This window comes from Bidens hawaiensis, unplaced genomic scaffold (genome assembly GCF_021521415.1).
Source record: "Bidens hawaiensis isolate Kalapana, Puna unplaced genomic scaffold, B.hawaiensis_p1.1 tig00032075_1, whole genome shotgun sequence".
Classification (NCBI taxonomy): Eukaryota; Viridiplantae; Streptophyta; class Magnoliopsida; order Asterales; family Asteraceae; genus Bidens; species Bidens hawaiensis.
The window spans coordinates 771-72,859 of NW_027495436.1; the positions used below are offsets into that span (position 1 = coordinate 771).

Below are 72,089 nucleotides of genomic sequence, written 5' to 3' on the forward strand. Positions count from 1 at the left end.
CGCGCGCGCGACCCGCTGAGGCGCAGAGTAATTGCCTGGGCGCGCGCGCGCGACCCGCTGAGGCGCAGAGTAATTGCCTGGGCGCTGCGCGCGACCCGCTGTGGCGCAGAGTAATCGCCTGGGGCGCGCGCAGCGCGCGCTGTGGCGCAGAGTAATTGCCTGGGCGCGGGCGCGCGACCCGCTGAGGCGCAGAGTAATTGCCTGGGCGCGCGCAAGCGCGCGACCCGCTGAGGCGCAGAGTAATTGCCTGGGCGCTGCGCGCGCGACCCGCTGAGGCGCAGAGTAATTGCCTGGGCGCTGCGCGCGACCCAAAGGTTTTGAATATCCACATCAGGTAGGTTTTATGTAAAACCAACAGATCTGATAGGGTTTATAAACCTATGAATATGAGGTGTGGCTGCTGCTCGGACGAACCCAGATCTGAAAACCCAGATCTGAGGGTTTTCCCCAAAAGCTCGTTGTTTTCTTCCTGTTTCTTCCAGATCTGGAAGTATTTTCCAGATCTGAAAACACAGATCTAAGGATTTCCCCCAAAAGCTTGGTGGTTTCCTCCTGCATCTTCCAGATCTGGAAGTATTTTCCAGATCTGAAAACATAGATCTAAGGGTTTCCCCCAAAAGCTTGGTGGTTCTTCCTGAGATTTTGATGAACGGATCGGAGGGCCGAGAAGAGAGGCCAGTGTGGTTCATTGCCGTCCCACGGATGGCGCCAATGTCGAAGCACGAAATGGAATCTGACCTGACCCATGACGGAGCTTCCACGGATTTCGAGATGAATGAACCGCATCCTGGTCTGCTGATCCTCTCCTCCGGCTGCTCGCGATCTGCAGTGGCGTTTTGGGGGTGTGGAGGTGACCGCTAAGATGATCTTGAAGATCTCTTGTTCACAGACACAAAAACTGGTGGTGGCACCTACTGAGCATGACCCCCTGATAAGGAGGTGAAGACCTCCTTATATAGAGTCTCATGGCCACCATCATGATACCCTAATGGGCCTAGCCCAATTAGGGCTACCTCCACAAACCTCCTCAGCCCAATAACAAATGTATTAGCCCATATAATAGAACAAACCAAATATAATAAATTTAGGATTGTAAACCGGGTTTAATACCATACCCCTACAGTTTTAAAATAATAATGATGTAAGCATTCAAAGTTTTACAATATGAATAATTATTATATTAAAAAATATATCTTTCACCAACACAGATGTAAGAATAACAATACCTTGAACATCACCCAAGAATAAGTATTATAAACAATTACCTTTTCTTATATAAAACACATTCAATAACTTGAACATCACCCAAGACTTGTGTTCACTAAGTCCGTATTGTCCCCATTCTTTCTATAAACATTACACACTCACTGTATACATGTGAATGTATTCATCCAAATTGAAAAAAAAACCCAATAATGACACAAAATTATAATGGAAAAATCTTAAACATTAAGAATAGTTTCCGTGTAACTGGGATCCTAGAAAATCAATCATTACTTTGTTTTGTAGTATTGCATGTTTCTAGTGATAACAAAGTCAGTAATAGTTGCAACAAACATCGGCAATAGTATAAATAAGCCCTCTAGCTCTATCGATCAAGTCTCTTAACTTCTCTGGGTTAAGAAACTGAACATGGTTCGGCCTGATAAAATACAGATACAGTTAGAACCAAAATCAATCATGTAAAAACAAAATTTAAATTCAATTGCTTGATTGCTTCCAAAGAAATCGAACACAAAACAATAACTGTACATACCGATCTTGATTAGATAACAGTAAATATAATAATCGAGACAATGAAAACGCAAACAAAATGGCCCATGGCAAGTTCAGTTAGCTCTTTGATGAGCTCTAGATCAAAATGGTCCAATGAAAGGGGTCGAGAGGTCTGGATATATATATTTTTTTGGCACTTGAAGTCTTGTTGCATTTCATAATATTACACTCCAAAGAACTATAATTGACATTTAATGGATAAAATGGTTAACTTATCAACTTGTTTATATCACTTAGATCTATAAAGCCCATAAAAGAATATCATAATGATATAAAGTTGGTTTCTAAAACTAAATTCCTTTTATTGAGCAAGTTTGAACCATAGCCACGTTCGAATTACTCAACACTCTTCATTTATTTGCCCAAAATCGAATCCCTGTTGTTTTTTGACAATCTGCACAAATTTTTAAATCATGTTACTAATCAGAATTGTAACAATCAAAAGTCTATTTGATTAATTTATGACACAGAGTTAAACAAACATGATAAATTTTGATGTAATGAAATTGCATCATCATATCGATTGAGTCAAACTTAGGCCATGTTGTACAAAGTTATAAAATTTGATAAGTTCCATTCATAAACTGGATTTAATTAAACAACCAAAAGGATATAATTAATTTATCGAAACCCATGTTTTTACCAACGAATCTCATATCACACCCCAACCTAAGGTGGAAATGTCAGGGCGCGAAATGATTGCTTACAACTCTCAAGGTACTATCATGCAATAATTTAAAGTGGCAATTCTATTTATTTAAATTAGATACTCAAACAATTCCAAACAAAACAAAGTACATAAATTAAAAGTAAAGGCAACAAGATAATTAATAATTCAAATCTAAAACTAAGTCTTAATTTATTGTCTAGATAATGTTTCTTCTAGCATATGCAATCCTAAAATCTTCACCAATCATGAATCAATTCAAACGATAACCTGCATATGCGTGTAAAATAAAATAGTTTTGTCAACACAAGGTTGAGTGAGTAAAACACTTGTTAATTTAAGATACAATATAATATATAAAAGAAAACGCAAAACTATTGATGTGAGATAAACAATTTAGCCAATGAGCAAATAAGGGGTGTCGGTAAAACCGTTGCCTTGCGAAATAGGCATTGACTACTACGTCGTTGTATGATCATACTATTACTGTGATCATGATGGACCGCTCCGAATGCGTACGATTAAGCAAATAAACATATAGCAAATTGTCACACCCCAACCTACGGTGGAAATGCCGGGGCGTGAACTGATTGCTCACAGCTTTCAAGGTACTATCATGCAATAATAGAAATTTTAATATCTATTAAGTTAAATTCAAATAAAACCAAATATTCAATACAAATATCCAAAATCAAATAAGTCAGCAAACAAACATATATAAAAAACATAAGAGTCTTGTTTATTTTTCTCTATCTTGAAATCCTAAGTTCTCTTCCAAATCTTGACTTAACATCATATTACACGATGACCTGCATATGCGTTAAAAATACAATAGATTTGTCAACACGAGGTTGAGTGAGTAGCACACCAGTTTTGGTGTATATATAATAGATAAATAAATATGCAACAAAGTCATATGAGATAAACAATTCAACCAATGAGCAAAATAAATGAGCTGTCGACAAGCACGATGCCAGATAAACTGGACGATGGCTATTACGACTTTCGTATGATCATACTATTATGAGATTATGTTGGACCCCTCCGAATGAGATTCACATAAAGCATGTAGGCACATAACAAGTAAGGTACAAATTATTAAACACAAGTTGCAGTTTGTGTATTAAATAGTAAGGAAATAAAATATAAAACGCATATGTCCCCAAAAGTTTGAAAGCGGTAAAATAGGGGAATTTGTACTCACCTTAACAGACGAGAAAATGCGAATAAGATAATATTAAGGATGGCGACCGCGGTTCACGCGTTGACGATATAGCCTAAAAAGGAAGATTGAATGCGGAGATACTAAGTAAATGAAATAGATCGGATTTGAGAGTTCGATGATTAAATATAATTTTATTATATTATTTTTTTATAAATCCTTTTTAATCGTACTTAATATTATATTTTATTATATAAAAATGTTTGTGTACAAGTAAAATACATCTTTATAATTAATTAATTTGTTAAATATATTGTAAAAATAAATTTACCTTTTTAATATATTAAAACAAATGGTATTATTTATTCATATACGAACTTTTAATAAAGACGCGGGAAAAACATAAGTATCGTTGTTAGTTTTATAAAATATGATTGGTTTACTAGCTATTATTATAATTATTATTTAATAAAATGGTTTTAAAAGAAAACATGCCAAAAATAATAGACAAAATGGCAAAATACGTTCTTTATGTTTGCATGGTTTTTCAATGGACGTCATTTGGCAAACTTAATGACAGAAAACATCCTTTATGCTTAAAAACCTTATCACGTTACGTCCTTTGACACTAACCATGTTAATTTTTCTGGTTAAATCTGGGCATGTGCTTTGCACATGAGGGTACTTTAGTCTTTTTACTTATACTAAAAAATAATAATACTAAAAAAACACTCTTTCTTTATTCCATCATCTTCTTTCTCATCCGTATCTTCTTTCTCAACCCTGTATCTTAGATTTTGATCTCCGGTTTCTTCTCTCACATCTCTCTCTATTAATCCACATTCAAACCATCCTCTTCCAATTCAAGGTCACCATTTTTGAAATCCATCCCATCCAGTTAAAGGCCACCACCGCCATCATTCTTATTCACCACCACCGGCGTTAAAAAACCTCGCCACAAACCTCCCTCACTCGCCACACTCATTTTCCAACGAAGCCCCACCATAACCCGAACAATACCACAATCAACTAACACCATCACCAAAGATCTCAAAATCCATAAAACTAAAACATCTATTGACAACCCAAATTAGGGCGAATTCACCCGATGAACACTTATGGTGAGAATAAATTAGTGGCAGTAGCAGCCCCATTTTTCGAGTTGAGTGGTAGATAATCAGATATGGCGGCCCTAAGGGATATTGATATGATTAAGGTTTTTAGGGATACGCGTGTAGCCATCACAGTTGTGTATAGGCTGGTTCTCAATCTGGTTCACGGTCTTGTACACATGCGTCACCGGAAAGTTCGTCTTAGCCTTGACATCACAAAGAGACACGACGGCCGCGTCGTACACACGCGCCGGGTCTTTGGCGGAATTAAACGTGCCTAACCACACGCGCGCTTTCTTCCACGGGTCATGGATTTCTGCGGCGAACCGGCCCCACGGTCTCTTCCTGTCGCGGTATCATGGCTCCACTGCTATATCTCAGTGACGGTGGTGGGGTTTGTTCTGTCGCCTCGTACTATGACTAATGATGGGTTTTGTGGGTTAAAGATTGGATCTTAATGGGATTTCTTTGATGGGTTGTGGGTGTGGTGTGCAGTGATGGTCTGGTGGGTTCTGTGATGTAGAGAGGGAAAGGAGTAGAGAGAGAGAAGAGGGAGAGAAAGAGATTGATAATTATCTTTCTTATTCTTATATTATAGATAATAAAATTACCAAAGTACCCTCATTTGCAAGGCACATGACCAGATTTAACCAGAAAAATTAACAGGGTTAGTGTCAAAGGACGTAAGGTGATAAGGTTTTTAAGCATAAAAGATGTTTTCTGCCATTAAGTTTGCCAAAGGACGTCCATTGAAAAACCGTGCAAACATAAAGGACGACTTTTGCCATTTTGTCAAAATAAACGGGGTGGTAGGGACTCGAACCCGTGACTGCCACTCCGTAACCAACGTATTAACCAGCTGGGCTACCAGCTACATGCGACATATCACGGAAACAATAAATCAAAACCAACAACGGCCAACACAAAAACATATATGAACCCTAACAACATCAATCGGTTAATCCGATTGATGTTGATGAAATTAATGATAGGAGTTTTGTTGCTGACAACAATACGATCCTAATACACTAAACCAATACCTCAAACGATGATCGAAGATGGGTTAATTGATCACGACAATTGCCGGCCAAAATGAGCTTATGAACGGGTAATCAAATGGCGACGAAAATCAAATAAAGTATAGGGTTAAGGATGGTGAAGGTTTGGTGATTGTGTATGCAAGTTTAATTTCGTTTATACGATCGTTTATATAGGAAATCGATTATTGGGTTTGTTTGAATTATAGTCGGATAATGTTTAACGAATTTGGCTGTGAATTCCTAATTGATAACGATGGTGAGGTCGCATATTACTAGAATATTCCATCAACCATAACAATATCGAACTAAATATGTGTTTGTGATCATCCAATTGAAACCGGGTTGCGAGATGGGTAAAACAGGTCGGGTAGAAGGGCTGGTTGGACCAGGCTGCTATAATAATATTATTTAATCTAAATTTCACTTTTAGCCCTTATAGTTTAAGGATGGTTACAAAATAATTAAAAAGTTTAGTTTTAGGGTTGGTTTTGTCAATGTAAGAAAGTTATAATTATATAAATAATTAATAATAATAATAATAACAATACAAATAAATAAACTCGATAATTGCGGAGATTTTTAATGATGAGATAACCCGGGCCCGTAAATGGGTCGGGTAACAGTTACAAACGAGATATGGGAAAACCCGAATTGTTATAGTATCCCCTACTTTTGAGAATTTCGTCCCGAAATTAGAGAATCACCAACAACAAAAAGATGAGGATATTTTAGTTTCATCTAGTCTTCACGCTCCCACGTAAACTTGGCCCCTTGTTTAGAACTCCAACGAACTTTAACTAAGGGAATGCGCCTTCGTTTGGTTACTTTGTCTTTATTATCCATGATCTCAACGGGTTGCTTAACAAAATGCATAGTCTCGTCGATACTAACTTCATCGAGGGGGATGTGGAGATTACCCTCGGCAAGACACTTCTTAAGAATAGAAACATGAAACACCGAGTGAATATTAGAGAGTTCAACAAGAAGCTTGAGTTGATAAGCAACAGGACCAACTCTATCGAGAATTTCGAAAGGACCAACGAAACGAGGAGCTAGTTTTCTTTTATTTCCAAAAAGAACTACTCCCTTCAAAGGGTATGATTTGAGTAAAAAAAAATCACCAACACTGAACTCTAGTGGTTTACATCTCTTATCAGCATAACTTTTCTGACGGTTGCGAGCAGCAAGGAGGTTTTGACGGATTTGAGCAATGTGGTTAGTTGTCTCTTGAATTAATTCCGGACCAATGATCTGAGATTCCCCAACTTCGTTCCAACAAATCTGGGAGCGACATTTACGACCATAGAGTGCTTGAAAAGGTGCCATACCAATACTAGAGTGGAAGCTATTGTTATAGGAGAACTCGATAAGCGATAGATGAATATCCCAATTGCCCCCAAAATCGAGGACATAAGAGCGAAGCATATCTTCTAGAGTTTGAATCGTACGCTCGGATTGTCCGTCAGATTGCGGATGATAGGTAGTACTAAGATCCAAACGAGTTCCCAAGGAAGATTAGAGAGACTTCCAAAAGCGAGAAGTGAAACGACCATCACGAACGGATATAATAGATAAAGGGGTTCCATGATGACAAAGAATCTTCTGAACGTAAATACACGCCAATTGATCAACCGAATACGTCTCTTTGATGGGAATAAAATGAGCAGACTTGGTTAAACGATCAACGATTACACAAATACTATCGTGTTGCTTACGGGTAGAGGGAAACTTAATGATAAAATCTATAACAATACCTTCCCATTTCCACTCGGGGACGGGAGGTTGTTCGAGTAAGCCAAAAGGTCAGTGATGTTCGAATTTAACTTTGGAGCACGTGAGGCATTTAGAAACATAGAGAGCTATATCTTTCTTCATTCCGGGCCATCAATAAATAGAACAGAGGTCAACGTACATTTTATTCGCACCGGGATGTATGGAATATCGTGATTTGTGAGCTTCATCCATAATAAATGTGCGAAGATCATCACGATCGGGGACCCATAAGCGGTTTAGAAAGTAAAGCAGACCATTGGGTTTAGTTTCAAGTTGGTTGTAACACCCCGTAACCGCAGCGGAAACGTAAACGGGATGTAACAGACGCATCTGATATCAACAGCATTGCTTATAAAGAAAACACCACTACATTAATTTACATCTCAATACATTGTTCCGAGTTTCGTTATCATCTAGGCGTTAACACATAAGTTTCACCGATAATACATTAGCATATTCAACACAAAATAAAGATCACTAAGCCTCCACAAAAGCACGCATCATCAAGCACTATCAATTATTCCAGTTTGGGAGTACCTAGAAAACATGTAAAGAAAACGGGTCAACTACGAATAGTTGGTGAGTTTCACTAATTTAAATAAACCATGACAAATCATTATAGTAATCATATATTAGCGATGAGATTATGCTGAGCCTACAAGTGAAACCTCTGTTAACCCAGAGACACATCCAATAACCTCTGGGGACACTGTTAACCCAGAAACACATTTAATAACCTCTGGGGACACTGTTAACCCAAAAACACATTTAATACCCTCTGGGGACACTGTTAACCCAGAAACCCATTTAATAACCTCTGGGGACACTGTTAACCCAGAACACTGTTTCGGGCCTTACACTGTTAGCAACTCAGACAATTACCATCTTAATACATTACCGTACGATTCCCGTACAATAAACATTATATAAATACATTCATTTCCATGCGATCAGCATGTACTTAAACATTTTGATAGAAACATGCTTTCCGCCCCGGGAAAATATTTAAAATAGTTCAGTAAAAAGGGGCTCGTGAAACTCACCTTCTCGTGAGTCAGTATGTAGTACAGTGAACAGCTATGAGCCTGAATCTGTAATACGATACCTAAGTCGTTACTATACAATTTCCATAAATTAAATCCGTGTCAACCGGTACATCTGGGGACACTGTTAACCCAGTACTGTACTCGATCCGGGGACAATGTTAACCCAGAGACACTTCTCAGGACTCAGATTGTGATATTTCTTAGAGTTTAACCGTCAAAATTATTATTATTATGTTTTCCCCGTTTTGCGTGCCTAGCACGGTTATCCGTTTTTATGTTTCAAAAATGAGTTTGGTCACACACGACCCGAAAATAGTGTTTGACTGATATTTTAGTTAAAACCATGAATTTAGAGCTCGGTTTAGACGCCCCGTTTGGCCGCGGGACCCGTTTTCGTCTTTAGGGTGCCGGAAACTGTTATTTCGGATAAAAATACCCAAATCATCCGAATTATTTTCGGATGATTTATTTTTACTTGATTAACTTAGTTTCATGAAAATGGTTCATTTTTAAGGTTTTTATACACCAGTCAGCTCGCTTAGGCGAACTTTGCCGGTTTACGCGTTTTAAGCTTTAAAAGTTTGTTTTTATGTTCTTTTTAGCACAAATAATTATCCGTTTAGTCTCGGATCTTGAAATTTTGCACAAATCACTTTTTGACAGTAAGGAATTTTATAAAAATATTTCCAGAATTAATTTTTATATTTAACATTTATTTATCTATTTTTAAACGTCATTTAAACACCAAATATATCGAAAATACCAAACGACCTTAGAAAAATCCCAAATTTTTCTGGGATGACCCCTGCCATCCACATAGTTTCCTGTAATTTTTCCAGAACCAAAATCTCATTTTTCATGCCATTTTCACCAAAATCGAGCTAGAAAACCCTAGAACTCGTTTTACCGAAAAGCCTACTTAGACTTCTCCAACGGATCTGAAATTTTGTGTGTGACTTTTATATGTTATAAAAAGCTTATCTGGAATTTTCCAGAATTTTTCATGATGTTTAACTATTTTTCATCATTTTTAGCCAAAACCGAGCATTAAATTCACCAAATATTCATCCTTTATCCAAAAATTACCAAATTTTCACAGATCTCATATTTTCATGTGTAGATCATCTCTGTGAAATTTCATGACCCAACTCTAAGTTTATCACAATCTGTCCAAATCATAAAATCATATGAAAAACCGAACTACCTTGTGTTTCTAGCTTTAGATCGCAAAGATCTTGCTTTCTAGCCTTTGCTAGCAACTAGATACAACACCTACAAGCACAACAACACTACACCAAGCAAGTTACACCCACAATCAAGCCATTTCTTTCATGGTTTCGGTTATAATATTATTTTGTGGTTGTACGACTTGGAGCTTAGGGTATGTATTTTTAAATGGGAGCATGAAGTTAAGTATTACAAGCGTATCACTACGTGCTTACTATGCCGAGATGGGATGTCGTACACTAGCTAATAGGTCGTTTATGAACCAGGGTGAAAATCAGATGGCTGATTGGTTCTTTCGGCATTTATTACACGAAGTAAGGTATGGATCAAGTTTTTCAAGCCTCAGTTACCTACACGCAAGTATGTGGATGAAATAGATCCGCACACCGGTTGGAGGAAAGTGGTTCTTAATGTAAAGTTGTCGCGTACATTAAAGAAAGTTCATGTAAAGACTTTTCCCCAAAGTCTTTATAAGAAACTTAACAGGTGGTATTATGATAACAAGACTGGCGAGGATGTAATTTTATTAGGTTCGGGCTTTAAGACTAAATTTATTAGGGTGATTGAACCTATGTGGCTAGTTAACCTATCCGAGTCTGATAACGAAGTTCTTTATAAGAATTGGATCAGATGGGCGGATATCAAAGACAACAAGCATGCTATGCAATTCCAATGTGTTGTTGGCGTTTGTTATGCTTTTGGAATTCATAGCTGTGCGGATTGGAAAACTAGCAGGTTTAAGAAGTGAAAGACAAAGAGCTCGATACGAGGGGGAGTTTTTTAGTACACAGTGTTGTGTCTTAGTCTTTTTATAACGTATATTGGAATTAGAATAATGTAAATAAGGGTATTTTGGTAATTGTAACAACACATTCGCTATGTATAAGGCACATTCGTTAGAGTTGTAATAACGCATGTGTCCCCGTGTTATTAAGTGTTCATCCGTTTAGGAATGTCAACGAATGTAACGTATGTGCTGATTCGTTATGATAGAGAATAGGTTTAACGTATGAATAGCGAATGAGGCTCATTCATTAGGGCATGTCTAACGAATGAGCTCATCTCCTATATATATCCCTGTAATGTTTGTTCTAATTAATGATTTTGATTTACTTAAATTACATACTGTTATGCTGTCAAAATTCTCTCTCAATACACACACTTACACATAGTTAAAGTAAATCGTCCAAGACCTATCGTATATCATATTAAAGACTAGATACGTAAATGTTCGTATTCGATCAGTTAACGTTCTCTCACCTGCTAATTGTTACATGCTTTTAGTTCATTTTCGTTTGTTAATCAATAACCCCATGTCAATTTTAATCATTATCGAGGTATCCTTGATCAATTGAAACAAATCGGATTTAGGGTTTATCATTAAATGAGGCTTCAATTCTTATAAGTTATTTGCAAATCAGTCTTCTTACACAAGTTATAGCACCACCCTGATGGCTGGTGCGTATTATTTGGAAAACTCAGAATCGACCCTGGCGTGGGTTCGAACCCTCTGGACCCGGTTTTATCATTTTTTTATTTCTTTTCTTATTTCTCTTTTCTTTTTATTTTATCTCTCTTATAAACTATATATATATGTATAAATTAAAAGGAAAAAGTAATTAATACATGTTTTACCACTCGCTTATTAAACCGAACTAATGACCTAATAACGTTCAAAACAAATTTCTTTTAACCTTCCCGTTAAAATAAACTATATTATACATTGTCACACCCCATCTTAGGCCTAGGAGTGCGACCAACAGTTGGTAGTACAATTGTAAATAAATCAGAGTTGCAGGTTAATGCGGAAGACTTTATAAAACATGCAGATTTAAGTTGTAAATATTTACATTACAAAAGATGAGACAAAAATCTCATTTAAGTTTACTTGTTTATAAGTTTACAAAACCACCATTCATTTTATAATAATATTTAATCAAAAAGATCCGAGCCATCGGATTCTTGAGCACTTCGTTCTTCAAGACCTATTCTTTAATACCTGCAAAATGTTAAGAAAATACGTCAGCAACGAATGCTGGTGAATATGCTGACGTTAAAAATATTTTCTTTTACTTTATTACCCCTCGAGACATAACTTAGGTCCGGCCCATCGTGGCTTAGGAATAATCAAGCTAAAACAACATCATTATAAACTTGAGTCTCTACATTAGGTCACCCCAGCAAAACACCGCAGTGTTTCGACATACTTAGGTACCATAAATATACACATGGTTAGTCTCACTCGAACGTACTTAGGTCTGGCCCATCGTGGCTGGAGGTCGTGGCCAAGCGTGGTGCGATGTGCCCACCGCATTTTACCACATATGTAAGGATCCAGACAAACGTATACTACAACTTGAGGGCTAGGTTTTTACTCTTATTCATAATGTTTTTAGAGACACTTAGTCTCATGTAAAGTTTTTCATATAACAAGTTGACTCGTTTAAAAAAACAAGTTTGTAAAAGTTGGGGCGTATTCACCTTTTGATTGGGATCGGCTTCCAACACCGTCCGAGGGTTTTTCCCTTGCTATCTCGCACCTATAGTATGAGTATAACTTTTTGTTAGTCGGATATACAATCCGGCTTAAGACCTTTAGTCTTAGTTTTATAATCGCCACCTCGATTTACTTTAAAACCTTTAGTTTATAAAGTAATCTCTTTTCTTTTCTTTTTAAACCTTTAGTTTAAAAAAATATCTTTCTTTATAACATAACCTATAGATATCTTATTTACAAAACCCTACGTTTCTTCTTCTATAAGAAACGTATATCTTTCTTCTTTATTATTTAAGAATACTAATTATACTTAAATAATATTTATAACAAAGATTTATTTATATATTCACTCATGTATTTGAATATACATTTATATTTCTTTCTTTTCTTTTATTTGTTATTTTTTCTTTTATTTGTCGAGGTATCGAGTATTTACTCGACCTTAGGTTTAAAGCCTTTTCAATATTTTATTATTATTTTATTCGGACATTATGTCTATCTTTTCTTGGCTTAATAAACCCTATATATTTGAGCAGCACTTCGTTGCCGCTTTGTCTTCTTTACTTCCTTGATCAACACCTTCTCTTGGCACGCTTATCGAGACACCATACTTCTCGTCATATACTTCGAGTTAATTGTCGGGACGTCGGGATTATAACACCTTTTCCTTTTGAACGTCGTCGGGTGGTGGCACGATTATCAAGGTTTGTCGGTATTTGGGTGCGGAAATCGAGGTATTACGGTACGTTTATCGAGGTAGATCGAGGGTATGTTTATCGGGATCTAGAGAGATGCTAGAGAGAGAGTTGTGTATGTGTTTTTGATATGTGAGAGGATCAATCCCGGAGCCTCCTATTTATAGGAAAATCTGGTGTCCCTTCGCGATACGCGATGGGCACCAGATAACCCTATCACGTATCACGATATAGGGTTGGCCAGTCACCACGTAGGCTTGCCACGTGGCAGACACGGTTCCACGTGGTGGGACCTCGTGCCACTGGCTGACACGTGGCACACATGTCACAACCTGTCAGGCCACGTCATCGCGATACGACGTTGGTTCAACAGCGTTCGCGTATCGCTGTTGACTCCTTCCATAAGCTTTTTGACCAAGCCCTTCGCGATACGCGATGGGCTTGTCTTTTTCTCGTCGCGTATCGCGATAAGACAAGAAAACAAAATTTTCATTTTAGTCCTTGGTGTTTGGAATTTGGCAGAATTAATCCCTTGACTTTGAAAACTTGTCATTTCTAACTCAAAATTTACGTGATGTTACATACATAATATTTGATTATTTATCTATAACTAATAATTATTTTATCAAACCTAAAAACTAATAATAATAATAATAATAATAATAATAATAATAATAATAATAATAATCATCACAATATTGATAATTACACGAATAACATTAAAATTTTACTTAAAATCCATTAAACCCCAAATTCATCATAAGTCTTTTAATTATATCTTTGCTTATAATTAATTAATAATATCGTTAACATCTAAGAACTCTTGTCGACGTATTTCGAGGAGCTCGACCACATTTAACTTAATTGCTATCGTCGTCTTGTCTTCACTTATCCTACTCTATAAGGTGAGTAATTCACATCCCTTTTTTTATCGTTTTATATTTTGGGGACGTTATGCGTTCACAACTTAAATAGATAAATTTTCACTACAATTTCACTATTTGCGTAGATATTCAATTTCTCAATTAGTTTATACGTGCGAATGTGACTATGTGTTTATTTTTGAGTTATGGTTGTTGGTATCTCATCCTCATCCTCATTAGTGTGATCATACACCGCCAGAGTAACTCGACCCGTTGGGATGGGAGAAATGGCCCTTTTTATATTAATGTTATATTAATTGTTGCAATTCATGTTTATCGCAAAAAAATGTCATTTTCAGTATTATTATATACAAAATTTGTTATTACTTGCTCAACTTTATTTTGACATAACTATATATTTTCACAAATGACGCATGTAGCTTTTTGGGATAAAGCAAGTGTTGAAGTTTTAGAATATACCCTAGGTTGCATGATGAATAAAGAATAATTTTTATTTTTAAACATTTGATTGTAATGCTATTTTCTTTTGAGACAATGTTTGTGTTTTGCATACTTGATATGTATGAAATGAATAATTTAGATATTGAGAAATGTAACTATTTTAATGTCTTTTGAGCTATGATACAATATTGTCGCGACATGTTCCGCCGTAGGTTGAGGGTGTGAAATAGGCCAATGTCCGTGAACACTCGCCCAAAGGCACGACAATGCGATGAGATAAAACTCAATTAGTTTAAGGATCCAACTAGTGAACGTCACCTTCTCGCACCGCTGAAAGTACATGATGGGGGAAATGAGAGTCACATTAAACAACAAGTCTCTCCCATCAAATCCAACCGAATGAATCGTTATCCCACTCAAGCTGGTCAGTTTGTTTGGAAAAGTAGAGGGTCAAATTGAATAACATCACAATTAATAGGGTCCATTATTAAAAGCAAAGAAAGAAAGACACGAATCCTGTTTCTTTTAATTATTATTATTTTTTTTTTTTTTTTTTTTTTTTTTTTTTTTTGAAATAAAATTTTGTTTCTCAAATCGATCGCACGACCTTACAACTATAAACCCTAGTAAGTAAGTAAGTAAGTAAGTTTGCTTCGGTAATTTGTACAGTTGATCTTGATTATTAAATAATATATTGTTTTGATTCTCGCGTGTTTTTTGAGCCCTAGCTTCTTCAATTTGAATTTGAGCTGTAATAATGAATGAGTATTTATTTATTTGCGATGAATGTTTTGATTATTTTGTATAAATATAAATATTTGTAGAAAATGGCAGAAGAAAAGTTTGATGAAGAGGAGAGCGAAGTGATGCCTGAAGATCAAATAACAGAGGAAAATAATAATAATAATAATAATAATAATAATAATAATAATAATAATAATAATAATAATAATGCTGTTTTAGAATTAGAAAAAAGATGGCCCGGATGGCCTGGAGAAAATGTTTTCAGGATATTGGTCCCGGTGCAAAAAGTCGGTGGCATCATCGGTCGCAAGGGAGAGTACATAAAGCAAACTTGCCAAGAGACAAAAGCCCGCATCAAGATTCTTGATGCTCCCACTGGTATTATGGAAAGAAGTGTATGTTCCTCTAACTCTATTGAATTCATACTTGCCATGCTTGTTGAAAAATGTAAATTTGCTTTCATTTTATTTTTCTTTTCTAATGACAAAATCGGTGTCTTGTTGCCTTAAATGTCGTGATCATATATATGAAGAATAACTTATAAAGACCTTTTGAGTTAATGCGTGTATAGTCTATTGGACATGCTAAAACCAAATATGACAAAACCCAAAATCTTTAGATTATTATTCATTAGCGGGATTCAAGCTTCTTTCTTTGCCACTTAAAGCAAATCGTATGGTTTGAATAGCACAATTAGGTATTTAGAACGGAAGTAAACAGGTATTTAGATTCACATGATATGTCATTAGGGTTAAAAGTCTTTTGAAGTATAGATCAGTCCATCACTTTTAGATGCTTAGGTCATCACTCTAGTTCAATGAGTTACAAGGAGTGATTTAAGTTTCCAACATATATTTGAAGGACGTGTGGTGTGACTTATAAGAGCCACAATAGTTTTGGGTTAAAGAGTGCATTAAAACAAATTGTTGACAACATAAAGGTTTCAACATAATGCAAACAAACAAGTGAAATCTCAAACATAACATCAGCCTACCATAAGGTTAAACGTCTAAACAAGTTTATTTTATCACAGTGACTTAGATGAATATGTGCAGGTTCTCTCAAATATAAGGCAGTTCAGTTAGAAGGGTCAAAGATTCAGATTGCAGTGTTGACCACGGGCGGATGTCAGTACCAACAACCTCGTACTTTATCTGGTAACTTCGGAACTGGTTGGTTGATGCCTTGCCACACGTTATACAAATAAGTAAAACCTTAAAAGAAATTCTACAGTCCACACTATATGAGATCAAAGAATCAACCATGTTTCACATAGTTAAGGAAACGAGAACATCTTTAAGATATCGCCGTTAGTTATAGTAATAATGTAATATATCCAACTAGTAAAATTGATTATGATGTACCCTTCATAAACAGATTTTAAGCGTCCACATGTAATTTAAAAGTGTATTATAAAACAATGAGGTTTATGGATGATAGAACTACAAAAGAGAGTTAACTCAAAAGAAATTACCATATGGATTGTAAGTTTGTATTACAATATATCTTATTTAAGCTTTTAAGAAATGTTATTCGATAACCATGGTAATTCTTATCGTATACAAATATAAAATGAAGTTCATTAATAATATATCATTTACAGTTTTCTCTAGTTGACATGATGATGTTTCTGGAAAGTTGAACTTTTTATTGAAGCTTTGTTGTCATTTGCTCATTCTTAGATGCTCACTTAGATTTTATTATACGTGTCTTTATTACATTCTGGTTTCATGGTTTGATGATATTATTCAATCAAAAACTTATTAGTCAACAATTGTTATGCAAACCTTAGTAATTAGTAATTAGATATATGATATATCTATAGGTTTTGATTTCTGCAAAAGAAGAACCTGATCTTGCTATTCCTCCTGCAATGGATGGTTTATTGAAAGTTCACCAAAGAATAATTGATGCCGATACCGAATCCAACCGTGCCGGCGGCACATTTTGCACACGGCTGCTCTTGGAGGCAACGCAAGCGGGAAACTTGATTGGGAAACAGGGAGCCACCATTAAAACAATTCAAGATTCTTCTGGTTGTGTAATTCGAGTACTCGGAGATGTTTGTTTGAAAATATTATTCATCATGATTTTAAATTATTTTATTTTAATATTTAATATTCTTTTTTTGCTTTTAATGTGTTTTTGCAGATAATTTGCCTATGTTTGCCTTACCTGATGATAGTGTTGTGGAGGTACAAGGGGAACCTTTAGGTGTACACAAGGCGGTTGAATTGATTGCTACACATTTAAGAAAGTTTTTGGTTGACCGCAGTGTTATTGGGATATTTGAGAAACAAGTAAGTTTGCATCTTTTTTTAGTTTTTCTTTAGTTTTTCTATCATTTTGCTTAGGCTTGTAGACGAATGGGACATGTTTCTGTTCGTTTGCTTAACTTTAACCGAAAAAATGACCTCACATGAACAATTAAACGGACAGGGTTTTTTTTGTTCGTGTTCGTTCATTAAGAAAACCAATGTGTTCATGTTTGTTAGGAGTTTAATTGAATGGTACACGAACGTACGGACGAACTACTTAGATGAACGAACATAACCGATTGAACATCAATCATTCGGGCTTGAATATTAATAAAACTAGACTAAGTTGTAGTGGGTCTAATAATGTTAAATGAATATATAAATGAACCAACTTAAATAAACGAGAACTAATGAATGTAAATTAAACTTAAATGAACGAACACCAATGAGCATTCATGGACGAACGTAAACCTATGTTCACGAATATTAATGAACAAACGACGCATGTGCTCGTGTTCGTCTGTTTAACTAAATGAACAAAACAATTTGTTCGTTATAAACGAATGGCTGACTGAACGTGTTATTTGTTTGCAGGCCTAATTTTGGTTTTTTAGATATCAGTTAAAGAACAGGTAGTTTTTAATATGGACCAAATTAGGACGGGTTAGGCTGACCGTTGACTCATCTGCATTTTTCTTACTTTTTTTCTTGGACTTTTATAATTAGTTACTGTATTTAATATGATATAAGATCTAACTCGTTAACCCATTGTTAGGTCAACTGGTCAACATTATCACATCAATGGTTAAATAATAATATTAACATTTTTTTTCCGTGACAGATGCAAATGGCAAACGTGAGGCCAAACCAGGAGATGGCTGCTCCCCAATCATGGGCCCCACCGCCTCAAAACTTTGGTATGAATGCAGGTAGCTTTCGACCCAATCAGTTTATGCCACCTCAGCATCAGTATGACAGTTATTATCCACCTCCACAAATGGATAAACCACCTCGACAAGCTCCACCTTCATTTGCAAGAGACCCGCCTATTGGACCGCCTCCCACCGCTACCATGCAACCACAACCGTCAATAGTCCCCACCAAGGTATGGCTTCTTTTTTCATTTTAATTTTCTTAAGTTAATTACACAAATGGTTCCTGTGGTTTGTTCCAAGTAACAATTTTGGGTGCTAAAACTTCCGTTAAGTTTAACTTTAGGTAAAATGACCATTCTACCCATTTATAACTAGAGGGATCATTTTTTAGACTCCAAACTTGTTACTTTTAAACCAAGGTGCCCGAAGGTATTACTTGGGCCAAACCACAGGGACCAATTGTGTAAAATCTCATAGTTTAGTAACAAAGTAAGTAGTTGTGATTATTGAAATTCTAACAGGTGTCACAGAACATGCAAGTTCCTCTTACATGTGCAGATGCTGTTATTGGGACATCGGGGGCCAATATTAGTTATATCAGACGCGCGAGTGGTGCTACTATTGCTATTCAGGAATCCAGGGGGAGTCCTGATGAAATGACAGTTGAGATAAATGGATCAGCTTCACAAGTTCAGACTGCTCAACAGTTGATACAGGTATGAAATCGGGTCAGGTCAACAATGGTAGTTTGATTTAATGTGCCGGTCAAAACAGATTTGAGTCTAGCTGACGAGGGGTGTAAACGAGCCGAGCTGTGCTCAAGTTTGGCTCGTTTAGCTTAACAGACCTTGAGCTTGAGCTCAGGGCTCTATATCCAAAGCTTGAGCTCAGCCCGTGAGAGTTTTCAAGCTTGAGTGTATAAAAAAAGTAGTGTGTAGATACATGTGTGTTTGTGTGGATAAATTAAGGAAAAAATTGTTACGAGGTTTCTAGTTTTAAAATATATTTTTATTTATATACATTTATAAACTTATTTTAGATTTCTATTAATTATAATTGGGTAATTTATCTATATAAACGTATCCTAAGTTTCCATTAACTAATGATCAGTCTTGTTTTTTTATTGAAAGTTAGCTCGCTTTTTAGATGTTTATATTTATTTTCATTTGCTCATCTTAGTTAGTTATTATTTATGTTCTTTATATACCTTTATAATTATTTTACACGTGTAATTGTATAATTCATGTGCATGTATAATAATTTATATGTATTAAAGTTATATTTATGTATACATATAATATAATATAAAATATATTTTTTAGTTACTTTTATTAAAATTATATATATGATTGATTTATCATGTGACATATATTTGTAATATTAAATAGAACTTATTATATACTTATCAGTGATTGGTACGCGGGCATACCCGAACTTGATATCTGATGCACAGGGTCGTTTATTAATTGAACTTTCTTTTTTTGTCTGTTTTATAACAAATAATTAATGAGTTACGTATGGTTATAAAAGCTATATATTGTGAAATATGTAGACAGTTTTTTTCTAAATAAAACAATTTAGAACATTATAGACATGTGAATAAACATCTGCTTGACCTATTAGCTTATTTATTACATTTGATCTCTGTTGTTAATTCAGAACTTCATTGCGGATGCTGCAACGGCTGGCCCAGAATCCAACAGGCTCACCTTCTAGCCAGGCTTATAACCCGTACCCCGGTCAGGCCCACCGCTACCCAACCCACCCGGCCCCACCAGGCCATGCACCTGCTGCTGCTGGTGACTACAGTAGCACCGTGTATGGAGGCAATTATGGCTACTAAAAGGCCTCATAATATTCGAAAAGTATGGCAAGATGTTTGAGGTAGAAGTATTCATTTGGCTACTTATTAATTAACATACTGATTACATGAGATTATTATTATTGTTTAGTATGTACTCATTCGTTGTTTAACCTGTGCCTTGGAATTTATGTCATGTGTGGTTTTAAATTCAGATGATGGTTTGTATAGCCATAAGAAACAGTAGCAAATGGTAATGTTCCAATATACCTTCTATCGAGCCCGATCATCCAAGTGAATTAGTCGCTAACATGGTACTTACACTTACAGGTTACACTCGTTGACCCTTTAACTGTGTCAAATCTAAATGAAATGAAATCATTTGGTGACGTCATCGTACAAAGTTTAATGATAATGTCATTAACATTATTTCATGGTTGTAAACCATTGCATGATTATGATGGTGTGGTAAACATGTGTTGGTTGCTGCTTTTGGATGCGTTTTGTGGGGCAATTCTTAACCATCTAATTATATAATAAAAATGAGAATCTCGACCCTACAGACTTGACGGATGAGGCTTCCGGCAGGTGTGAAACCAAGAATCATGTTAGGCGTAACTTGTTGCCTTCTATTTCAATGTAAAAGAATATATATATTCAAAGTGTATGCCAATTTTTTTTTAAAAATAAATAGAGTGAGAGAGAGACGCTATGAGAGTAAGGATAATTCGACCCATTGGCCATTACCGTCTGTCGACTCAAAAGATGAAAACGCATTAATCAATTTGGTAGAGACATTTGTTGTTTTTATTATTAGCATAGGGCACGTTAATTTCATAATCAGTATTATATTAGCAGTAAGAATTACATAAACATGTGTCATTTCAATAAAAATCGTAACTTAGAAAAATTCCCTCTAGTCCTACTCGTTTATAATTTATCTTTGCTTTTTTTTTTAGTATTCAAAAAATTACCCGTTACCACTTTTTTGAATTATTTTATTATTATTTTATTACTAACTTTGATTGACAAATTAACTGTATGCAAAAAATTAAGAAATGAACATATATACTTTTATGGGTGTAATCGAGTGAAGCTCAAGCTCGACTACTAGGCTAGCTCAACTTGTTTAATTTACGAGAGCTTGAGTTTGGCTCGTTTTAGACCTGTTTCAAAAGCTCAAGCTCAACTAACTCATTATTTATTAAAAGTGGAGAAAATGGCCTATAAACATTTGTATTTTCTATTTATTATTATTAAATAATGAAATGGTGGAGAGTGACCCATACTGGGGAATGAAGGTGACGTGAATAGTTTAAATGTGACGAATGAGAGAGAATGATTCAAATGAGCCTTAGAGCGTTGGACAAATGGTTTTATTGATTTATTTATAAATCCAAAATTCAGTTGGAACCAACCAACCAACCAACGGTCGAATGGTTTTTGGAAGGAAAAAGAAAACAGAACCTTTTAATTCCAAATTCATCTTCCCTTAATTTCGCTCCCATTAATCTCCATTCCATTTTTATTTTTCATTTAACATCATCATCATCACCTGAACAACAACAACAACAACAACAACCAATCTCGCAATGGTTGGGCGAAAGGGAATAATGGATCATTTGATCATGGCCGCCTGCGAGTGGTTTCTAATGTTTTGGATCTTCATCGAAGCCTTCCTCGCTTATTCCCTCACAAACTTCGCAAAACGCTGCCACTTACAGATTCCTTGCTTCTTATGCTCTAGGCTTGATCATTTATTCCAGTCATCCGGATCATCATCTTCTTCTTCTTCTCTGCATTTCCTATGCAAAACACATCAAACCGATATCTCCAATTTCATTTATTGCAATCTGCACCATGACCTCGTTGACGCGCGCGATATCTGTGAGGATTGCTCCAATTCCGTGCGGGAAGAATGTTATAGGTATAATAAGCATTTTGTAACCGATCCGTGCTCTTGTTGTAAGAGTCAATGGAAGGAAAAGTCAACGGCCCAACAAGGGGTCTGGCCGAATGCGGCTGGGTCAAGGGCCTCGAAAGCCACTACGAAGCCTCCTTTGCCTCGTGTGGGTCGACACGGCCGCTCAAAGAGGGCCAAGAATAAAGTCAAACATCATCGGTATAATAAGAACGCAATGTCACCCGTGGGTCAGTATCCCGGCCTCAAGTTTACTTCGGATTCCGAGCTTGAGTTCTTGTTTTCGGATAATGATGATGGTGGTGGTGGTTACAAAGCGGTGGGACTTAGCGAAAGAAGCTTGAGAAACGAGGCAAGTCTCGTTGATCAGTGTAAGGTTCTTGGAAGGAATGCTCATAGTACTCCTGATCTTCGGTCTGCATTTCTTTTAGAAGCGCATCTTAATGAATGTTCTCGAGCTAGATCAAGAAATCGTTCGGCTTCTTTAACGCCCGACTGTCTAATTATGCATAACTTAGAACTTAGTCGAAAAGCCGAAGAATTTGACCCGTTGAAGCTTGGGAAATATAAGAATTCATCATCATCAATGAACACTAAAACACATGGATCATTGGATGGAAGTCAACAGTACAATAGATACAACGTTTTTTCAAGAAACTCTTACAGTGCTTCTGACTTGGGGTCTGCAGTTCGTCTCGAGATGCAAAATAATAACCGTTCAAGACAACGTTCTGCGTCTTTAACACCGAACATGTCATCTAACTACGGTTCGCAAGAACAGAAATGGCAGCAGAAAATTGCTCATCATCCAAAGGTCAAGAAACACAAGAAAATATCACCGAATAACGGGTATGGATATTTAGATGATTCTGTTGTCTCGTGTAACACGAGTAATCATCATAATAACCGAAACAGTATTCCACGTAGGCATTCGTATAGTGTGTTCCAGCTTGGTGGTGAGATTCTTCTAAACATGCCTACTGACGAAAGTCAAAACGGGCTTATTTACGGTTTGGAAGACTTTAGAAAGGCAAAACCACGTTCACCTGAGCCCGATTTCATCAATGTTATGCAATTCCCACAAAAAGATGATGAAGATTACACACCATCATTGCCACCAATTACCTTCATTAGAGCTGATGTACCAGTTGCTTTTATAGACAGGAGTAATTGGTATCATGGATCTTTTGATGATTCTGCTGTCACGCGCAACACGGGTATGCAGTATAAAGACAATACTCCTCGAAGGCATTCGCACAGCTTTTTTGATCTCGGGTGTGAAATTCTTTTAAACATGCCTGTTGATGAAAGTTTAACAAATACTTCTACTAGTTACGGTTTTGAACAACCGAACAGCTTGAATAATAATACCCAAAAAAGGCCTAATCCCTCTGCTGATAATGTGCAACTCCCAAAACGAAGAAACAAACGGGATAAAAAGTCGTTATCTTCTTCAAACCGGACTAGCGGGTATGAATCATTGGATGATTTAGTTGTTCCTTTTAACTCGGGTTTTCATGACCGAAACAATGATCCTAGAAGGCATTCGTATAGTGCATTTGAGCTCGGGGATGCACTTTTATTAAACACGCAGCCTATTGAAAAAAGTTTAGCAAACCATTCATCCGTGACACGAAATGATGGTTATAATAATGGTTTTGGAGAACCATACAACCCGGGTTTCCATTCAATGAATAACTCCTCTCAGACAGCTGTGTTTTTTAACAAGAATCAAGGGTATGGATTTCTAGATGATTCGGTTGTGACGCGTACTCACATTGATAATCATAACCATTATCAAAGTCATAACAACAATCCTCGAAGGCATTCGTATAGTATTTTACAGCTCGGGGGTGATATTATTTTAAACATGCCGCATGATGAAGTTTTTGCAACTAATCCTTTCTCTTTGGCACCAAACGAGTCCATCGGTCAAAGTTTTGGAGACCCGCAAAAGTCAACATTCCAAAAGTTTGAGGAAGGTATGAATTCATTACCTCAAACGGGCTCGGTTAGAAGGTTCAGTTTACCAAATGATCTTGGAAGTGATTTATCGATAGACAAGACGAAATGGCATGGTTCTTTTGATGATTATTTGATCTTACGCAGTCAAAGTCCAAGTCAAAGTCAAAGTGATGTTCGTCGAAGGCATTCACATAGCGCTTTTGACTTTGGACAAGCGCTTCTAATGGAGGTTAATCTTGACAACTGTTTCAGAAATTGCCATTCTTCGTTGGCACCAAACGGGCCAACAGGGCATGGGCCAACCGGACATGAACATCACCGGGCCCATCACAGAGCTAAGAGGAACAATAGCCAGTTGCCACCACCATGCCCGATGAACCACCCGTTGGGATCGTCATCTGATTTCAGAAATGAAGTACCAACGTTTACTTTCGATACGACACATGGCATGCGATCATTGGGTGATTCTTTCTTCTCACACAAAACAGGTAATAATAATAGTAATAATCAGTATGATAACAGCAATCCTAGAAGGCATTCATACACTGCATTCGAACTCGGGTGTGCACTTTTACTGAACATGAACCGTGAAGCAAGCTCAACATGTCGATCTGCATCCGTTACACCAAAGATCCAAATATTCCAAGAAAGCCCACTTTCAAATTTCAAGAAAAATGAACAACCATTAACTTCACTAGTAAACACCATTACAGATGATTCATCCAGCACTATGTTTTATAAGCCTCACGGGTATAAATCGTGTGACGAGTCTGGGGTTTCAAATAAGCGTGATAGTCGAAAACGATCCAACAATCTCACACGGAATTACTTCAGTGTGTCTGATTTAACATCTCCAGTTATCCGAGAAACGAATCATGATGAGGGTTTGACCAGAAAGTCAGCATCTTTGACTCCAGATTGCATATATGGTCAAACTTTTGGAGAGTTGGATTCTTTAAAATTCCAGTCCGGGCCAACTTCTTCTCATCAAAGACGCAGGAAAAACGACCGTTTAAAAGCGAAAAGAAGCAAACGGTCAAAAGCCAAGAAACACAAGAAACCATTAAGAAAGGCTAACAATGTTAAGCCTACAAACACATCAGATTATGCTGCAAGTGATGCATCATATGAATCTTTCGATGATTCTGATGCATATGAATCTTTTGACGACTCTGATACGTATGAATCCAACACCGATAATCAAAACCGTTACAAGATGTTTTCAAGAAACTCCCAAAGTGCTAATGACTTAGGAACTTCAATCCTTTTAGAAACACACCATGATGACGGATCAAGAAACCGATCCAAATCATTAACACCAAACTGTTGTTACTACTCTGATGATTCGGTGCAATTTGTGGCTAAAAAGCGTGAACCAAAGCACCATACAGAAGTTGAAAAAGACAGGAAACAGTTGCCTCCAACCTACCCAACAAAAGAAATGGATTCATCTAGCATGACCCGACCCGATTTGTGCCCAAGCTGTTTAGATAAGATTGATTTGAGATCGTTAGACGGAAGCATCGCTAGTGAATACGACTACGAATATGGTATACAAAAGGTTAAACAACAAGCGGAAGATGACGTCAGATGCATGAGATTACTGCAGTCAGAGTTAGAAGCCGAACGCAATGCTGCAACTGTCGCTGCGAATCATGCAATGAATATGATCACACGGTTACAACAAGAGAAAGCGTCTTTGCAAATGGAAGCTTTGCAGTATCTAAGAATGATGGAAGAACAGGCCGAATACGATATGGAAGCGTTACAGAAAGCTAACGAGTTAGTTGAAGAAAAGGAAAACGAAATTCAAGACTTGTTAAACGAATTAGAACAATACAGAAACAAGTACGGTGATGAACCGATAAACAATATTAAGAGTTTTGATGAGGAACGAAGTTACGTTTTGGAGTCGTTATCGAGGCTGGAAAAGAAGATCAATCAGTTGGTGAATCGGGGTGATGAAAAGTCAACGGAAAGCGAGAGTTTTGTTGACTTTGGAAAACTGGAGGATGAGATTTTGGATTTGAAAATGAAGATGGAAGCATTGCAGGCTGATCTTGATCTTGTTAAACATGTTTGTAACACACTTCATGCTAATGAAGGACTTGAATTTATTCAAGAAATTGCTCATCAGTTAAAAGATATGAGGAAAATTGTGTTTGATAAAAGATTCATTTCCAGTCATTGAAGATTCATCTTTCAACAAAACTAAGGTAAGTAATCTAAAATCTATATCTTTATGGTGTTGTTAATTCCAGTAAAGGTGTCAATGCTGACTCGTTTGACCAGGTTGCGTTTTATCTCAAATTTCTACTTGATATAATCTGATGTGGTTACTTGCATTTGGTTCAGTTTCTGGAGTCGATAACGAGCATAAGACGCGTGACCCTTTTCTTGAAACTCCGGGCCGTTCATTTATTATCAGCAGGTGAAAATTTTCTCTCCTTTTTGTAAATTGTATATATGTTATCAACAATTCTCCTACTGATCTAGTTATTTACATTGTGCAACAGTTTGTCAATTGGATAGCGTGTGCGTGTGCGTGCAACGACTGCAAAAAGACTTATAACCCGTCTGACCCGTTCAGTTTTTACAGTTTTTTTGGTCATTTTTGTAAAGTTGAATATGATTCCTTGTACACTTGTGTTATTCGTGCTTAGATGGAATTATGTCTTTTGTTTGGTACCATACACACCAATAATAAATTATTCATTTTATAAAGAATCATGGTTTTTGTTTTAAATTTGGTTTTCTATAGTTTTTACTTAAATCATTTTGGCCATTCATACTTCAAAAATCTGTCCTAGTAATATTATATTTTACACGACCCTCCTATTCTATGACAACAATAAGAACTCATATATATATTGGGGAGGGATATTTTGAGAACTTGATGAGTTTTAAGAACTTTAAGAACTTCAATTTGGACCACACATTTAATTAAACAAGTTTGAATATGTGGCTGAGATTAAATTTGATTAAAAAATGAATCAGGAGAGAGAATAAGTATTTTTATAATTACACAAGTTTAAACTTTAGTTACACATATGTGTAAAAAGTCGATTCGGTGTGTAAAAAATCACGGTAATTTTTTGTACATTAGTTACACTTACGTATTATACATGTGTAAAAAAATTCAAAAAAAAAAAGAAATTGTTACGTTGAGTTCTTAAAGTTTAAAGTGGTTCTCAAAATAAATCAATCCTATATATATTATAGTTTATGAAGTTAAAAAACAATATGTAGTTCAACTTATACTAGGGTTATGTAGATAACTGATTTTCTTGATATATAACTAATAATATAATAATTATATAAAGAGATGACCCAAGAAAAAAAGTATTTTTGGAGCCTCTAAAATTGGGGTCTAAATCAACTCCCACAAATCACTCATATACCCATTTTGACCCACCCAATATTAAGAAAATAGCCTTTTGACTAAAACCCAAAATTATTACATACCCATATGTTATTGGACTTCCTATTCCTATGATAGTAACAAAAGGTTGATCATATTGACACGATATACATGTGTTTTACGTTTTTTTCCTTGAATATGTTGTTTAACATGATTTACATTTTTTTCTAATAAGAACGTGACAAACCGCACGACAAATCACTTTTTTGTGTGTGGTTTACACTAAAAAGCATTTTTCTGCGATCATGGTTTTTACGCGTTGACATATGACGTGTCACGTTATTCACTAAACACTTAAATCATGTATAAAATTCATAATCATATAAAGATACGTATACATGTAAATCATAATTTTATGTTCTCATTTTTATTTCTAACTGATTATATTTACTAAAACGGTGCAATCTATGTCTTGCAAGATTCAACCTTCACGTTGAACTTCCAAATGAAGGAACCAATCACTTCTTCAACATAGAAATTTTTGTTTTGATTGTCTCAAATAATATTTGTACAACAAAACAGATTTCATGATACAAACCCCCGTAAATGCAAGATTAATATATAATGGGGTGGGTAACGTACAATAATGGCTTATCGTATATTACGTACGTGAAACACGCGGTGGCAGTTTCGTATCGATTGCAATCGACTCTGATCCAAATTCGGAACTCATCGCTCTATCTCATCCAATTTCTAACCTCTAATAACAGCTTAAAGTATGAAATCTCTAAAGTCAAAAACCAAATCAAAATCGAACGCCGTTGAACATCAAGAAATCTTCAAAATTGATAAAAAAAAAAGATGATTTAATCAATCGAATTGATGTGTAGAAGTATTCAGATTCGTCAATCGATTATGAAATTGCAGAAAAAATGCACTCAATCGAGCTCCGAGTTCAAAATATTACGTTTAAACGTTCTGAATAAAACTGAGGACCTTTAGACGTTCTAACCAAAATGAACATTTAACGTTCTGACCAAAAATGAACATCTTTAAACGTTCGACTAATTCATTCAAAAAATAGAAGTTCTGAGTGTTAAAAAAGTTTAGAAGTTCAGAACTTCTAAAGTTTAGAAGTTCATAACTTCTAAACTAACAAAAAAAGTCCAGAACAAAAAGTTTAAACGTTCAAGCCAAATTCCTACCCTTAAACATTCAAATGTTAAACATTTAAACATTTGAGGTTAAAAGTTTAAACGTTCAGGCAAAAAAAGCAAAAAAAATTAAACGTTCAATTTATATGTTCAGACCTTTAAACGAACACCTTTAAACATTCAGAATTTCATATATTTAAACATCTGTATCATAAAACTGAACACTGAAATCACTTCATATAACCTCGTAATCATCAAACAATTATCAATCGACCATCAATTTGATCATCGATTCCATCATATGAACAATTATGGGACGTTTGCAATTGGGTTTATGCAAATGACGTATTTCAATTCAAATCAATTGAAGTGTGTGTCTGCAAATGACGCTGGTGATGATGGTTGAATTCGATGCAACAGTTAATTAGGATGGAAACGATTTGAAATAATTTACAAATTTGTCACCGCGTGTTTTTTTGAAATCTACGGTTGAGGGCGTCGCATACGTAATGCACAATAAGAGATTATTGTATTGTATCCATTGTCAATATATAATATACTATTTCACTTATCGATTACTTAAAACTATAATTATGCATTAAACGTATATAATTTTAATTCTATCTATCTATCTATCTATCTATTTATCTATCTATCTAATTGCCTACAACTGAAGGCCTCACGTTGCCCCCCCTACCGTGCCACTAGAGTACTCCATTCGTGAATTATGGCTTATCATTCAATCTCTCTTTTTAATTTCGTGGGTCATTTGTGGGTCTGGGTACCATTTTAAGAAAATGGCTTATAATTCGGGTTATAACCTCTCCACTCCTCAGCTCATCTGCCCCAATTCTTCTTCCTCTACCTTCAAACCCTAACTCTATAATTACTAATCTATCTGATAACAGAGAAGAAGTCCAAGAATTCTAAAAACGCTGACAAACGTTTTTGAATTTCATTAACTGATTGCGGGTCTTAAATCGATTAGATTGACTTTTGAAATCTTCAAATTTGATATTTGTTTTCATATTTCTTTAGTTAACTCTATAATATTTTACAAAACTTTAGAAAAATCAAATTATAATCTTCCATCATGTTACTTATACTCTAATAAACTTATATCAAGTCAATTGTAGTGCAATTAGGTAGTGTTTGTTATGCAGTAATGACAGGCAGAATGGAATGATTCATTACGTGGGAATGAAATAAGAGGTGTTTGGTTGCATAATGGAATGGAATCATCCATTATACATGGAATCCCATTCCATCAAAACCATTCCTTCCTACCCCCATTCTTTTTTTTTCATTCCATTCCTCCTTCAACCTACTTTCTCAACAACACCATCATCTAACAACAACCACCGCCACCACCACCACCACCACTACCATAGCCACCACCATCATCTGACCACCACCGCCACCACCAACACCACCACCTCCGCCGCCACCACCGTCGCCGCCACCACCACCTGACCGCCACCGTCGCCATCACCACCTACACCACCACCACCTTACTACCCAAGCTACCACCGCCACCATCGTCGCTATAACCACAACAACCAGTGTCACCATCGCCACCCGGCCATAACCGCCACCACCACTATCACTGCCTGGCCTTCACCATCGTCATCACCACCCTAGCACCGCCGTCACTACTAATGCTACCATCGCTTGACCACCACCACCACAACCACCACCCCCGCCGCCTGACCGCCACCACCACCACCACCACCACTACCATAGCCACCACCATCATCTGACCACCACCGCCACTGTCACCACCACCACCTCCGCCGCCACCACCTTCGCCGCCACCACCACCTGACCGCCACCGTCGCCATCACCACCTACACCACCACCACCTTACCACCCAAGCTACCACCGCCACCATCGTCGCTATAACCACAACAAACATTGTCACCATCGTCACCCGACCATAACCGCCACAACCACTATCACTGCCAGGCCACCACCACCTTCATCACCACCCTACCACCGCCATCACTACTAATGCTACCATCGCTTGACCACCACCCCCCACCCCCCGCCTGACCGCCACCACCACCACCGTCGCCACCGCCACCACCATTTTCATCTCCAGAGCTACCACCACCATCGTCATTTCAGGTTTTTTTTTTTTTTTTTTTTTTTTTTTTTTTTTTGTAAAAAATTTATATATTTTGAGATAGGAATATTTTAATTATTTCTATTTCATTCATAAAATTTTTTTCGGATACTAAACAACATAACGTAATTATTCATTTCATTTCCATATATTAACCAAACAAGACAAAGGAATGGTAATGATCCATTTCATTCATTTGTCCATTCCATTCCTTCTCCCATCCCCCCTTCATTCCATTCCTTTCAACCAAACATACCCTTAGTTTTTATTTATCATTGTAGCAGAAAATGAGTAAATACAACTTAACATTTATAAGACAGTTAACCTATAATGAGTTTTATTATGTTATTTAATCAAACAATGTGGCGGTAATTGTGTAATTAGGGGTAATTGGGAGTGATATTAATGAAGGGGTTAAGGGCATGTTTGGGATTGCTTCTTTAAAATGTTTTTTGCTTTTTTGAGAGGCAAAATGTGACACCCGGTAAATTCCCAATCCCTTAAACCAAGTAATCAACCTAAATATTAGGTAATTATGTTATATGCGCCTTGCGCGAGCGCGCTATGTTAGAATCAGCACGTGCATTTGTTATGTGCGCCCTGCGCGAGCGCGCTATGTTAGAATCGGCGCGGGTAGTTGTTATGTGCACCCTGCGCGAGCGCACCATGTTAAGAACCTGCGTGGGCATATGTTATATGCGCCATGCGCGAGTGTATTGGTTTTATGTTTCTATAACTTAATGTTGTCTAATGGGCTGACCGTCTCGCATGATGCTAAGGCGGGTGCATCCCAAATCGTCTATGCGAGTGCGGAAGGGGAACTAACCTCCCCGCATGGCGGGAACATTGAGAGCTAGTTTGTCTGAAGCTCCAAGATGGAATTGACTTCAACATAACTGATCACTATGTTGAAATACCAAGACCACCTGGAGAATCTACAAATGAAACTCAACGTCCCTGACTGCGAGAAGGTTACGCACCTACCCGCAGCAAAGAAATGTCCTTCACGCAGAAAGCTATGCGCACCAAGAGATACGCGCAGAACACTTAGTCTATTCTCCAGATGTAAGGAGATTACTCCCGCCCAAAAGAAAACAGTAGCGTGTTTCAGAGATTTTCCACTTTTTACTGTACACTGACAAAAGTACCTGAAAAAGCACACTGTAACATGAAAAGTCAACTGTCAGCCACCCTATTCTCACCAACCCCAGACCTGCATGTCCTGACCAAATCAAATCAAAATCTTTTATCCACTACTCCACTTTTAAATAAATAATAATAATTTCCATACTTTATCATCATTACACCTAGATATGAAAAGATTACAATCCCCTAAAGCAAGGGATTGTGTTCCCTTGAGTTTGCCTATAAATATGTAACCTAAATTATCACCCAAGCACACTTCAAACTTCTCTCTTAAGAACTGCAAACTTGCACTAAACATCTCCCAAGCATCCGTTATTTTCAATTCCGTTCCAGTTACTAGACCTTCAATTCAAAGGCCAACACCAAGAAAACCCGAATCTCGATTAATCCCTTAACAAGAACCACAGGTGAGTCTCACAGCCCCTATTTTCACTATTTTCACTGTTTTTAAACTGTTTTCGGGGCGAGGGACACGTACTTAAATTACGATTTATCATGTTATACTTACAAGTTATGCAAACGATTGTGTTTAAATTATGTTTCATGATGAGCAATGCAAACGGTTATCTATGGTTTACCATGTATGTGCGCCAGAATTCGAGTAAGTGATCACTTTACCATTGGAACTCTAAGGGTAGGGACTGCTGGTTTGATCCGCCCACTCGTAGGGGTCGCACCTCTTACACAGACGAGTGCCTAGTATGGTCATGGGGCAGTACTATGGGTTTGAGCCCGCTCGTAGAGGTCGCTCCTCTTACGCAGACGAGCGCCTTGTTTTCCGGCACAACGTCTGCGCGTAACCCGCGGGACGGTATTATTCGCTCGTAGTGGCAGCGCCACTTACACAGACGAGCACGGTTTTTCAGATGTGTCCGCGCGTAACCCGCGGGACGGTATTACTTGTTTCGCTCGTAGTGGCAGCGCCACTTACACAGACGAGCACAGTTCCCAGAAATGTTCGCGCGTAACCCGCGGAACGATTTTATCAGAATGTGTTGATAGAACTATGTTTTACCAAGTATGTGTTTTAATGATGCTATCAGAATTATGTCTTAGAATGATTTTTATCAAGATTATGATGCAATACGATTTATCAAGTTACTAAAACTTGTGAACTCACTCAGTTTATACTGATTCAAATGTTTTACGTGTCTTTCAGGAGATAACTAGGTAGCGCTTGGAGTCACACTTAGAGCACCTCACGCTGAACATCTAAAACTAGCTTTTTGGAAGATTTTAGTTCTATCCCTTCGATGCGCGTGGTTGTTCCCGCCGCGCAAGGGGATATGGCGTGGAAATCTTCAACAGTTTTTATACTTGGATGTTTTTATGTAATTTTTAAACAATGTAATGTATTTGTATTAAACATTTCATGCGCAATGAAAATCTTACTTTGAATGTTTGCAATGGCCCGTGCTTAATTATCAATCCCCACTCGCGCGCGCCCGGCTGTTTCCGCCGCTCAGGGCCGGGTGTGACAGATTGGTATCAGAGCACTGGTTATAGCGAACTAGGAAAAGAAGTTTTAACCTAGACTATAACTGTTGGGGAATCGCATGAAATATTTTTCAAAGAAAATATTTTCAAAAGAAACTATACACACACTTAGGAACACGGGTCACACAGTGTCTAGTGAATAAAGATAAAGAACATTATGTGCTCAGAGTAAATGCGCTAAGTTTAAAATATTTTCGTTCTCTTTTAAAGCGAGAATGCCTCCGACTAGAGCCAAGGGAATCACCATGACACCCGAGGAACTCGCGGAAATAATCGCGCAGGCGATCGCGACACATGAGGCCAGCAAGGCCGAATCAAGTCAGGGTCGTCAGAACGAGACCCCAGAACCCGATTCAGGAGCCTTGGACAAAGGATGCTCCTATAAGACATTCATGGCCTGTAGGCCTTGGCCATTCAAGGGTACCGAAGGGGCCATTGGGCTCTACAACTGGATTGACAAGATGGAGACAGTTCTCTCCATTAGCAGATGTAGTGAGAACCAGAAGGTCCTTTACGCGACATGCATGTTCCAAGAAGCAGCTTCGTCTTGGTGGAAGCTTCAAGTGAAGACTTTGGGGCGAGAAGTTGCTCTTCACAAGACCTGGGAGGAACTGAAGGAAATGATGATGAGAAAGTTCTGCTCTCGCGCAGAAATCCAGAGTCTGCAGCAGGAATTCTGGAACCACACCATGGTAGGAACGGATATCGACGCCTACAACAACCGGTTCAACGAGCTTTGCCAGTTGGTGCCAGACATGGCAAACACGGAGGAAAAGAAGATCGAAAGGTATATTTTTGGGTTACCTCCTGTTGTTAGGGTTCCGCTCAACGCCGCAGCGCCTCCAACCTTTGATGAGGCGGTAGCGCGGGCCATCACCCTTACAAGGGATACGGTCCGTGCGGGTATGTTGACTACGCGCCGAAACGAGCAGCGAACCTATGACTCCAAGAGGAAATGGAACTCTCACCACCGAGGGTCCGACTCCAAGCAGCCACCGTTCAAGAAGCAGGAAAGCGCAAGGGTTTACGCGATCCAAGCCGCGGAGCCATCAAGGAAATGATACAGCGGGCCTTACCCATGGTGCAACAAATGCAAGTTTCACCACAAGGGTGAATGCGCGAGCGTCACGTGCGCCAAATGTAACAGGCCAGGGCACAAGACGGTGAATTGCCGTGCTAAAGAAGCTGGAGCCAGTGACAACTGCTACGCATGCGGAAAGCCAGGGCATTTCAGTCGGGATTGCCCGCAAAGGGGAAACCAAGCTCGCGGGAGAGCTTTTGTGATCGGCGCGGGTGAAGCTAAAGAAGAGCCGAATGTGGTAACCGGTACGTTTTTGCTTAACGGCCATTTTGCATCTGTCTTATTTGATACTGGCGCTGACCTAAGTTTTATATCTGCTGAGTTTAAAAACTCCCTAGGCTTAGCAACCAGTAGGCTAGACACGCCTTATACTATAGAACTAGCCAATGGTAGGCAGTTATGCGCAAACGAAAGAACTGAACAATGTGTTATAGTCATGGGAGGTCACGGGTTCAATATTAACTTGTTACCAATAGACTTGGGAAGTTTTGACATTGTGGTAGGTATGGATTGGTTAGTCGAGAACCGCGCGGAAGTTATTTGCCATGAGAAGCAGGTTCGGATCCCACTATTGAACGAAGAAACCTTGGTAATTCAAGGGGAAAGAAGGGGAGTTGCGACGAAACTGATTTCGTGCCTAAAGGCGCGTAAATGCCTAAGGAAAGGGTGCTACGCCTTCCTGGCGCATGTAGTAGAGAAGAAAGGAGATGAGCGAAGAATTGAAGACTTACCAGTAGTGCGCGAATTTCAGAAGTTTTTCCTGAAGATTTGCCCGGATTGCCGCAGCCGCGACAAGTGGACTTTCGTATTGATTTAGTCCCAGGAGCTGCGCCAGTAGCTCGAGCACCTTATCGATTAGCTCCATCTGAGATGCAAGAGCTATCCAATCAGTTACAGGGACTATTGGATAAGGGTTTCATACGCCCAAGCTTTTCGCCTTGGGGAGCTCCAGTACTGTTTGTTAAGAAGAAGGATGGTTCCTTCCGGATGTGTATTGACTACAGGGAGCTGAACAAGCTGACAGTCAAGAATCGGTACCCCTTACCAAGGATTGACGACTTATTTGACCAGTTGCAGGGATCCAGTTATTATTCGAAGATAGATCTACGGTCAGGATACCACCAACTTAGGGTCCATGAGGAAGATGTGCCGAAAACAGCCTTCCGAACTAGATACGGCCATTATGAGTTCTTAGTGATGCCTTTCGGGCTAACTAATGCGCCGGCTGTATTCATGGATCTGATGAACCGCGTGTGCAAACCATACTTGGACAAGTTTGTGATTGTGTTTATAGATGATATTCTGATTTACTCTCGGACCAAGGCCGAGCATGAGCAACACCTGAGATTGATTTTGGAATTGTCGAGGAAAGAAAAGTTGTATGCGAAGTTTTCCAAATGTGAGTTTTGGCTTAGAGAAGTTCACTTTCTCGGTCACGTTGTAAACGAGAAAGGAATACACGTTGATCCTTCCAAAGTCAAGGCCATCGAAAACTGGGAAGCGCCAAAAACCCCAACTGAGGTGAGGCAATTCCTAGGACTAGCTAGCTACTATCGACGCTTCATTGAGAACTTCTCCAAGATAGCTCTACCACTGACCGCGCTAACTCAGAAAGACAAGAAGTTTGTTTGGGGCGAAAATCAGGAAACAGCATTTCAAATGTTGAAACAGAAGTTATGTAGTGCGCCAATTTTGTCTCTGCCCGAGGGGACGGATGACATCGTCGTTTACTGCGACGCTTCACATCAGGGACTTGGATGTGTCCTTATGCAGCGAGACAAAGTCATAGCGTATGCCTCGCGCCAACTCAAGACCAATGAAAAGAACTACACAACGCATGATCTGGAACTTGGAGCGGTTGTCTTCGCGCTAAAGATTTGGCGCCATTACCTCTATGGTACAAAGTGTATAATCTTTACGGATCACAAGAGCCTTCAACATATATTTGATCAAAAGGATTTAAACATGAGGCAACGAAGATGGGTTGAATTGTTGAATGATTATGATTGTGAAATAAAGTACCACCCTGGAAAGGCGAACGTGGTAGCAGACGCGCTAAGTAGGAAGGAGCGAATAAAAACGCTACGAGTCAAGGCTCTAAGGTTGACCTTTCGCGCAGATCTCTCTACCCGCATCCGAGACGCTCAGCAAGAAGCCTTGAAACCAGAGTTTGCTAAAAACGAATCCCTTGGGGGTATGATTAAGAGTTTGGAACTTAAAGAGAACGGCAATTTATATTTCGCTAACCGCATATGGGTCCCTCTCAAGGGAGGATTGCGCGAGCAAGTATTAAACGAAGCTCACAAGACGCGGTATTCCGTACATCCTGGCGCAGAAAAGATGTACCAAGATGTTAAAACGCTGTATTGGTGGCCCAATCTTAAAGGCGCCATCGCGACGTATGTCAGTAAGTGCCTGACGTGTTCGAAGGTAAAGGCTGAATACCAGAAGCCGTCGGGGTTACTTCAGCAGCCAGAAATTCCCATGTGGAAGTGGGAACAAATCTCTATGGACTTCATCACCAAACTGCCAAGGACACCTGGGGGTTATGACACAATCTGGGTTATCGTAGATCGGCTAACTAAATCAGCACACTTCCTGCCGATCAAGGAAACCGATAAGATGGAAAAGTTAGCCCGATTGTATATTCGAGAAGTAGTTTCAAAACATGGAATCCCAGTGTCCATCATTTCTGATAGAGATAGTCGGTTCACATCAAGGTTTTGGAGATCGTTACAAGGAGCTCTAGGTACTCGCCTTGATATGAGTACAGCTTATCATCCTCAAACGGATGGGCAAAGCGAGCGAACAATCCAGACATTGGAAGATATGCTGCGCGCGTGCGCGATCGATTTCGGAGGTAGCTGGGATACTCATCTCCCATTGGTTGAATTTTCTTACAACAACAGTTATCACACAAGCCTCAAGGCTGCGCCGTTTGAAGCTTTGTATGGGCGCAAGTGTAGATCCCCACTGTGCTGGGCTGAAGTGGGTGACAAGCAAATGACTGGTCCAGAATTGATCCAAGAAACAACAGACAAGATTTTTCAGATACGGGATCGCCTTAAGACAGCACGCGACAGACAGAAGAGCTACGCAGATGTGCGAAGGAAACCATTGGAGTTTCAGGTAGGGGATAGAGTACTTTTGAAAGTCTCTCCATGGAAAGGAGTCCCCCGTTTCGGCAAGCGAGGAAAGTTGAATCCGCGCTATATTGGACCATTTGAGATCCTGGAAAGGATCGGTCCGGTTGCTTATAAACTCCGTTTACCCGCCGAACTCAGTGGAGTTCATGATACGTTTCATGTGTCCAACCTCAAAAAGTGTTTATCTGACGAAACGTTGATTTTGCCGTTGGAAGAGATTCACATCGACAAACAGCTGCACTTCGTAGAAGAACCTATAGCAGTAACCGATTGGAAAGAACAAAAGTTACGCAGAAGCAGAATCAAGTTAGTAAAGGTTCAATGGAACTCGAGGCGTGGGCCTGAATTCACTTGGGAAAGAGAAGACCAGATGCGCAAGAAATACCCACACCTCTTTCAGAACATGGCTTCTGCCAGCGACGTCTCCTAAATTTCGGGACGAAATTCTCTTAACAGGGGGAGAATGTGACACCCGGTAAATTCCCAATCCCTTAAACCAAGTAATCAACCTAAATATTAGGTAATTATGTTATATGCGCCTTGCGCGAGCGCGCTATGTTAGAATCAGCGCGTGCATTTGTTATGTGCGCCCTGCGCGAGCGCGCTATGTTAGAATCGGCGCGGGTAGTTGTTATGTGCACCCTGCGCGAGCGCACCATGTTAAGAACCTGCGTGGGCATATGTTATATGCGCCATGCGCGAGTGTATTGGTTTTATGTTTCTATAACTTAATGTTGTCTAATGGGCTGACCGTCTCGCATGATGCTAAGGCGGGTGCATCCCAAATCGTCTATGCGCGTGCGGAAGGGGAACTAACCTCCCCGCATGGCGGGAACATTGAGAGCTAGTTTGTCTGAAGCTCCAAGATGGAATTGACTTCAACATAACTGATCACTATGTTGAAATACCAAGACCACCTGGAGAATCTACAAATGAAACTCAACGTCCCTGACTGCGAGAAGGTTACGCACCTACCCGCAGCAAAGAAATGTCCTTCACGCAGAAAGCTATGCGCACCAAGAGATACGCGCAGAACACTTAGTCTATTCTCCAGATGTAAGGAGATTACTCCCGCCCAAAAGAAAACAGTAGCGTGTTTCAGAGATTTTCCACTTTTTACTGTACACTGACAAAAGTACCTGAAAAAGCACACTGTAACATGAAAAGTCAACTGTCAGCCACCCTATTCTCACCAACCCCAGACCTGCATGTCCTGACCAAATCAAATCAAAATCTTTTATCCACTACTCCACTTTTAAATAAATAATAATAATTTCCATACTTTATCATCATTACACCTAGATATGAAAAGATTACAATCCCCTAAAGCAAGGGATTGTGTTCCCTTGAGTTTGCCTATAAATATGTAACCTAAATTATCACCCAAGCACACTTCAAACTTCTCTCTTAAGAACTGCAAACTTGCACTAAACATCTCCCAAGCATCCGTTATTTTCAATTCCGTTCCAGTTACTAGACCTTCAATTCAAAGGCCAACACCAAGAAAACCCGAATCTCGATTAATCCCTTAACAAGAACCACAGGTGAGTCTCACAGCCCCTATTTTCACTATTTTCACTGTTTTTAAACTGTTTTCGGGGCGAGGGACACTTACTTAAATTACGATTTATCATGTTATACTTACAAGTTATGCAAACGATTGTGTTTAAATTATGTTTCATGATGAGCAATGCAAACGGTTATCTATGGTTTACGATGTATGTGCGCCAGAATTCGAGTAAGTGATCACTTTACCATTGGAACTCTAAGGGTAGGGACTGCTGGTTTGATCCGCCCACTCGTAGGGGTCGCACCTCTTACACAGACGAGTGCCTAGTATGGTCATGGGGCAGTACTATGGGTTTGAGCCCGCTCGTAGAGGTCGCTCCTCTTACGCAGACGAGCGCCTTGTTTTCCGGCACAACGTCTGCGCGTAACCCGCGGGACGGTATTATTCGCTCGTAGTGGCAGCGCCACTTACACAGACGAGCACGGTTTTTCAGATGTGTCCGCGCGTAACCCGCGGGACGGTATTACTTGTTTCGCTCGTAGTGGCAGCGCCACTTACACAGACGAGCACAGTTCCCAGAAATGTTCGCGCGTAACCCGCGGAACGATTTTATCAGAATGTGTTGATAGAACTATGTTTTACCAAGTATGTGTTTTAATGATGCTATCAGAATTATGTCTTAGAATGATTTTTATCAAGATTATGATGCAATACGATTTATCAAGTTACTAAAACTTGTGAACTCACTCAGTTTATACTGATTCAAATGTTTTACGTGTCTTTCAGGAGATAACTAGGTAGCGCTTGGAGTCACACTTAGAGCACCTCACGCTGAACATCTAAAACTAGCTTTTTGGAAGATTTTAGTTCTATCCCTTCGATGCGCGTGGTTGTTCCCGCCGCGCAAGGGGATATGGTGTGGAAATCTTCAACAGTTTTTATACTTGGATGTTTTTATGTAATTTTTAAACAATGTAATGTATTTGTATTAAACATTTCATGCGCAATGAAAATCTTACTTTGAATGTTTGCAATGGCCCGTGCTTAATTATCAATCCCCACTCGCGCGCGCCCGGCTGTTTCCGCCGCTCAGGGCCGGGTGTGACACAAAATATCCAAAATGTCATTCCAAAAGCATCTAAAAGCACCAATTTGATGCTTTTAGGTGCTTTTGGAGGGGCATTTTGGACATTTTGCCTCTCTAAAAAGCAAAAAGCATTTTAAAGAAGCAATCCCAAACACCCCTTAAGATGGGCATGATATTATTAAAGCATTGTTTAGACATACAGAACCATTCGATGAATAATGGGTCGGTGTCGGGAAGTGACGTCATCAAGCGGTGGAACCATGACGGAGGTGGTGGTGGTGGTTTGGGTATGGCGAAGGCGATGGGGTGGTGGAGGAGAGATAAGAGGTTGGAGATGGAGAGTGAGAGAGACGGGGGAGATGTTGGATTCAAGGGTTAGGGTTTGGTGGGGGTGGGGGTGGGGGGGTGAGGTCGTGGGTAGTGAGGAAGGAGTGGGCGGCAACAGGATTAGGGATGTAGTTTGCGAGTTTGTGTGTTGATAGTAGGATGAAGATGATGATATGGAGGGAAAGAGAGAGAAAGAAGAGAGAGGGAGATGGAAGAGAGATGAGAGAGAGAGATTTATATTTTTTTAGTTTTATTTATTTGTAGGAGTAAAATGACTAAAATACACTAATGTGTCTTGCACATGATAAGATTTAACTAAGACCGGCCTTGGGGGGTGACGGGGTGGTCGACCCACAGACCCGACACCTCGCTAGGCCTGAAATTTTTTTTTTAAAAAAATTATATATATTTTTATTAAATACTCTATGTATATTTAATGTTTAAACTCAATTACATAACCACTAGTTTGGTCTAGTGGCAAAAGGTAATACTTACAATCAAAAGGTAATGGGTTCTAATCTCATTTGAAACATTTTTTATCCTATTTTTATACAAAAGTTTTTTACACAACCCAAATTATAAAGAAGTAAACTCATATAAAAATTAAATTGTTTAAACAAAACAAAATACTTATTTTATTTAAGGCCCGAAAAAATTTCCCCTTCAACCCTAAACTTTTTTTGCTTTATTGGAGCCGGGCCTGAATTTAACGGAAAAATTTAACTGGGTTAGTGTCAAAGACTTAACGTGAGAGATTTTAAACATGAATTATGTCTTCTGCTATTTGTTTTGATAAATGATGTCTACCGGAAATCAGATTAAACATAAATAATGTCTGAAGAGGTAGGTCCCAGCAGAGCCCAGTTAGACCCGCAAGACTCACCTTGAACAGGGACGTCTGCGCGGTTGGACCCGCAAGACTCACCTTAAACAGGGACGTCTGCGCAGTTGGACCCGCAAGACTCACCTCGAAGAGAGACGTCTGCGCAGTTGAACTCGCAAGACACCTTAAAGAGGGACGTCTGCGCAAAGGCCAACTGGATCCGCAGGACCAACCATGCTCAGAGACGCGACGTCCTTACGCGCAGTACGCAAGCTGTTCCCGCAGGAAAAGCCTCCCAATGGTGACGTACTCCGCCTGTTCCCGCAGCTACATATACTAGCCATCAGGGAAGGCTACCCGCACAGCAAGGCTACACGCACAAGGCACTAACTCTCAAATAATTCAGTAATGTCACCTGAAGAGGGAATGAGCAAGCCGGGAATACTCCCGCCCAAAGCCGGGAAAACTCCCGCCCAAATGAGCCAGTCCGTACGCTACTGGAGGATCTTTTATACTATACCTGCCAAGGTATGGATAAAAGATCTGACCAAAGCTGCGACAGCTCACTGACAACAGTACGACGAACAGCACGCTCTAGTACTTAATGTCACTATCAGCCGCTGCCTACTCACCAACCCCTGTCGTGGCACGTGCATAGCCTACAGTTGGTGGAAAAGGAATAGTACACAGCCGGCCATGTCACTATCAGCCGCTGCCTACCCACCAACCACTAGCATGGCATGTGCGTAGCCCACAGTTGGTCGAAAAGGAATACTATTCAGCCGGCTGTACCTGCTTGGAAACCTACCTTCGGCTATAAATACTCCAACACCTTGGAACGGTATCATCATCTTATATCTTCATATATTATCTGATATCTGCTCTAGTCATTTCTCTTAATATACACTTATATTCAAGAGCAATCTAGTCTGATTCTCACGCCGGAGGGTGGTCACAAGGAGGTACCCCCCTTCTCAGTGACGAGCTCACGGTGTCTGTTTTGCAGGTCATCAGAACAACCATCTTGCCGGACCTAACCCACGTGGGAAACATTTATTTAACCCACAGATTATCCGTAGTCTGCCGGGGTCGATTAGTGTTTCTTCAATGTCTTTTGCCATTTTAGCTTTTTTTAATTAATATCGATGCTACAACAAACTTAACAAATACAAATACCGGCTAAATTCACATGGATGTATCACCACAAGTCCACAACGCAAGGGGTTTTGTTATTGTTAAATTGTGAAAGTCTTGGATGAAAGTAAAGAGAAATTTTAATAAAACTATTCCAATGCACGTGACTTGAAGGTAGTGTCTCAGCAATCATCACGTGGTGAATGTATCTAACAGAAGCATTGAATCTAACTTATTATATTATATTGAACCTTTATCGTCATTATATTTTATATCAACTCACATACAATAAATTTGATTTAGCATTTAATTTTATAAAACTATTTGATCACTTTTATATATTCTTGTCATGTTAAAAACAAGCTTGATTAAAATTTGTGCCTAAAATTAGTATGAAAATGATAAATTAAGACCGAGACAATTGAAACAAAAATCAAACTACCTACTTAAATTCAAGCTTTACTGTTCGGTATGAAAATATTAAAAAACTGCTATTTAGACACTTGTATAGGTTTAGAGAGAGGTGTATATAAAAAAATGTGTATAAAAAGGTGTCTGGATAATAGTAAAAATTTACTTTTTAAAATATAAAAATTACTTTTAAAAATGTATATAGATATATCCAGCCCTAGACAACGTTGTAGAATAGTAACCAAATTTTAAATTTATTCCAACTAAGTTACTTGTACTTTTTTATTGTTTCAGTTAGGTTACTCAAGTTTAAATTTTTTTAATTAAGTTACTCAACATTCAATTTTGTCACAATTAAGTCACTCAACTTTCAGTTAGTATTATAATACTAGCTTCATATTTTTATAAATAACTAAATTCATTAAAGCCACCACTTTTTTTCTTATTTTTATAAATAAATATACCGCTTATGGCAATATAGTTGTTATCTCCCTCGTTTTAAAACACAAATTGAAAGTTGAGTGATCTAATTGAGAAAACTTGAAACTTGAAAGACATAATTGAGACAAAAAAAAATAATAAAATAAAATAGTGACTTAATTGGAAAAAAACTGAAATTTGGTTCTTGTTCAATAAAGGTTTCCTGAATGATTTACAGCAAAAAAATATATAGTTTTCATTCTAATTTTTTTCTTAATTAATTTAATTTTACTATTTTATGAACTTTTTATTACATACATTGAAATTTGTTAACTTATTGCTATAAAGATATAATAATAAGTTTATAAATACATAATTTTACACCTTTAAATGAACCAAACAAGCATAAGTGGGGGGCTATTCATGTTCATTTGAGTAACTTTAATCAAACATACATGACACTTAAACTAGCAGATTTTCTTATTCATGTTAGGTTGTTAAGAAACTAAATGCGTTCAACCTAACACGATTGACACTCTTAGTTAAAATGTTATTTTTTAAAAGCCACAAATCTTGACGTTTTAAAATTGTTTTTTTTTTTTTTGAAAAAGGGCAATAATAAAATATTATTTTGTTTATTCTTTTCCAGGCAGCCAGACGTTAAATAAAAGGTGTATCTTTCATCCTTTCTTTCCTTGTAGTCACGCCAAACCGCCCTTGGTTAGTCATCACATGCTCCACGAGTATCCATATTAACTCTTTTATTTTCTTTTCTTTTCTTTCTTTGCTTCCTTCCTTCCTCAGTTTTTTTTTCATTTCATCTTCACTCTTCTTAAGGTTAAGGTAAGCTATGATTCCCAATACTTTTATTATTATTATTAATTCATTTTGGTAAGGTAAGATAGATTTAGGGCATATAATCATGGGTTGTAATTAAGTAATTTAATATAATATGATTTTCAAATACCCTTTTGCCCATGTTTAGAATCTGTAATGTAATTTAAGTCACCCTGGTTCATGAAGACAAACGAGCCAAGCCTAGCCCCTCTGCCTCGGCTACTTCCAAACATTCCCAAATTTTCTTATTTGCTAATTTTGTTCTGTTTTTGCAGCTAAAACCTTGTGCACAACATGGGAGACAAGTTTCAGTTAAATGAACAAGATAAGCTTATGCTAGACAGTACATTGGGTCAGGAAGCTTGCAATTACTTAATTTGGTCATCATCAAACAAAATCCCCGACGAATACCGACTGAAAACCAATAATTTACCGGTCCAGGATTCTCTTCACACCATCCTTAACGGGTCGGCCTGGATTTATGCAATTTTCTGGCAAGTTTCTAATTCCAAATCCGGGAAATCGGCTCTGATTTGGGGCGACGGCTGCTGCAAAGACTCAAACGAACCCGAGGGTTGCGAAGACGCTAATAAAAAGATTGTTCTACGAAGGATTCACTCATGGTTTAAGGAAGGAAATCTTGAGTTAAAGACGGGTTTGGTGTCGGATTTAGATATGTTTTATTTAACCTCGATGTGTTATGTTTTCCCATTCGATAAACCGTCCAGCCCGTCTCAGTCGTTTAACACGGGCCGCCCCGTTTGGGTTTTCGACACCAAAGGATGCGAAGAACAGTACCAATCGCGATCGGTTTTAGCAAAATCAGCCCGGTTACAAACGCTAGTTCTTGTCCCGGTTAAGAAAGGAGTCGTGGAGATCGGTTCGTTTGAGTCGGTCCCGGAAGACCAAAGTTTTGTTACAAAGGTTAAAACTTTGTTTAACGGGTGTCACCCTAAAGCGTCACCGAAAATATTCGGTCATGATTTAAGCCTAGGTGGCGGTGCCAAAACCGGTCGGTTCAGCATAGACTTTGCACCGAAGGATGAAAACGCGCTGACTTTCGGGGGAAAACGGTACGAAATACAGTCGAGTCGTGTTTTTGGTGGGAACTCGTCAAACGGGCTTCGGCCTGATTCGCAAACGGGTCACGTGATCGGTGGGATATTGAATTCGCAAGGAATGATAACGGGTCTCGAGGAATCGAATCAAGACTCGTGTTTAACGGACCGAAAACCAAGAAAACGAGGTCGGAAACTGGCTAACGGGAGAGAAGAACCGTTGAACCACGTCGAAGCGGAAAGGCAACAGCGCGAGAAACTGAACCAGCGGTTCTATGCGTTACGGGCCGTGGTCCCAAACATTTCAAAAATGGATAAAGCTTCGCTTCTCGGTGATGCGATTTCGTACATAACCGATCTTCAGTCAAAGATACACGTCTTGGAGGTTGAAAAGGAGGCCCCGGGTCAACCCGAGGTTGAGTTTATGGCTCGAGAGGATGACGCGGTTGTAAGACTTCGTTGGCTGTTAGATGATCATCCGGTTGCACGGGTTATTAAGACGTTTAGAGAACATGATATGGTAGTTAATGATACCGATGTTTCGGTTATAGATAACGAGAATGTGATTCATACGTTTTCGTTTCAAGCGGTCGACGGCGGTGGGGATGTCCAACAATTGAAGGAGAAGCTAGATTCGGTTTTCTCAGATTGATTCGGGTGTTAAGAAAGCATGTTTGTAAGATACTAAGATAAAACTGTTTTGTGTTTAGATCAATATGTTTTGTTTGATATAGAAATTATTGGATTTTATTCGTTTTAATTACTTTTATGTCAGTTGATGAAGAACAAAGTGTAATGTTATTTATGTGGTCTATTTGAATACATTCAAAGACTAAGAATGTGAAGCCTCAGTTACTTTATGAATCTAATATTGTGATATGAATACACTTAGGCTTAGGTGTGATTACATTAACTGTGTGTTAGTGTGTGTATTGAGAGAATATTTTGACAGTGTGTGTATTAAGAGAATATTTTGAAAGAGTAATGAGAGGAATAGTGAATAAAACTGAAAACTATTATAATTAGAATAAACTTACAGGGTATATATAGACGATGAGCTCATTTGTGTGTGTATTGAGAGAATATTTTGACAGTGTGTGTTAGTGTGTGTATTAAGAGAATATTTTGACAGAGTAATGGGAGGAATCGTGAATAAAACTGAAAACTATTATAATTAGAATAAATTTACAGGGTATATATAGACGATGAGCTCATTCGTTAGACACTCCCTAACGAATGAGCCTCATTCGTTATACGTTAAGCATCATTCTTTAATCTTAACGAATAATCTTACACGTTATCCTTATCCGTTAACATCCCCTGACGAATGAGGACGAATAAACACGGGTAGCTCATTCGTTATTAGCTACTCTAACAAATGAGTCTTGTTAGAGTAGATAATTTCGATACTGAGGATATGTTATCCTTGAAGACGTGTCTAGATCAATTATCTTTCTAAAGAATTCCAGAGCTATGTCAGGATCAAGGATCCTCAGCAGTTGGTATTATTAACAATTGTCTCATGTGTGAAGGTTGCTATTTAATGAATGCAACGGCTCCAAGACTCAGTCCACCATTAATTTCGCTACTGGAAGCTTCCAACATGTTGTCAATGAACGTTGAAGGAATTATGGAAGAGTGGCGGATTATTAGGAAATGTTGTTAGTTGATATTTTCCTTATAATATCGAGATAACGATCAATTATATATCACTTGTATTCTCACACACTAGAGCAGAACTCATAATTCTCTCTACACACTAGCATTTATTGTAACTGTGATCGTAATCTCCAAAACACATGTAACCTTTTTTGTGATTAATAAATTTGTGATCGACGAGTTGTCATCACCCGTGGTTTTTTTCCTTTGATCTGAACAAGATCAATGGGTTTTTTCTCACAACAAATCTCGTTGTTTTTCATTATTTCGTTCACACAATCGTTATCAATATCATAGCACTATACCTCACTTTTACGGATTTGGATACATTATCCATAGCTGATTTTTATCCAAAACAAGCCTTACATTAACGAATGTAACTTTCATACAATTACCAAGAGACCCCTATACATTATTCTAATTGACAAATTACATTAAACAAAAACCGAGACGTAAAACGATGCATCAACAAACTATCCCTTGTCTCGAGCTCTTTGTGTCTTCAATTTCTGTACATGCTAGTCTTTCAGTCAGCATGGCTATGTGTCCCAAATGCATGACATACACATACAACCCTCTGAAACTGCATAGTCTGCTCGTTATCTTTTACGTGTGCCCATCTGATCCAATTCTTAAATAATACTTTGTTATCGGATTCGTATAGGTTGATCGCCCCCATCGGGTCAATAACTCTAATGAACTCGGTCTTCAAACCCGTACCCAATACAATTACTGCTTCGCCGGTCTTATCATCGTAATACCACTTATTAAACTTCTTATAAAGATTTTGAGGAAACGTCTTTATAGGTACTTTCTTTAACTTACGCGGTGGATTTACATTAAGTCCCAGCTTCCTCCAATCAGTATGTGGATCAATATCGTCGATATACTTTCGAGTTGGCACCTGCAGTTTGAAAAACTTGTAACCATAATTTACCTCGTCTACCAAATGCCAGTAGAACCAATCAGCTAATTGATTTCCTCCAAGATTCATGAACGGCTTGGTAGCTAACGCACGAACATCCTAACGTGGCATGGTAAGCACGTTTGTGATATGTTGAAGTATTGAATCCGTGCTCCCACTTCACGATGCATACCTTAAGATCAGGTTCATATATCCACAAGATGGTATTTCCTATGACCGTCTTCATTGCAACAAACTTCTTCATTTGGTAAGCTGATTCTCGAGCCTTCGACTGCTTATAATCTTCACGTTCAGCTCATCTCAGGGCCTCAATCATCTTTTTCATCTTGGACATGTTGTGTGTAAACATATCATCTGAAGGTTGTGACTCGGTCTCAGATACTTTAGCCTTCCTTTTCTCTATCTCTTTTTCCTTTCTCATATGTTCTTCAGCTGCTTGGAAATGCTTAGTTGTAAAGAACAGAATTCCCTCATCAGAGTTAGAATTATTATACATATAGGGCTATTCCTCAACTGTCACGTCCTCCATTTCAATGTCATCATAATTAAAAGACGTATTCCCAGATGGAATACTCTTGTCAAACCTTATCTCCTCATTATCTTCAACCTCACTTGTTTCTCCAATTCATTTACCGCCTCTTTGTTTAAACTAAGAAGATGATTTGTTCCTTTGTTAACGAGTGGTCAACAAATTCACCTTCTTCTATGTCCTTGGCATTCACCATACTCATTACTACCCCTCTATCATCTACAAACAAAACCATGTTCACCTTGATAGAGTTCACGGGCTGCATTAGTGGAATCATGGTACACCACCAATTGCTTATCAGACTCCCCCCTCAGCTGCAACATTACCAGATGATAAGGCACCACCACCAGGTTGCTGATCAAAACCCCCAACTTTAGGATCTTTGTCATCATCATTACCCTTCAGCTTCTTCAGCATATCATCTTTACATGTTAACTGAAGGATAAATTCATCCCACTTGTCCAACCTCTCCCCCTTGAGCCGTAACCAGGGCTTTGAGTTCCCAGTTCCCTCGTTGAATGAACCGAACATGCCTCATCAACTGCCTCTGCTCAGCCCTCATATGCTCTTAATATTATATGTCTACAACCATCTGATACCACTTGTGAGGCCTTGATCTGATCGACTACTTACGGATCTAGTCTTGTGATATGAATACACTTAGGTTTAGGTGTGATTACATTAACTGTGTGTTTGTGTGTGTATTGACAGGATATTTTGGCAGAGTAACTGTTTGATCCCGAACTAGAACAATAACTAACCATCAAAACCGATTAACACAGATCTCAGATCTATCAGTTATTATATTATAGATCTATCTCATAATCAACCTTGATTCGGTGTTCTACGTATGTGTATATATTATCAATAAAGTTAACATGAAGCTTGAGGGAGAGTAAATACTTTAAACCTTTCTTAATAATATTATATCTCTCAAAACTTCTCACTTTTTACAAGTGAACAGTGGTTCACTATATATAGAAGGTGACCTGGTTTGATAACATCACCTAGAGAACCAGCTTCCCCTTCGTTACATAACTTAACTTAACGAACCACCCCCTGATTCGTTAACATCCCCTAACGAATCAGGAGGGAATACATTATAATGTCCTAGTTCGCTAACATCCCTAGCGAACTAGACTCAATCTTAACGAACTAGTCTTAGTTCGCTAACATTCCTAGCGAACTAGACATAACTTTAACGAATTAGATAAATATAAACATTAAATATTATATTTAAATATCAAATAAACATTAATGATAAATACAAAGACTCTAGACGCAAAACCGTGCACTAACAGACACCCCCTCGTCTTGAGCTCTTTGTCTTTAACTTATTTGAAACGCTTTGTCTGCCAATCTCTGCAACTATGAATCCCATGTTCATGGCATACACGAACGACACGTTGGAATTGCATAGCCAGGTCGTAATCTTCTTGGCGTTCAAACAAAATCTGCTTCCTGTGTAGCACGTCATTGTCTGTCTCTGATAAATTAACCAACCACATCGGATCGATTATCTTGATGAGCTCAGTCTGTAGTCCTTGACCACGAACAATAACGGCCTCGCCAGTACGATTGTCATAGTACCAACGGTTGAAAGACAGATAAATATCTTGAGGCATTGTCTTCACAGGAACCCTTTTCATTGTCTTTGGTGGCTTCACTTTCAAGACAAGTTTTTTCCAGCCGGTCCTTGGATCAATCTCATCAGTACGTTTACGTCTTCGGACCTGGGGCTTGAAGAATTTGAAGCCATGATTGACCTCGAACAGTAAGTGTTGATGAAACCACTCAGCAGTTCGGTTACCCCCACGATTGATAAATGGACGTCTCGCGAGGGTGCGTACATCCCAACGCGGTAGTGTTAAAACATCCATTATCCTCTCGTAATATTGGACACCTTTTTCCCATTTAACAATACATACCTTAAGGTCTGAATCATAGAGCCAGGAGACAATATCACCATGTACCTTAGAAACAGTCTTGAAGGTAGTCATCTGATTTGCCTCAATCCAAGCAGTAGCGGTATCCTTTCTTTCTTTATCTACATACCGATAAGCACTGATGATCTTACCCACTTTCTGGCGTTTGAACCATCTTTCAATGTCATCATCAGTCACTTCTTTGAGTGAAGGAACAGTCCGTTGCACAATCTTCTCCAGTTCATTCTCAGTCTCCTTAATTACGTCTTCATGAAATACCGGAGCACCTTGATCAACATTTACGTGTTGATACAAGTCCGGGTACTCATCAGCTGTAACATCCTCCATCTCAATCTCTTCGTTCTCATAAATAAAATCTGTATTCATAAATAATGGATCAACATCCATTTCTTCCTCATTGATCACTTCGACATCGGGCTCAGTCTCTAAATCAGTCAACTGATCGTCATTCAGCCCAAGCAGAATCGAAATCTGCTCCCGTGTCAAAGATCTAACCACAAACTCACCGATCTGTATCTCATCTTTGTTCACCATACTTCTAACCATCCCCAATTCATCAATAAATATCACCGTGTTAGCCTCAATCATTTCTATTGGCTTGGCAGCTGTTGGATCTTGATATGAAATTATCTGCTTGTTCGAATCATCAGCGCCACTAACATCAGCACCAGAGGATGAACCGTGCGATTGTTTAGGCTCACCTCCTGCATCAGACTCGTCAGGATCATGATATGAAATTATCTGCTTGTTCGAATCATCAGCGCCACTAACATCAGCACCAGAGGATGAACCGTGCGATTGTTTAGGCTCACCTCCTGCATCAGACTCGTCAGGATCATCATCATCATTTTTGAGTTTCTTGAGGGCATCTTCTTTACAAGTTAATTGTAAAATTAACTCATCTTGTTCTTTTAATTTCACCCCCTGAGACTCAACAATCGTACGCAACGACTTGGTCTCCTTCTGACAAAACGAAATATAACTCATCATTTTTTGTTGATTCTCCATGAGTCGTTCTTGATTTAGTCGGTCAGCTGCCATTTGATTTTCATATAAATGTAGCAGATTAAGCAACATTTCCGTTTGACGTCCAGGTGACAAATTGTATACAGATGGATGTACTGGTTGAATAGATCCTTGAGGCCGAGTGATTCTCAGGAAAGAGACATCACTAGGCGGAGGCGGAGGAAGAGTAGTTGTTGGCAGTGGAGGAGGTCTCATTGAAGTGGTGGAAGAAACAGTCGACAGCACAGCAGGAGGCCTCGGTATCTCGGTCAACGCCATTTGAGGAATTAAACCGAGCCTCTCATGTGACACCATCGTCGTGGTCAAGGTAAGCATCAGAGTGCTAGTAGTCAGCGGCACCGCCGAGCTTTGAGTAGTTGATTGACGAGGTGGTGGTGTTCCAATAATTACCCCAGCTCCAGAAGACACACGGGGCTTCTTTGGTGGCTCACCAGTAGCTACAGCCTTACCCTTTCGTTTTCTTTCTTGCTGAGCTTTCAAGGTAGCAGCTAGAGCAGCCTCAACTGCATCTTGTTGTTCTTTCAGAGCTCGATCACCAGCTCCAACATCACTATCACCATTATCACCATCATCATCTCCACCATCATTGTTCCCACCTTCTCCCCCTTCACGCTCGGAATCCGAATCATCATGGATCCAGCGCTCATTAGGAGGACATACATAATCCGGATTGATTACATGACCAATCATCCGTTTGTCCTGTGGCTTGTCTTTTCTATATATTAACATACGATGCACCGTTTCAGCTTTCATATGTTCCATATCAAGAACATCGTTCACCAATGATCGATCAATCACCAATTTCGGTATCAAATCCTGAATGATTAGTTGTAGAAAGCGAGGATACATTAAGAACTTCTTTGACGGTAGAGTTTGCTGAACTTGCTCTTCCAGATGATCAAAGATGAGTTCTGAATAGTTGAATGGCTTGTTCAGGATTAAAGCAACAAATGCTGATTGTAAGCTTAGTCTGCATTCATCGAAACCACCGCGACGTCCACTCATACAGTGAAGCAAGACATGCAGCAAATACTTGTAAGGTGGACACAAACCATTCTTGTTCAACATAGACCGACGAATATCACCCCCATAATTTAATCATGTAAATAAACCCCTAACCAACAACCTATCAAATTCACTCGGGTAATCATCAGTATCGTCAAATTGAAGTACCCGACGAATGACCTCAACATCAATTGTAATAGGAATCTGATTAATTGAAGCTCGAACCCAGTTATCTTCCTCAACATATTCCGTCGTGTTCCGAAATTGTCTGATTATACTAAGATACACCTTAGGTTTAGCTGTGATTGCAAAGTGTATCTTTGAACGGCGTAAGAAGTTCAACATAGCTCCAAACGTTCTTAAATAAGCAACATCTTGATCGACATAAGCACAGCTGTTGTGCTTCTTATTGAACGGTAATAGAATCATTTCGACTTGTTGAGCTTGTTGTCGTGGTTGTCCTTGTGGAGGTTGTTCCTGTGACAGTTGTTCCTGTGGCAGTTGATTTTGGTGTTCTTGAACAGCCATGTTTTACTGCATAAAATAAAACCGAATCTAAGAATAGATAACACACAATATAACCAAAAAATATGTGTAATTAGATGATTTAAATCCTTTAATTAAAGTATTATTATTTTATTTATTTATTTTTTTTAATGTCATTCGTTAAGAATCACACTGAGTCGTTATACAAAGATAACGAATCAGGCGATTCGCTATCAAGTAAATATCTTAACGAACTGGACCTAGCGAATCACTAATTAATTTTAACGAACTAATCTCTAGTTCGTCATATTTTAAATGAGTCAAACTCTGATTCGTGTGACATCTTATTCGCTAAGCTAGTTCGTGTAAAATCTTAACGAATTGGACACGAAACAGTTTCAATTCGCTAAGACTAACAAATGGTCATAATTAAGCCTTTTTCTTTGACTTCACAAAGTCAAGGTCAAAAACAAGAACAATAATAGTCAACATCTTAAACCCAGATTCAATTAGGCCATAACCATCGTTGAACCATCAAGATAATCAGCTCGTTGAGCTCGGAAACACACTAGTGAATTTAGGTGAATGAGATTGAGACTCAATACCCAAATGTGCTAATAATCAAACGAACCAACAGTGAACATCAAGAACACACAATAATAATTAACCCAACAAACAATAATCAAATATTGATTAGAGTCCACCAAGGGTATCGGAAAGTGATTCTGATCATAATGATATCAAAATCATACAATTAATAACATAAATTATACACAAAAGAGTTTTAAAGGTTCAAAACCCTTAAACCCCTAAAATTTCATAATTTAGCAGTCAATACATGACCATTTTTGACGAAATTGATATCGCCAAGATCAATTATACCTTAGAAACTCAAATTGAACTTTGAAGTATTCAAACGTAAAGATCGAAAATTTCAGAGAGAATTTGAATAGTTTCTTAAAGATGAAGAAAGAAGACGAACAGTGGAATACTATTCGTTTTCTTGTCTTATATAGCAGTGCACGAAACCCTAGGTACAACTTGCACGAATCAGACGATTCGTTTAACTTAAAGTTAGCGAAGTAGCCCATTCGTTAACTCAATTCGTTACCTTATGTTGGCGAATCGCTACGTGATTCGTTAAATTAAAGATAGCGAATCAAGACATGATTTGTGTCATGATTCGTTAAATATGCATAACGAAGGGATGAATCTTTTTGTATTTTTCAATGATTTTATCAAAAGCAGTACATATTTTTGTAATTTTGTTGAGTTTGAGCAGAGAATCATATTGACCAAATTGCCCTTCCATCACAGTTTTATATTTCAGCGATATTATAACTGGCGATAAGTCGGTCATTGGTATTGTTGTCCACATAAGTCTAATAACACACATTCAAGTATTTTTGTGATATGATTAAATAGTTCAATTAGAGCACAGAATATAAGAAATTATCAGCCTCTAATCTCGGTTCAAGCTTAAGTTGATTTTTTCCAAATCACCCCAACTTGACTTAAACCATTATATTGTTGATCAAAATTTTGATACCAATTGTAGAAATTTTGAGCAATGCATCAAGTTTCCTTTACTGTGAGTGAGTATGCACGAGTCCATCTGTCGGCTTACATACATTGTATCCCCTGGGGTCCGTTTCTTAATGGTATTAAGACGCACGCAAGGGAGGAACATTTGTATGACTAACAACGGATTTTGATCAAGTCAGTAATTTAAATTGTACGAAGTATAGCGGTGATCAAGTTTAATGACTTTGGGTTTGCTCTAGAAAGCGAGTGAAATACTCATGCATATGAATACCCAGATGGTTAAGTCGCATAAAGACTCACAGTGTCCAGAATCCTAACGCTTGTTATTTGCTTTATTGTAGTTTTGGGTGATCAACAAATATAAGGCTTGAGTATGAATGGTTATTACATTTCTGCCATCCTCACCAAGACTTTTGCTAGAGACTAACACCCCTTTCAATTTGGCATTTCTTTATGTTTATATCACATACTTTACTCTACTGGGTTGTTTTAAGACCTACCAATGCACCAATGCAATTAAGCACGCAGTCTTTTAAGCTTACTTTTTACTGAATTTGGGGTCAAGATAATCAATGTACTATCATGTACCCTTTTTGCTTCAAAAACTCAAAATTTTGAGGAGCATAAAAAAAATAAAGAGAAGATAAATTTAATCGCCCCAGTTAACTTAAAAGTTTAAATAAATGGCTAACCAACAATTCACGAGTGAATCATAGGACCAAGACATGCAAGCATGCTTCATAAACTTAAATAACCGACTTAATTTTCAGCGAGAAAATAATCTAAAATATTTTTGGTTTTTCGAATACAAACTTTAAAACACAATATTTTTGTCTTTTTCAAAATTTTTCTGTACAAAATATAAATCACATTCTTTTTGGTTTTTCAAAATTTTAAAGGAAGAACATTAAAGAACAGAAATCACAATATTTTTGAATTTTGAAATTTTTTAATAATGTTTTTGGATTTTATCTATACAAGCTAAAAACACATTCTTTTTGTATTTTCTAGAATTTTCACCCCCTAAAATCTAAAAACATAAAAAAAATAAGACTAAATCTATAAAGCAATTAAAAGATAATTATCCTAATTTTAGGATCTCAGCAAGGGTCTTCAATCCATTTAAACCAAGCAAAAAAGTAAAACGTGTTTTATCAAGCGCTTTGGTAAATAGATCGGCTTTTTGAAAATCTGTGTGTACTTTCTCAAGATCAATTAATTTCTTTTCATAGCAATCCCGTATAAAATGATATCGAATCTCGATATGTTTTGTTTTAGAATGTTGTACGGGATTTTTGGTGATACTAATAGCAGCAGAATTATCAATCAAGATGGGAGTAGTAAGAAACTTCAAACCGTAGTCGCGAAGATGTTGTTGTATCCACAGAACCTGGGAACAGCAACTCGAGGCTGCAACATTTTCAGCTTTGGCGGTTGAAGTAGAGACCGTTGTCTGCTTCTTACACTACCAGGAAACAAGCCGGTTTCCTAAGAATTGACATCCTGCAGTCGTTGATTTGAAGTTGATCTTGCATCCTCCATAATCTGAGTTTGAGTAGGCGGTAAAATCGAAAGTATTATCTTTGGGGTACCATAACCCGATGTCAGGATTTCCCCGTAGATATTGCAAAATACGCTTGACCGCTGCCAGGTGAGTCACTCGGGGACTAGCTTGGTACCTAGCACACACACAAATAGCAAACATTATGTCGGGTCGAGAAGCAGTTAAATACATTAGAGAACCAATCATAGCACGATAAAGGGTCGGATCAACGGTATCCTCCAATTCATCCGGTGATAAATTGTGACCCACTGGAAGAGGAGTTGAAGGGATTTTTCCGGCAGTTATCTTGAATCGGCTCAAGACGTCGTTCACATATTTAGTCTGATGAATGAAGATTCCTTTATCAGACTGATGAATCTGCAGCCCTAAAAAGAAATTCATCTCTCCCATCGAGCTCATTTCGAACTTGGTTTGCATGGACTTCTCGAACTCCTTACATAAAGTGTCGTTTGTAGACCCAAATATAATATCATCAACATAAATCTGGACTAGAAGAAGATCATCTCCAACAGTTTTATGAAATAAAGTGCAGTCAACAGTTCCTCGTTTGAATCCATTATCAGTCAGATGGTCGGCGAGTGTGCCATACCAAGCTCTCGGGGCTTGATGTAGACCATACAGGGCCTTGTTTAAACGGTAAACACGGTCTGGATAATCAGGATCTTCAAAACCAGGTGGTTGTTGAACAAACACTTCCTCATGTAGTTCACCATTGAGAAAAGCACTTTTAACATCCATTTGATAGACCTTGATATTCTTGTAAGCAGCATAAGCCAGGAAGATTCGAATCGACTCTAATCTTGCAACTGGAGCATATACCTCAGTATAATCAATACCCTCTTGCTGATGAAAACCTTGCACTACTAGACGTGCTTTGTTTCTGACAATCACCCCTCGATCGTCCTTTTTGCATTTAAATACCCACTTAGTCGGAATAGCTTTCTTGACTCTAGCAGGCTTGTCTATTAAATCCCAAACACCCAATCGTGCAAATTGCTGTAATTCCTCTTGCATAGCTTCTACCCAAGAAGGATCATCAAGTGCCTTACGAGCTGTCGTTGGCTCAACTTGAGATAGAAAGCAATTGAATTTAGCAATATTCACAATTCCCGAAGAGTGTAAATTAGTGTAAGCACACAATACGTTATTGTCGCTTGACGAAGCAACTTGATGACGTGTACGAACGCCTACATCAAGTTCTCCAATGATATTGTCCTGTGGATGATATCCATGAATCCGAAGAGTAGGATTTTCAGGAACAACAACATTATCAAATAAATTAGTGTAATGTTCACCCAATTCGGGAGATGAAGCATTATTACTATCAAGATCAATAACTTGAATCTCAGCTTGATCATCATCGGAAGAAGTAGAAGCACTGTCAATAACAACTGGAGGAACAACTTGAGATTCTTCAGTTGGAGCATCTGGTTGAACTTCAACTGCATTAGAACTTGAAGAGCCTGGAATGTTCAAATGTTCTTCAAAGTATGCTCTAACCAGATCTTCATCGATGTGTTCAGCCGAATGAGTAAAAGAATTAAATAAACTATCGTAGTCAAACATCCAGTCTGGACCTTTCCCTTGAGGAGGAGTTGTGTACTTTTGACAGTCCACATGGTACCATTCTTCAACACAGCCAGATGTAAAATTAAATACTCTTTTCTTTGGAGACGCATATCCCAAGAAATATCATTCGATAGCCTTTTCATCAAATTTACCCGATTCCTTCTTCAACATTGTACACGGACACCCAAATGGTTCCAGGTACTTTAAATTAGGTTTTCTGTTATTTAATATTTCATAGCTTGTCTTCTTGAGTTGTTTTACTGTTAGAACCCGATTAAGTGTATAACAAGCTGTGTTCACTGCTTCATTCCAAAATTGAATAGGAAGCTTTGAATCAGCAAGCATTGTACGTGCAGCTTCAATCAGAGTTCTATTTTTCCTTTCAGCAACACCATTTTGTTGTGGTACATAAGGTGCACTATATTCTCGGTGAATTCCCTTTTGAATACAAAAGAAATCCAAAATAGTGTTTTTGAATTCAGTACCATTATCACTTCGGATTCTCCTCACCTTTTGTTTGTACAGTGATTCTATCTTAGTAATAAGGTTTTGTACCAAAACAGGTGTTTGATCTTTTGAACTCATAAATAACACCCATGAATATCTTGAATAATCATCTGTCACTACCAGACAATACCAGTCTTCAGAAATACTCGCACGATTCACTGGACCAAACAAATCCATATGAAGTCGTTCAAGAGGAGTATTAATGGAATTCAATAACTTAGAAGGACGTGTCTTCTTCTTCTGCTTGCCCTTTTTGCATGCAACACAGTGATCAGATAACTTAAAGTTCTTTAACGAAACACCCTCAACTAAATTATTTGCCATTAAATAATTCATCTTTCTAACATGAATGTGACCCATTCTTCGATGCCATAGAATCGAGTCTTTCTCAGTTGCTTTCGAGACAAAACATGTTACGATAGATGTTGATATCTTAGAACTCATGTTTAAGACATAAAAATCATTTGATCGTGGTGATCGCATGACAACCATGTTCTCGGGAATAATAAAACCCGGTTTCAAGATAAGACACTCTTTGTTAGTAAATATTGTAGTGTACTTTTTAACACAAATCTGCGATACACTCAATAAGTTATGATCAACCTTGTCACAATAATTTACCTTTTCAAATGTAATATGACCATTTGAAACTTCACCCTCTTGTGTGATCATGCCCCCAGAATTCCCAGCAAACGCTACATAACCCCCTTGAATATTTCTTACGTTGGTTAATAGGTCGAGATTTTCGGTGATATGACGAGAACATCCGCTATCCATGATCCAATTTTCACCGGAAATGGTCTTGGATGGACCCTACACATAAACAAAAGTGATTAGTTCAAAAAGGCAGCCCTGGCCTCAGTCTTGGGCACCTTATGGTTTTCTCTTTGATCATTAACTTTAACAGTTTTCAATTGTTGTTCAGCCACTTGTGAATAAGTTACAGGCTTCTTAGACTTTCGTCTTAAGTATGCTTCCTGAACAATGTTTGAATTCCTGTTTTGACATATGGTTCAGTTGGAATGAATTTTGGTTTCACTTGACCGTGTGTCTCATTGATATAAAACACCTTCCGAGGATTCACATCAGAGAATAAAATATGAGTATCATCAGCATACGACACAGGTCGTTTCAGAATCTCCTTAACCACTGGAATTGGCTTAGATTTGTCCTTGATAAAAGGATGAAGATTTTGAAAGTTTTGCTGATTACAATTTCTCACAACATGACCTTGTTGACCGCATAAAAAACACGTTCGCATGTCCACATGATGATGTTTAGAAGAAATTGGAATAGATGATTGATTATGACTCACATTTTTAGTCATGCAGTTAGCAAACTCATCAGTCAATTTAGCTTTCTTCTTTAAATAAAAATCTAAATTAGAACTGTTTGAAAAACTTTTTAGTGTATCTGTTCCAGTTGACTTAACAACGTTAATCTTCTTTGCTTGTTTAAAAATTGTTTTGCCTTAGTCAATGGATCAGAATGAACTGATGTTTTCGCTTGAGCATACACACGTTCAAGTTCACGAACCTTGGAAGTTTCATTGTAAAACACACTCTCAATTAGCTCAGGCTTAATGATACTAATTGGAATATCTTTTTCAGTGAACATTGTGTCCATTCCCTTTAACTTAAAAACTCTAGCAGCAGATGGCTTAGAACTAGAAGGATTAATGAAACGCATTAAATCCTGATCAGAAATTTTCGGTTTAACTGACTTCTTTGCCTTCATAGAGTTCACTTTCTTTAAATTTTCCTTTTTTCTCTTGAGGTTTGTGTGAACCATACACTGCTTCCTCAAATTCGTGAGGTTCGCAGAGAATATGATTAGAACTGGGAATGTTCTTATTCTTGTGTATAATCTCTGGTTCAAACACATCGTCGATAATGACCTCGTCATTGTGTTCAACGAACACCTTTTTGCTTTGGACATGAGATTTTTGAGGAACATATTGGATTTTAACATCTTTAGATTTAACAGATTCAACATTTTTTGAAATTACAGATTCTTTCAAAATTACATCTTCTTCCTTTCTAGCAAAAGGATTCATTTTATAGTCGTTGTGAAATGGTGGAGGAATTTCTACAAAACCTATACCCTTTTTAGAGTCCTTTTGTTTTCCAGAAACTTCAATAATTTCATTCAACAAAAATGAAGAATTTCGAAATTTACCCAACTTGTTCTTCAACTCAAGAACCTCATTCTCAAGTTCAGTTATCTTAGAGCGATGTTTCAAGATTTCTTGAAACTTTTGGTCATTTATTGTCATTTTTCACAGATAATTCGGCTTTGAGATTGTGATTACTTGTCAACAATGCTTCAATCTTTTCTCGAGATTTCATTTGAGACTCAAGAGATTGTCGATAAGTGTCCTTAAGAGAAGCAACTTCTCTTATAAGATTATCATTTTTATTTTTCAAAGCTTCTAACTTAGAGTTGTTAGATTCACATTCAACACATGATGCTTTACCAAATGAAGTAGAAGAAATAGAATTACTAACCTCATTGATCTTAGCCATGCAAGAAAACATTGATTCAGAAGTCTTGTCGAAAGAGTCGTCAGAATCAGATCCAGAATCATTATTTTAAGACATCACATTACCAGTAGCATCTTGACAATCTTCATGTAACCCAAACATAGCTAAATTTGCTTGAACATCATTGCATAGTAGCCGTTGTGACCAATCAGTTCCGTCTGCTAACATTGCTTGTGTTGTAGAAGAAGATAGTTTCTTTTCAGCATCACTTCCTCGTGGTGAAGAAGCATTTTGACTTTGACCACGAGGTCCAGTGTATTCTTTTCTTGGTTTGTCACATTCCTTCGCGAAATGCCCGAATTCTTGACAATTATAACACTTCACCTTTAATTTGTCAAAACCCAACTTCTTGTTTAACGCTGGAAGATCTTTTCCAGTTCTCTGCATGAATCTTTTAACTTTACGAACGATCATGGCCATATTCCATTTCAAATCCATGATCTCTAGATCATCCGGATCTATCTGATCATAATCCTCATCAGTTAACTCACTTGTGGCAATTTTACTATTCACCAAGTTTTCATATGAAGACATAAATGCCGTCAGAAAAGCAAAGTTTTGCTCAGCTTCCTTCATATTCACACTAGGTGGTGTAGCAAATGGATTGGTACTAGTAGAACTTCCAGAACCACCTGAATTACCAGCAGAGTAGAAACAAACTTTTGGATCATTAAATATAGCAGATTCTTTTTCACTTGCGGCATGAGTAAGAAAAGCAGTGATTGGTGAGATTGTTGAACTAAGAGGCATACTTCCACCATAGAAAGCTGGATCTTGATTTTCTTTGGAAGATTTTTGACATTTAAGATCATATTCTCTAGCTTTGATCTTTTGTAGAAATTCAAGTGCTGTCAAATCTTCATTCAGAAAATAATCATTCTCTTTCAAAACCATGAGAAATGTTGAGTAGGAACTTGGAAGCACACTCTTGATAGTGTCAATTTTATCTCTTTCAGAAATTTCCATTTTCATCTTGTCCATTTCAGCAATTAAATGACTAAATCTTGTAGTCATCTCTTCAACTGTTTCTCCTTTCAATAAATTAAAGTTTCGAAATTGAAACTTGAGCATCACTTTCTTACTCTCAGCTGTGTTTCCCATGCTTCTCATACGCAGATGTTGAAACAAAGATGCACATCTCTTGATACTTCCAACTTGATGAAAGATATTCTCTGGTAAAGCCATAGTCAAAGTAGAATATGCCTTTATCTCGATTTCTAAAGCTTTCTTCTCTTCTTGTGAGTATTGAGAGACAGCTTTAGGAGTATACCCAATAGTATCATCACCAATCATTGGTGCAACATAAACCTCATCAAGACAATATGAACAGTCAGGATGAACCGATCCCAAATGTGCACGAAACCGAGGTTCCCATTTGGCGAAATCACTGAACTTCATCAATCTTGGACATTTAGAATGTGAACCTATCTCGGTATCAAGTTGCAACATCTGTTGCATCAACATATTCTGAGACGCTAATGCATACATACCAGCCATCTATGAAAATAGAATCAAATAAGAAATATCTTAACGAATTGGTGAACCGCTATAGCGAACTGTGAACAGTTGTAGCGAACTATGAACAGTTGTAGCGAACTGTGAACAGTTGTAGCGAATTAATCCTTAACGAAGTTAAGACTGATCAATAGTGGAGTATCTTAACGAATCAAAAGTCAACTTAACGAGTCAACTAAACGAATCACAAATAAGGTTAACGAATCACCCAAATGGCGAAACAGATAATGAATGTGATGAAAGTTTAACGAATCACAAGTTAACTTAATGAATTGACCAAACGAATTGACCAAGTCAACTTAACAAATTGATCAAACGAATTACAACGAATCAGTTCAACGAATCAGATGATAATCAGTAACGAATCGCCAAAATAAACTTAGCGAATCACACTATAACGAATCAGGTTGTTACAACCGTTTGTAAAAAACTCTGACACCTTATGCCACGTGGCAAAGGTTGTTATGACACTAATTCCAAGACAAACACGTGTCACACGAATCGGTTAATCTAGTTTAACGAACTAGATAACACGAATTGATTAACTCACACGAATCAGTTAGCGAACTGATTAGCGAATGGAAAGAACTGATAGAGAATCAAATTAAATGTCATAGCGAATCGCCTGAAACCTTATAACGAATCGCATTCATCTTCAAATCTTCAAACATTCAAAAACAATTTTCCAGATATATGAAGATCAACCCAAATCAAACCCAGAAACTTATCAATTCCAGATTCGTAATACTCACTCAATTCTTAACCAAACTTAACAAGTAATATACCAAAATGCTCGTAATCGCAAAGCAAATTTAGCCGAACACACCTCGTAATCAATTACCCTAATACGCTAATCAATTTCAACCAAAACCAATCCCCTGTTTATGGACTCAAACCGAAAACACAATAACCTTACCAAATCCAATCCTCATTCCAATTCCACTCAATTGAACATTATCAATACCTTAACCATCACAAACTCAATCTAATTCATTCATAATTCAATCAAATCAACAATGAATTGATTCAAATTCAAACAAAAACAGAAAACTCAATAATAATAACAATTCGTACACCAAATCAAGCGTAAAGAGCACCGAAAGCTCTGATACCACTTGTTTGATCCCGAACTAGAACAATAACTAACAGTCAAAACCGATTAACACAGATCTCAGATCTGTCAGTTATTATATTATAGATCTATCTCATAATCAACCTTGATTCGGTGTTCTACGTATGTGTAGATATTATCAATAAAGTTAACATGAAGCTTGAGGGAGAGTAAATACTTTAAACCTTTCTTAATAATATTATATCTCTCAAAACTTCTCACTTTTTACAAGTGAACAGTGGTTCACTATATATAGAAGGTGACCTGGTTCGCTAACATCCCCTATCGAACCAGCTTCCCCTTCGTTACATAACTTAACTTAACGAACCACCCCCTGATTCGTTAACATCCCCTAACGAATCAGGAGGGAATACATTATAATGTCCTAGTTCGCTAACACCCCTAGCGAACTAGACTCAATCTTAACGAACTAGTCTTAGTTCGCTAACATTCCTAGCGAACTAGACATAACTTTAACGAATTAGATAAATATAAACATTAAATATTACATTTAAATATCAAATAAACATTAATGATAAATACAAAGACTCTAGACGCAAAACCGTGCACTAACAGTAACGTGATGAATCGTTAATAAAAACGAAAAATATTATGACTAGAATAAACTTACATGGTATATATAGACGATGAGCTCATTCGTTAGACACTCCCTAATGAATGAGCCTCAATCTTTATCATATGTTAAGCATAATTCGTTAATCTTAACGAATGATCTCATACGTTACCCTCATTCATTAACATACCCTAACGAATGAGGACGAATAAACACGCGTAGCTCATTCGTTATTAGCTAAGCTAACGAATGAGCATTACATTAGCGAATGTAACTTTTATACAATTACCAAAAGACCCCTTTACATTATTCTAATTTACAAAATGTATTAAACAAGACCGTGTCATAAAATGATGTATCAAAGAAGAAATGTAAAATATACTTAAACTGGTAAATTTAAGATGTTATGAATATATGCCATTTTATAGTACAATGGTTATGGGCTTTAGAGTTTACGTTGAATGTATATATCTATAATCTATAATATATATAAACGAAACCTCTAAAATCCTATGTGTCGCTCTCTAGTCGCTCCCCACCCTCTTTGAAACCATTAGATTGCTTGATTTCTAAATGGGGAGCTCTCATTCATTTAACCCGATTTTGACCCATTAATACCAAACCCTAGGGGCCAACGGGTCATGACAGCCGCTCTCCCTTTCCGCAAACCCTAAACCATCTAACTCATTCCCCCAGACATCTTTTAAACCCTAATCACCTGATCCCTGCGAACTCTCTACTCATTCAAGTCTCCTATTGATTATTTATGTTTATTATTCCGATTATCTATGTTGATTATCTATGTTTATCAACCTAATTCATTAACTACGTTTTAGATTCATAATCAAGGCTTCGTATTTCTTCATATTATAATGAAATATTTTCACAATTCATTAGAATTTTCATTGAATTTTGGAACTAACTTTTATAAAGGTTGCGGTGGGAGCAATGAAGAATGGGAGAAAGGTGAAAAATATCCATGTGCAACTTAGGATCGATAATATTTAGTATGTTGTGAAGACAAAAGGATCAACCATTATCGTTAAATGGGTTTGCTTTTCATAACCAAGAAGCCCTGCAATTTGTTAGTGTTTTCTATGGGCTTACTTTGTTTATGTAGTGTTTTAGCGTGATTGATGTGTTACTTTTCAAAAGGTTTGCTTCGCTTAATAGTTTCATATTTTGGTTTTCGAACAGTTTTATTTCCTATTGGTAGTGTTTTAATTGTGCTCATCATTTGTAGCCTCATAATTTCTCAAATTTATGTGTTTTTAAACAGCTTCAACTAGGTGTAGACATAGGCTTATACTTATATGTATTAACTATTAAATAGTTAGCCAAAGGTGTTACGGTCAATAAAACACACCGCACAATACACACATTGCAACTAAAACACACCGCACAATAAACACACTTTCCATATCTACCGTTAGATCAACATATCTAACGCACCAGATTACTTCTTATACTTTTTAGACACACTCCACTTCTTATTATAACCCCACATTGGTATTAAATGGATGTTATAACCACCCTATTCAGATTGGTATTAAATTAATTATATAATTGTGGTCAATATTAATGGTCAATTTTTTCCAAATCAACATTGTCTTATGTTTTTAAATCTAAATTGTTAGGTAATTTGCTGGAATGTCAATCATTGCCACCTCCAACTGCTATTGAAGAAACACGGATCTACTTCCCTTGACGGGTTCTAGATCCAATGAGTCCACAGTTAAGGATACAACAACAACTAACAACCAACAACGATATGAGTTCGATTTCCCAAAGTCCAATGACAAGAACCTGCAAAACAGACAACGTGAGCTCGTTACGGGAAAGAAAAAAGAGGGGTCTTCCCGTAACCACCCTCCGGCGTGAGAATAAGTACCGTTCTAATAGAGATAAAGTACTTAAGTATTTAGAGTAGATGGTTGGGAGTGAATGAATACCCCATGGAGATTGAGAGGGTATTTATAGCCGAAGAGTGTGGGAATGTGATTGGGTCAGCTGTCCCTTCATAGAAGATGCTCTCGTAACCGTCTGGACACGTACCCTCATATAATTGGTTGAGCTATACGTCCCATGTGCATGGTTATAACAACCTGGACGCGTGTCTCTTTATGATATGACGATATAACCCTGACCATGTACACGGTTATAACAACCTGACCAGCTGTCCTCCGTACATTGGTTGATGGGTCACGTATTCTCCAACAAAGAATCTTGGTAGTTCTTTTAGAAGGTAATTAGTTAATTACAGCTGTCCTATGACATTGCCTTTTGGTCATCCTGGCGGGTGAGACTACTTCCCCGTGGATGACTTCCGCGTATGGTCTCTAGGACGTAGTGTTGTTCTTCCTTTAATGAGTTATGGGGGTGATCCACATGTCCCGCGGGTGGCACATGAGGGGCATTCCTCTGACCCACGGGTGGTACTGAAGGGTATTTGGGTCTTTTTGATACCCTACCTCTATAAGTCCCCCAGTCCATTGTTTCTTCCGTGTGAAATTTTTATGCTGGTGGAATTTTGGACTTAAGATATATTTGGGGGTTTTTTGAATTTTGAAGTTTGGGCAGAAACATATTCTGTTGTGGTGTGAATAACCATGAAAAGGAAAAGTTGACAAGGTGACGAGACATTTATGCCGACTGTCATTGTACCCGACTACGTACCTTTTTTACTTTTGTGGTTTTCCCGCGTGACGTGGTGTTCTCTGAGTGGACGACGGTTTTCTCTGTCCACTGTTCGTATTTCATCGCATTAATTGCGATGAGTATAAATAGGGGAGGTTATCTTTCTATTGAAGTTTTATCGTCTTTGATTTCTTATTTCTTCTTTGTCATTTCTTCCAAACTTCCAATTAATCTCTTGATTCTATTCAAGATTGCTCGCTGTTTCTCTTTTCCATTGGACCCATGGCTAGTGATAAAAGATCATTGTCACCGGACATTGATACAGTAGAGATTGATTGGGATAAAGTCGAATACAAAGAATTGATTCGGACTTATGGCATTCCACCGGAGTGGGGACCCGAGTTTCTACTTCCGGATCTGTTGCCAGTAGGCCTCCTATCGGTAAGATGGCAGTGTATGCCAATTTCTTTTCCCACGGGAATCTTCGGTTTCCGATAACCAAGTTCCTTATGAAGATACTTAGTGCCTATGGGATCCATCTCTCCCAATTACATCCACTCACACTTACACAAATTCGACATTTTGAATTCGTGTGTAAGGAAAACGGGATGGAACCACGCTCTGAACGATTCTCTGTCTTCTATCGGATGGTCAATCGAGGCGGATGGTTCAGAGGCATTCCAATATCCGGAAGGGTTATCAGAACTGAATCTTCCGAGGATGCTGAATAATGGCGGACCTGATTGTTCTGGATTTCAGAAAACGTGATTTCCGATGCCATTGTTCGGCGTCCGGTTAGGTTAACGAGGCGTTGCTGGACGTTGTTACAGATCCTCATGAGGGCTGGGAGTGGTTCTGCATTTTGATGTCGAACCTTTCTCCAATGCGGGCTCTTCCGGAGGGAGCCCTGGTGTGGGCAGGTATGAGCCGCTTGTGGTCGTATCCTGACTTGGAACCGTTCTTCATGAACGTGGTAGAGAGTAAGTCTTACATCTTGCAGTGACTTTTGTTTTCTGCAAGACTGCCGCTTGAGATTTTCTTTGTGTATGCTTCAGGTGTAGGGACTATGCTTAATGCCCTCTTCGACGATAAGGGTTGCCCTTCAAAACACATTCGTGATACGAAGGAAGTACCTATCCTGACTAGGACACGAGAACAGTTTCTCTTTCCTTCCAAGGTGTGATATAAACCAATAGTCTCGGAATCCATCTTCCAAACAGGTGCGTACATCCTTAACCCTCATCCTCTCAATACTCTTACTTCTGACGGGGTGATCGCCATTTTTTCCTTGAGTGACGAATCTTTATCCTAAGAAGAAAGTGATTCTGATGTTGCTTTTGAAATCTCATCTGTCTCGCATGTATTGGCAGAATTGGAGGTGGAGAGGAAGTTTCAGTTCTCCCAAGAAAGTGATGCGGGCGTAAGTCAATCAGATGCTGAGGGAGGACCGGCGAAGAAGAAGTTTCGGACCCATCATCCGAAGAAACCAAAGATCAGCCTTGCTGATCGTATTAAAGGCATGGCTGGTAAGTCGATGTGACCACTTTATCTTTCTTTTATGCTCCTACTGATACTCAGGTATGATTTTGTTGTATGCAGATTCGATTGGAGCCACTAGTGGGGGTACGTTATCAGAGAAACCACTGTTTCCACCGTCGGAGGACAAGAAACCGCCATGTCCCCCGCCAGAGGAAGATCAAGAAGCGGCTCTGCCTCTACCAGAGGCTGAAAAGCCTTCATCTCTTTTATCCCAGCTGTTTAGGACTGAGGATACTTCTAGTTTCAAGGGGAAGGATCCGATTGTGGATGTGGAGGCATCTAAGACACAATAATCTCCACACCAAACTCCACCATGGTTTTCGATCTCTCCATCAGCATTTTTGACTGGTGAGGGGGAGGATTCACATTCTCAACGTCCGCCGTTGGACATTGAAAGATCAGTGGCCCATGATGCGCCACATCAATCACCACCGCACTTTTCCTCTTCCTCCCTGGGGCATCCCCAAGCATTGAGTTTTGACTATTATGGGGAGCCCAATCCAAAAGAGGATGACTACATGTATATCCCTAATTGGGATATCGTGAAAGGATCTCGTTTCACAGATCCGGATACTTGTGCCAAATTTATCAATCAATGTGTCCCTCCTGCAGAACGGATCTTTAAGCGTGGTCGTTCCCGCCATGATTTTCACATGGATTTTTCTTCTTCCCTAGCCAACACCATGGCTTGTGGACAAGAAGTTTTACATGAATGGCGGTCAATGGGGGAGAGGTGGGGAGAGATGACTCGAGCCATTAAAAAGGCTAAGAAAGAGGCCGATGAGCAACGCTTGGCAGCCAACACTGCCAAGTGGAAATTGTCTTATGCTGAGATTGTTTTGATGGCGGAAGTAGACAAACATGCCATTGTATCTCGTCAGTGGAGAGAGTCCCGCAACAGGAAAACTGCCATCCTTCAAGCTGCTCGGGACGAAGCCGAAAGGAAGAAGGAGGATTTGGCTAAGGCGCTTGATGCCAATTCGGCATTAGAGGCCCAGGTGACCCGCCAAGGTACTATTATCCAAGACCTTGAAGTGGAATCGAAGTTGCAGAAGGAGCGGTGGAGCTTATGGACCAAAGGGCTTCAGATATGCAAGCCGCCTATGACTCGCTTCTGCAAGTGCGTGAGGAGGCGGAAGCCCGTGCAACTGAGTACTTAAATGACAAACAGAAGATAGCTGACGGGTTCCGCGAGCTCCATGAAAGAGCCGAGCGGGCTGAAAGAGAACGACAGTCGCTGTTGGGGCAAGGTCTTAACGTAGTAAGTTACTCGCTAATTTTCCCTATTATATATATATATATATATAAATATATATCCATTAATGAATCTCGTTTCCCTTGGCAGGTTATCAAGCATATTAAGGAAAGGCCTGAGCTAACGGACAGTCTCGCCATTTTGCTCAATGCTTCTTCTCAATCTGACCGTGTACTGGGTTTTAATGAAGGATTACAGTATGCTCAGGCAAACCGTCCATTTGAAGAGCACTCGCTGCATGGTCTCAATATCCACATGGAATATGACATGCTCCTGAAAGAATACGACAATCTGTCGTTTCCTCTTCAGGCCAAGTTACCTGAATTTGCATCGGCGAGTGATGGCGTTCACCGCATGCAGGAGTATCTGGAGGAAGGTTCGAAAGACGCTTCGCCCACACCTCCCTCTTCACCAGATCCGGATGTATCATCTTCCAAGGCTCAAGACCTTGAAGACTTATCCGCGCCAGATCCTTAGATTAGTTGATGACTTGTAATTTCATTTCCACTTTTTGTAGCCGTCTCTTAATATGAATATAAGAAATCTTTGTCCTTCAATCTTTTTGATATTTTAGACTTAAGATATTTTGTGTGATCCACATTTGAATTTTGCAAGTGGGAGAAAAACGATGACGTGGCGGAAAGAGAACTGTCGCAGGCGAATTGATAAGACGTGTATGATGTCTTTCTGCTATCCATTTTGCTTTTTCGTCTTTCCCGCCTGACGTGTCGCCTTCTGATTGAGCCGCATTTTCTTTCTCCATTGGCATCCCATCCATCGCATTGATTGCTATTTGTATAAATAGCGTGCTTATAACCCCTTCCTATCCTTATCTCTTTCCAATTCTTCATCTTCCTATCTTTCCTCTCTAATTCTAGATCTGAGATTTCTGAATATTTCACCATTGTGTATTAAAAATGGTTGAAGAGAAGAAAAAGAATAATTCTTACATTGATAGCCTCGTTCTCCATTGGAAAAAGAGAGATTTTGAGGATATTGTCAATATATACGGTTTAGCGCCTGAATGGGAGCCTGAATATTCGGAAGATGGCTCTATTGCCACTAATCCTCCGGCAAATAAAATGTCCATATATGCAGATCACTTTACGATGGGAAATTTCCGATTTCCTGTAACGAAGTTTGTTGAGGCCATCTTGACAACTTATGGTGTCCACTTGTCGCAGGTTCATCTCTTTGGGATGCTAAGAATTCGTCACTTTGAATTCTGCTACTAGGCCCACAACATGGAGCCCACAGTTAGCTGATTTGCTGTCTTTTATTAGATGACCAGCCGCGGTGGGTAGTACAGTTGAGCCACCACCAGAAAGGGTGTTATTGGCACCGAATGGTACCGGAGCCTCCATGAGTGGAAACCAAAGTTTTTTGCATCCTGAAAGATGTAATACCGTTTGCGCTGACCTATCGCAAATCGGATGCTGAGATGCCGGTGGTCCGCGCCACCACGCAAGTGAACCTTCCGTGGTTTGAAGACCTTAACTAGTACGCCCACCCCCATGTGTGCGATACATGAGGGGGCACTGGTAGGTGAAAAGATGAGCCGCCTATGGCCGTTCCCTGATTGGAACCGTTTTATGAGAAACTCAATAAGAGTAAGTTTATCTTTGTTCTCTAAGGTTCTGCTTAAGTTCTAATTGTTCTGTTTGTTTATGCAGGTGAAGGATCCATCTTCAGCTCGCTTCTAGATCATGAGGAGGGTCTCATGGTGCGTCATCCCATTGATCCGAAGGATGCACCCTTCCTCGAACGCACCCGCGACAATTTTTTGTTCTCCACCGCCCTCCGCCCTAAACCTGTGATTCCGAGGCGATGTTTGCCAAAGGTGAGGAGTTTGTTGCCAAAGGTGAGGGAGCTCTGAAACCTTGTCCTATTACTGATGTCACTTCTAGCGGGGTGATAGTACTTCTTTCTTCTAGCGAGGGGTCATCGCCCCATGGAGAAGGGTTATCTGTTGATGCTACTGACTCTGTGAATACCATGCGTCCGAATGTAGGTCTGACCCATAAGCGTAAGCAGAATCCATCCGCCAGCAAGGCGGCATATGAAAAAGATGTTGATGTCACCATCGAAGATGAACATCGAGCTGATGATGTCACCTCCGAAGATGAACATCGAGCTGCCGATGATGTCACTGCCAAAGATGAACACGAGCTGTCTATGATATCATCATCGAAGATGAACATCGAGCTATTGATGCCGATGCCCCAAAAGTGGCTGGGAAAAGAAAGTTGCGATCAACCAAGTCCGCTACTTCCAAGAAGCATAAGAGGATGAAGCTGGGAGAGCGCCTTCAATAGCTTGCACCCACAAAGGTTTCTTCAGGTAACTTCAATACTTTTAAGCTTGGTGAATGTTTTTTTTACATAAGATATGTTCATGGTGCGAGAGAATTATCTTGCAGAATTTTTAGAAGACTCTTCTAAGGACCTTTCAGGTTTAAGGGGATCGACTCCGCCAACTCCTCCGCTAACATCGCCGTCAAAGGATATTCAAGGTCCAATTATGGTTGCGGATACTCCTCCCCATGAGGGTAAGAAAGAAGGAAATTCTGAAGAACCCGTCATTTCTTCACCTCTCCATGCGCTATTTCGCTTTAGAGATCAGGAGGGACCTAGCACCTTTGCCGGCGGTCCGCAAGCTTCTACGTCCCATCATGGGGAAGATCCCCTAGTACACCATCAGCATTGGTCAGTGCGCCAGGATTCGACATTTTCAGAAACGGACGTGTGCCATGAATATCTGCTGGGAGGGCTTCCACCTGCGGAGAGAGAACGTCCACCTGGATGTCCGCGTCAAGATCTAGTGAACTCTTACTTTTACTCTCTAGCTAACGCCGTCTCTACCAGTCATGAAATATATCGAGACTGGCTAGATATAAATGACGCGTGGGAGGACATGGAATCCAAAGCGGCCCCGGTGGAAAAAGAAGCCGAAGAGGCTAAGAAAGAAGCCAAAGATCGCCGCCTGGCTGCTGATACTGCTGAACGACAACTGTCAGATGCCAAAATGGCATGGGAGCAGAGAAGGCTCGCCAATCCATTGTTGAGGAAGCCAAAACTGTCCTCAAGCAGCAATTGGATGAACGCGACGAGCTTATAAAGACTATGAAGGCCGAAGCATCCGCTAAGGATGAAC

General features: G+C 38.6%; 2 pseudogenes across 1 annotated transcript; both read left to right on the plus strand.

Annotated features, from left to right (window-relative positions):
* The first annotated feature begins 14,919 nt into the window (after positions 1–14,919).
* Positions 14,920–20,286, plus strand: LOC143582951 (flowering locus K homology domain-like; annotated as a pseudogene). Its single transcript, XR_013144070.1, has 7 exons — positions 14,920–14,946; positions 15,145–15,459; positions 16,890–17,130; positions 17,216–17,364; positions 18,164–18,427; positions 18,719–18,913; positions 19,857–20,286. The product of XR_013144070.1 is annotated as a flowering locus K homology domain-like (transcript).
* Positions 20,287–44,226: 23,940 nt separating this feature from the next.
* LOC143582952 (transcription factor MTB3 pseudogene) lies at positions 44,227–45,833 on the plus strand (annotated as a pseudogene).
* The last annotated feature ends 26,256 nt before the right edge of the window (positions 45,834–72,089 follow it).